We start from the raw sequence: 59,445 nt of genomic DNA, 5'->3' as shown, positions 1-59,445 counted from the left end.
AAATTTTGACATGCAAAGAGGTTGTCTGAGTATGTGCAGAATTAACCCACCACCACTCACTGCCCTGCTCCATCAGGCCAAGACCCTATCCCACCCATTATTTACACAGGGTTCACCCATATAGGGATCTGAGAAGCTTACCTACAGGGCCTGGAAACATCTGGTAGTCTGAGAGAGTTCTGAACATGGAGGAAGTTGCATGAATTGTAATAATATACTGACATTTGATTTATATACCGCCCTGCAGGACAACTTAATGCCACACACAGAGCAGTTTACAAAGCATATTATTATCGTCACAACAATCACCCTGTGAGGTAGGTGGGGCTGAGAGAGCTCTGAGAGAGCTGTGACTACCCAAGGCTTCAAGCGGAGGAGTGGGGAATCAAACCTGGCTCTCCAGATTAGAGTCCTGCTGCTCTTAACCACTATACCAAACTGGCTCTCGCTACACCAAACTGAAGGGTAAAAGGCGGGCTTTAATGAAATCCCCAAGCCCTATCCCCTTATTCTCTCAATTTTTGCTGTTCTCCCTGGTGCTCATAATTTATTTTTATTTTATTTTATTCATTTATACTTAGCCTTTCTCCCCAATGGAGACCCAAAGCAGCTTCCACCGCCTCCATTTTATCCTCACAACAGCCACCTGAACTAGATTAGGTGGAGTGACCAGGCCAGGTCACCCCACAAGCTTCCACAGCAGAGAGTGGATTCGAACTTGAGTCTTCCAGTGCTAGGTCTTATTCCAATGCTATAATAACCGCTACACATCAGGTGTCATGAACTCAGCTCTGTTCAAACTGGGAACTCTGCAAATGTTTCTTAGGATTCATTCCAATATAGAAAAAATAAGGAGGCCTCCAAGTGCAGCCATTACCCTTCTTCAGGCTTTTTTTCTAGGAAAAGGTGGTGGAACTCAGTGGGTTGCCAGCACAGGGGGCAACTCTTGGCGGGAGGTGGTGCCCCTGGTCCCAGGACCAATGATGTCACTTTGGGTCAGCTGGAACAAGGGGGGAGTTTTTAAAAGTTTAAATCACCCTCGGCGAAAATGGTCACATGGCTGGTGGCCCCACCCCCTGATCTCCAGACAGAGGGGGGTTTGGATTGCCCTCCACACTCCTGAGGGCAATCTAAACTCCCCTCTGTCTGGAGATCAGGGGGCGGGGCCACCAGCCATGTGACCATTTTCACGAGATTCCGGAACTCCGTTCCACCTCGTTCCAGCTGAAAAAAAGCCCTGCCCTTCTTCCTATTTTTTTTCTCACTAGGCTTCTGAGAGGTGGAGTTCAGAGAAAGGAAAATCCCCTAGGAGGGATCCCCAGGTAAATGCTGTCCCACATAACAGCTATTGACAGATATAAGGTAAATAGTTATGATGTACAGTAGATTTTCCTTTCACTGATCAAACTCTCCCTTTCCAGCGAAAATGGCTTCCGTTTTCTCCATGCTGTGAGAAAATAACATTCCCAGTGGCCTCACCTTGTTTGTTTGCAGCCCTGTTTTCCTGCCGCCCCCTTTAATTCCAGAAGGAAAGTGTCAGGGTTTAGTTCATTGCTTTTAGTCTCTTGAATCTCTTCCCAAAGCAAAGAAGCTCTGCCTCAGTTCTGCCCCTCCCTTTTCCAGCCCAGCCCAGCCTAGCCCAAAGAAACAGGATCTAGTCTTTCTCCCTGCCAGGGGTCAGCAAGCTTTTATAAACAAAGAGCCAAACTATGTCAGAATTCAGAGCAAGAGGTCAACAAACAGCCAGGATAAGAGAGCGTTCATTTGCAAAACTGAAAATATACAACTTAACATCGCTGGCCATTGACATGTTGAATCTGTAAAGCTTCTATAGCCCCAACACCACTTGTTGCAAATCCTTCCTTAGGAAGTAGTAAATAAAAGGACTCACAAGTGGTAATAAATATACACAGAAACACCCTAAATTATTGTTTTACTGCTCTGGTATAAATCTGTGCATGGGTTGGGCTTGGATCACTGGCCAACTGTTCACCTTTATCATTTCAATGTGCAGTGTTGGACTAGGATCCGGGAGATCAAGTTCGAATCTCCACTCTGCCATGGAAGCTCACTGGGTGACCTTGGGCCAGTCACACACACTCAGCCTAACCTACCTCACAGGGTTGTTGTGGGGATAAAACTGAAGAGAGTAGAATTATGTAAGCCACTGGGGAGGAAGGTGGGATATAAATGAAGTAAATAAAAAGTCCTTTGAAAATCTTGACCTGCCATTCCCTTCATATATTGGTTCTTCACTAGCCCCCCACTTACGCCTTCAAAAACCTTCAATTTTTTAAACGGACATATTTACCTCAGTACCAAGCCACAATGTCAGTCACTGATACAGGCCTGATTAGAAGTTTTAGATGTTTTTATCATGTAAACCAGATACTTCCCACTTGGCTGATGGTAGAATGTAGTGAACCTAGAGGCAGATGGGACCCTTAGAGGGGACAGGAAGGAGTATCTGACCAAACCTTGAGCCAGTCATAGAAAGATGTTGTGAAGGTATCCAGAGAGGGGTTGAATTGATGACCTCCGTGGACCCTCTAAAACAGTAGGGAAGGGAGCCCCTCACAAGCAGACCGTTGTAATTTAAACATTGCATGGAGTTTCTAGTTGGCGATCATACTTCACTATCTTGGGAGTTTTTCAGACTTTTTCTTTTTTAAAACAACGTTCAGCTAAGTGGCTGCTACCACCCCTACACCTTGTGGTAATGAGTTCCCATAATCCCTGATGGGTCGTGGGAAGAATTACTTCCTTTAGCCTGACCTGCAAATATGCAAGGGCCTGTTCTTGTATCTGAAGGCCAAGCTTTCTCTTTTCCTAGCCCTGAATCCTACACCCGATACCCATACCTTCATCTGAACAAGTCCTAGCCTACGAAACTGTTGGAAATGTTTGTTTCTGGGCCAGGAAAAGCTGCAGTCCGCTAAAGCCATTTCAAACCATCTAGGCCTCGTCGCTTTTCACACTCCTTTCTCTGCCTGCTCTCCTCACAACGCTGGTGGCTTCCTGGCCCTGTAGGAAGACCTCTAACCCTCCCATCTTGCCCCTTCGTAGTTTGAAACCGGAGTGTTTACAACTCCTTCCTATCAGTAGGCTGAAGGGGGTCGGGGGAGAGGCCAGGCCAGTTCAGTTTATGGGGAGGGAAGGCTTGGGTCTGGCACAGGTTCCCACAGGCATCTGGCTTTGTACGGCAGGGCTGGGGCCGAGATGGAATGCAGCTCTGGAATATTCAGCCTGTTGCATTTTCTGTTTGGAGCCAGAGGCCCAATTCTGTAGGGATGCCAACCTCCAGGTGGCCTCTGGAGATCTCCTTGAATTCCAGCTGATATCCAAAGCAAAGAAATCTGTTCCTTTGGAGAAAATGGCTGTTTGGGAGGGTGGACTCTATGGCATAATGAGCCCCCCTCCTTCACAAACCCTACCCTCTCCAGGCTCTACCCCCAAAACCTCCAGGAATTTCCCAGCCTGGAGCTGGCAACCTTATGCTCCAGTGAGGTGTGCGGGGCTGAGTTCTCAGCCAGGACTTTTTATCTAAAAGTCCTGGCTGGGCCTCCTTTTCTTAATGACCATAAAAATGCAACTTTGGGTTGATGGCAGGGGAAAAGACAATAACAATTGTTGGGGGAGGGCTGGAAGTTCTTGTCAAGTTGATAGTGGTGGAAAATGGCATGGAATCATTGCTGACTTATGGTGACCCCTGTGGAGTTTTTCAAGGCAAGAGACTAAGGGCAAGCTACAAGTGACGAATGACACAGGTTGGACACTTGTCAGCTTCCCTCAAGTTTTGATGGGAAATGTAGGCGTCCTGGTCTTGCAGCTTGGCTCTCCAACTGCTGTCCAATGGACTTTTCAACTGTCACTTGTCCAACATTCTGCCAAGCTGCCTACATTTCCCATCAAAACTTGAGGGAAGCTGACAAGTGTCCAACCTGTGTCAGGCATCGCTTGTAGTTTGGCCTTAAGAGAGGTGGCTTGACATTGCCTTTGCAATCCTGGTCTTCTTTGGAGGTCTCCCATCCAATTACTGTCCAAAGCTGGCCCTGTTTAGCCGCCCAGAACTGGCAAGATCGGGCTTGCCTAGGTATCTTGGTCAGGCCTTAAGAGGCTAGAAGAGTAATATAAATAGTACAAGGAGCCCACCAGGTCTCCTCTCAAAGTTCCTGGGTAATTGTTTTTGATATCTGTAGGTATGCACAAAACTTTAGCAGAAGGGATGGGTAACTCCTAGGCTGTCTGTATTCCAGAAGGGAAAATTGAGAGCTAAGCTACAAGTGACGCCTGACACAGGTTGGACACTTGTCCACTTCCCTCAAGTTTTGATGGGAAATGTAGGCATCCTGGTTTTGCAGCTGTAATGGGAGAGCCAAGCTGTAAAACCAGGACGCCTACATTTCCCATCAAAACTTGAGGGAAGCTGACAAGGGTCCAACCTGTGTCAGGCGTCACTTGTAGCTTGGCTCTGAGGCTGCTTTGAGGTAGAAAAGTATTCCCAAGTCCCGACTTTGATGGTGGCAGCAAATTGTCCTGTTTTGAAGGTTTGCCTGGAGGAGAGACAAATTTTGTCTCTGCCTTATTTTGGTCTGTTTACTGGGAGGAGGGGGAGGAATGCAGCCTGATGCAGGGTGGGGGAGCTTCTTGTCTTTCGGGCACCAGGGGATACTTAAACTGTAAATTTCTGGCCTTTGTGGGTGGATTTTGTGGCTGGAGAGGGTGGGGTGGTGGAGCAGCACTTCCTCTGAGCAGCTTTCCTCCTCAAAAGCTACGCTCTCTCGGACTTATTCCTTCTTCCATTAGAAGTTGCAAGTCTGCAGCAGCTGCACAGCAGAAACCAACGTGAGGTTTCACTTGTTATTGTGTTGGAATAGTGGGGCCCTGCTATTTTCTTTCCAGCTGGTGCTGCTGGTGCTTTTCTTTAAAAAAAAGATTTTAACATGTTTATGTGCATTCCATCTCTCTTTCTGAGAGCCAAAGTTTCCTCTGTAAGCCTGAACAATGTACAATAAGCCTGAACAGTAATAATAAGATAATACAGGTTAAAGAAAAACAAACATCCACTGAAAATGGTGTATATTGTTTTCCCATCTACATTTATCCTTACAACAACCCTGAGAGGTTGGCTAGGTCTGAGAGACCACAACTAGTCTATGGTCATCAAGAAGCTTTGTGACAGAGTAGGCGTTATACTAGTCCTAAAAGCTTTGGGTATCAACTCATTCAATAACAGACAAGGAGAGTCCCCAGGTTCTTTCGTGCTGGACCAATTATATATTAGTAGAGTCTAGGTCAGAACAGATGCAAACAACTTTATTCAGAAAGACTGGGTTATGATGTAGTAAACCTTTGATCACTCAGGAAACTTCAGCTGGTCTGAGTAGCCCCGGGAGAACTGCTGCCAATCGGAGGGGATGATACTCACCTTTTCAGACCAATGGACTGATTCAATAGAAGCATGTACTTGTACACTGTGAGCTTATTGTAATTGGCCTTACCCACTTTTCTGAAATGTAAGCCTGGTGCCGCAGTAGGGAACAGTTCTCAGAAGAGCCACAGGTAACATGTTCAAGAGGCACATGGGTCTCTCAAGCTAATATCACTTTAACACATTGGTGCTGATGGGGGTGGCGGCTTTCTGTAGTTACTCAGTGGTGCAGGCAATATATTACTGGTTGTTGCGGATTTTCCGGGCTGTATAGCCGTGGTCTTGGCATTGTAGTTCCTGACGTTTCGCCAGCAGCTGTGACTGGCATCTTCAGAGGTGTAGCACCAAAAGACAGAGATCTCTCAGTGTCACAGTGTGGAGAAGATGTTGGCAGGTCATTTATATCTACTCAGGAAGGTGGGTTTGGGCTGAGTCATCCTGTAAGATACATTATTTAGTTCATTATATTATTTATTTCATATTATTTATTTCATATATTATTTATTTCATTTAAACCTCACTTCCCCCCCCAGATGGGACCCTGAACGGCTTTCCTCTTTCTCCTCTCCAAACGTACTTGGTACCTGCACCAGAGTCAGGCACTGCAGTGTTGACTAGCATCCATATGTCAACCTGGCCAGCACTCTACCTGCTCCTGTTTTAACAATAGTGTGCGTGAGTGTTCAATGTGTGAGTGTCTCTGGCTGCCAGTTCCAAAGCAGCTGCAACCTCCCACCTCTACTCTTCTTACCTGTTTCTTGCTTTCTCTTGCTAATTTCTCTTGGCACCAGCTGCCGTTCTTGCCTGCAGAGTGCCTGGCAGGAGGGAGAGCTTTGTTGGCAGCTTGTGCGAGGGGGCCGATTAAAATGGGAGCTTTGGCAGGGAGCCGGAAGCCTGAGAAGGCCAGGCTATTGCCTCATGTTTCCATACAACATCCTACTACTGCAAGCCAATGTCCCGTTCTCGGTGTAATTGCCGCAAGATACATTGAAGTACCCACTATCTTCAGGAGCCTTAAAAAAGAGAGTGAGGGGGGTCATCAAATTCACAGAGAAGGAGAGAGAGATTTGAATATTGGCCATGATAACTAATAATGGAGGCTCCATCCTCAAGGGCGACTGACCTTTGGTTGTGTCCGATTCAGGAGAGAAACAATGGGGAAGGACTGTTGTGAACTTCCCAGAAACATCAGACTAAACCTTGTTGGAAAAGGAATGCTGGGCTTAGTCTGACCCAGTAATGATTGCTAATGGAACCTCCATATTCAGAGGCAGACTATCTGATGATGACAGCTGCAGGGGACACACAACAGGAACCCTGTGGGACCTGTCAGAGGCATCTAGTTAGCCACCTTTGGAAAAAGGATACTGGATTAGACGGATAAGGGGGCTGATCCAGCAGAGAAGCTCCCACCCAGCATTGTCATTACCCCCCCCCAAAAAGTTCCTATGCATTTGCTACATGACAGGCAGAAATCAATTGGTCAAGCTTTTGTTGCCACAGAGATGTACTGATAAAAAGCTCTACCTGTTGATTTTTTACTGTTATCCCCTTCTCTTCCCTCTTTTCACAAAGGTGTCTTAGCTTGCAGAACTCTGCTCTAGCTGCTGAACATCCTAGACCAAGGCAATAGCCCAAGCAATCCTTCTGGTTACCCTAGGGTTGCCAGTTCCTGGTTAGGGAATGCCTGGAGATTTGGGGGGTGGAGTCTGTGGAGTGTTGTATTTGGAGAGAGGAGAGACCTCAGCGGGCTATAATGCCATAGACTCCACTCTCCAAAGGAGCTACTTTTTCCATGGGAAATAGATGTCTTTCATCTAGAGATCAGTTGGAATTCCAGGAGATTTCCAGACCCCACCTGGACATTTACACAATAAAGAAGCCAACGTCCTTTAAACAGCAAACCAACAGGGGAAACCACACTGGAGGATCCAAATCAATAATTACCACACTAAAGTAAATATTTGTTCGTATATTCTGTGTTCAGTGAACCTCAATATAAATATTAAACAATCTATTCCAAAATAATTTACATTCCATACAGTGAATAATACATATTTTAGTAATTTTCACAAAGACAATTCTAACACAGCTATAGTAGCGACAGCTCCAAAATGAATATTTATTAAATCCTTTTAATAGCACAAATCCCCGTCTTTGACGTACACAAGTGTACACCAACAAAAATTATAAGCCTTGTGTGCTCTAGCGAATATCATGCTGTATTTTCTTAGGGCCAAGCTACAAGTGACGAATGACACTTGAACAGCAAGTGTATTTCTCCCTGTTCACTTGCCCTCCACTCAATCCACTTGCCGTTCAAGTATCATTTGTCACTTGTAGCTTGGCCCTTAGGTTCTATACCCAATTTATGAGACTTGTGTACATCAAAGATGGGAATTTGAGCTATTAAAGGGATTTAATAAATATTCATTTTGGAGCTGTCGCTATTATAGCTGTGTTAAAATTGTCTTTGTGAAAATTACTAAAATGTGTATTATTCACTGTATGGAATGTAAATTATTGTTCTGTATTTTGGAATACATTGTTTAAGATTTATATTGAGGTTCACTGAGCACAGAATATACAAACAAATATTTACTTCAGTGTGGTAATGATTGATTTAGATCCTCCAGTGTGGTTTCCACTGTTGGTTTGCTCCCCACCTGGACATTGGCAACTGTAATTTCCCCTTTCTTAAGGTTGCCACATTTTTGTTGCCCCCAATCCTCTGCCAAATAGTTCAGTGTACAAAAACGTAGCAGATGAAACTTTCCTGGTCTTGGAAATAGCAACCAGGAAAACCTGTTTGTTTGTTTTTTCATTTCAAATGGCCGTTCAAGGCATAGAATTGTGGCCAGCTAAAAATATTGTCTCTCTTAGAAAACTAGGACCTAGATCAGGCAGCAGGGGAGAAGCATGAATCGTCCCTCGGAATGCCTCTTTGGTGAATGAAGATTCTGAGTCTCTTTTTTGTTCTCTCCACCCCCCCGCCCCCGCCCCGCTCTCCACTGTTCAAGTGTCATCTTCCACTTTTAATGATAGGGTTGGTGTGCGCACTCATGTGTGTGTCTCTCTTTCCACCCACACCAAGCTCTGTGATCAGATAGGCCTCCAAAAACACCACCTCATCCTGCAGGTTTGGGCTGCTTAAGCAAGGGACTCTAACCCCCCACCCCTGCAAAAGTTCTGCTGGGTTGGGCAGGCAGAGAAGCAGGTGGCAGACTCACCCTGTCGGAGGGGAAACTAGCTCAGGTGCTAATTTTAACCATCTTGTCATATGGCACTCTCTGTTCCCTCGCCTTACTGGAAATGAGGTATAGGCTGGGTAAAGAAGCAGCAATGTGAACAAGCCCTCTCTAGACAGGTTGAAACTTTGGGAAACTTTCCAAAGTTACTTCTGCAAATTTAGCGCATTGATTTGCAGTTTCTTCCACCTATCCCGCCTTTCTCTGTGGAAAAAGCTTTGTGCATGCTCTGCTTCTTTGTATTTCATTCTCTCAACAGCCCTGTGGGATAGGCCAGGTTGAGAGAAAGTGACTGGCCCAAGGCTACTCAGCGAGGTTTGCCGGAAGAGGGAGGATTGGAACCTGGGTCTCCCTAGACCTACTGTTGTTGTTGTTGCCCTTGCAAAGGATCCAGAAACTACAGCTGGTGCCCGATGAGATTGCTGGGCTTGTTAACTGGAGTTAGCTGCCTGGAACTTACTGCTTACCTTGTAAAGTAAGTGTACTGCCAGAGCCAATTCAAGGTTCTGGATGATACCTCTGATCTCGGACTAGGATACCTTATGGATTCTTCCTTCCATGTGAGCCCGCCCCCCCTTCATTATTTGAGACCTGGATCTGTGTGCCCTACCATCCAAAGTGGGGTGAAGTCTGCCAAATTATAAACTGGTTCCTCTAGGAACCCAAAGTGGGGTGAAGTCTGCCAAATTGTAAACTGGTTCCTTTAATATCTGTTTGAGCTGCAGCAGTTATCAGATGATGATATTCAAGGAAATGCTTCAACTGCCCGTTCATGCATATTAAACCTCTATTAAAGGGATGGGGCATTTTTTTTTCCCTGCCCGGTTTAGTTTAGGTGAGTGGTAATTTTGGACGAGGCTTTCTGGGGGCCTAGACGCTGAGAGAATTGCAGTGTTTGGATCTTGTAGTTCATTTATTTATTTACTTTATGGAGGAGTGGAGAGTTCCCTCAAGTCATAGCTGACTTATGGCAACCCCTGGTGGGGTTTTCATGGCAAGAGACTAACAGAGGTGGTTTGCCATTGCCTGCTTCTGCAACCCTGGAGATCTCCCATCCAATTACTAACCAAGGCTGACTCTGCTTAGCTTTTGAGATCTGACGAGGTCAGGCTCACCTGAGCTCTCTAGGTCAGAACTTTATTTATAGCCCACTTTTTAAAATGAGACTCAAGGGGCACTATGCAGTGTAAGACAATGAGGTTCAGTAGCATGAGAGATCCAACAAACAATTCATAGGGGTAGGATCACAATATTTAGAAACAATGCTACCCCCTGCAAAAGATTCAAGCATATGTCACAAACGATGCTCTGTATGTGTGCACGCGTGCGCGCATGTGCGTGTAATCACAAAAGTAGAAAACAATGTAGTTAGAGCAAAGTAATACATGCAATTAACAATAAGTTATCCTGTTCCATTTATAAAAGTGCCCCTCTATTCCATTATTCTATATAAAGATAAATTGTAATTCTGCAGACCCCCAACATGGATCAGGGCCCTTGTGCATCAGAGAAAAAGAGGGTTTAGAGCCGTTCCCCTGTGGTTTCACTGACTTAACTGACCTCCTAAAAGAGGAGGGGACTTCGGTCACCTCTCTTTGTCCATTTTTTTCTTTTCCAGTGGTATTACTGCAAGGAGGAAGGGCCAGTTTGAATCAAAACCACCTGGGGAGGAAAGATTAAGCCACACCCCTCCACCTCAAATTGGAATCACCATGACTGCTCATGCTGTTCCATTCTGGCAGATTTATGGATCGAGTTATCTCTGTGGCTGGATAAAATATGGCACTGGAATCTCTGGATCAGTTCCGCTAACAGCCGTACTTTTCCCGAGTGCAGGGAGCCTTCCACGATGCAGTTTGTGCTGTATTCTTTTAATTTCACAATGTTACTGAGGTGAATATTAGAAATATTTTAATTATTAATTTTGACAGTGCTGTATTGAGAAGCCAGCATTTTGTCATACACGTGTCACACCTGAATACTGTGACTTTCAGATCACTGAACTTTGTTATTGGCTTCTTAAGAAGAAGAAGATGATGAAGTCACTGCATCGGGTTCTGGACGTTTCTTAATCTGGATTTGAGGGTTACACTCTGGATTAAAGAGGCAGACCAGCATGGAGACTACTGCAGAGTTGGGCCCTGCTCAAACCTGCTCCGAGCTCTTCTCCCTGAAAGAGCTCCGTTTGGAACACCGCCCACAGATTCCTGCTGATACCACCAGCAAAAAGAAACTTTCTCTCTCCAAAAGACAGAACCAGTTATTGCGGTGTCTAAATTAAAACGTGGTTGGGCATGCTGGGTTGAGTCATTCATCACCACCGGATTGTTTACATGGAAAGGGATCATCTGATTAGGGAAGTGGGATGGGCATCTATCAGCACTTAGAGGAACAAGAGATTTGGCTACTCTGCTCTTTGGTTGGTGAGTTTACTTAATAAAAGGAAAGAATTACCTACCTACCGTCTTGGGATCTCCTCTGCTATCTTTTGTCATTTGCTTTCCCTTTCCCTGTTTCATGTAAAGCAGTATAATGAGATTTCTGACCAGATAGGGGTGGCAATTAGGTTTAATGAAATAAGCAGTGCAGGAAGTGAACTGTTCGGTCCAAGTGGGCCTCCTTTGCTACTCACTGAAGACAAAAGATCTGAGCTCCTTGCGGTCCAGGCAAGAGCTCCCCCTGTAGGCTAACCTGTGGTAAGGTTAGGTAAGCTTTTTCAGAGGTCAGCTGCTGACCGAAGAACAGAATTTTACAACAGTAGCAAAATATAAAAAAGCAGTCCTAATTCTACTCTTACTTCAAGATGGCCACAGAATGTGTGTGTGTGTATAAAACTTGTTTATATATAACTATAACAAAATATATAAGTTATATATATAACAGGCCAGTTCCTGGCTTAGTTTTGCACGGTTGATCTTTAGTATGGGTCTGAAAGTGGATTACCACACAGCAGCTTCTTTTGCAAGTTAGGGTGTCCTTTTTGAGTCTGTGACTGAATGCATGCAACATCTGAGTGATCCCCAAATATGGGGGTGGGGGGATGACCTTTCCCTAATTCATATGTGAAATATGCTTTGCCTGTGCTCAGAGGTTCTCCGCGTTGGCTACCTCATGTATTCTCAACCAAACCAAGTCTCCAGTGCCAGAAGCCTGAACTATGGGGATGAGAATGAACAAACCTCTGAGCCTGCATCGTAGTATACTGTGCTCTTAATCTCTGAGTCACCTCAGTGATCAACATAACTGAGATCTGAGAACAGAGGACATGAATGCCATGCAGGCCTGAGGCCTGACACATCTCGTATCTTGAAATTAGTCAGTGTAGTGTTAGGTGGGGTCGGGCTTCCCTGAAGTTGCCCCCCTTTGTTTCTCAGAGCTTCTGCCTGTGCTATGGCAACATATTTATGACATGGCCGGTGACTCCTCAGGGGCTCCTATCCGGCCTGGTGGTGTGAGTCACCAGGCCCCGTGTTGCCTGTCCGGGTACATTTCTGCTCGTCTATTTGAATTCTTTGTCTTGTGTTGCCATGGTAACCTAACCCACTAGGAAGGATGTAACGGAAGTGCGCTGTGTGGATGTGCTGAGTTGTCATGGGGTTGCTGTGTTTTAAAGGGGCTGGTCTTACTCATGGCTTTCCCTTTGGGCTTTCCCAAAATGATAAGAGGATTTTTTTTTTTGCTATGGTAACTGTGTGTGTGTGTGTGTGTGTGTGTGTGTGTGAGGGGGGGGCAGCAACTGTGGGCAGTCGTCGCCTGCCTTGAACATGTAAGTGGAGCGGAAAATGTACAAGGCAAAGGTTTCTGCATTGGTTCACAAGCAAATCCCAAATACAAAAGTCGTGTAATACCTTTTATTAAGACCAGCCTGAATATCACAAAGCAGCGTGCAAGTTGTTTGTAACTGTGTTTATTAGGGTGGCAAATGCTTAGACTGGTAATTGAGTCATCTGACTTCAAATTCTATTAAAGAGGCAGCCGGGATTAATCAGACGGCCGATGGGGAGAAAATATACTTACAAATCTACAATTTGTTGGTGCTTTCTTAGAAAAGGCATCCCCTTTTTCTCTCTCAGGTGTAGGGTTGCCAGGTCCAGGCTGGGAAATTCCTGGAGATTTGCGGGGTGGAGCTTGGAGAGGGCAGAGTTTGGGGAGAGGAGGGGCCTCAGAATGGTGTAATGCCATAGAGTTCACCTTCCAAAGCAGCCATTTTCTCCAGGGGAACTGATCTCTGTCACCTGGAGATCAGTCGTAATTCTGGGAGATCTCCAGCCACCACCTGGAGGCTGGCAAACCTACTCAGGAGGGAATCCTTTTCTGAATTCTCTTCTGAAAGGGACTGTGGAAGGGGCTGAGTTAGCGGCTTCGCATGCACAAGTACTCAAGTATTGTGAAAGACTTCTACCTGAGGCTCAGGAGAGCTGCTGCTAGTCTGAGTAGACCAAGCCCCCCCCCCCCAATTTTTTTCAGCTTGTAGGGACATCACTGGGATTTTGAATGGGGTTGGAGAATGCCACCCCCAAACAGCAGGATTTGAGTCCAGGGGCACCTTAGAGGCCAACAAGATTTTTTGAGGTGTAAACTTTTGAGAATCAGAGGTCCCTTCTTCACACATGAGTAGGAAATGGAGCCTTTTGGTTGAGATATAAAGGCTCAGAGATCTCCATTTCTACTTGTGTCTGAAGAAGTGAGCTCTGACTCAAAATCTTACACCCTAAAAATATTGGCCTCATAAGGTGCCACTGGACTCAAATCCTGCTGTTCTACTGCAAGACCAACATGGCTACCCACCTAAAGCTACCCCAAAATGGCTTCCTGAGAGGTGGACTGTAATGTTTTGCATGTAAATAAGTTTGAGTGTTTTATTTGTGTGGTTAATGGGGGTTTTAATATTTGGTACTGTGGATTTAAATGCAGGAAAGGAAGAGAGGGCTGGAGTGATGGAGTGTGATGTGATTGCATGGTAGCTGAACATAGGAGGTGGAGTATACTGCAGTTTTTAGTTGGTGTGCTGAGGGAAAGTGTGCATTCTGTCAAGTTCAGTGAATCTGTGTGGAGTCCTGAGAAGTTCTAAGTCAAACTGTGTGTGAGCCTGTGTATGATAGGGATGCCAGACCCCCGGCGGGGGATCCCCACCCCCCATCCCCACTTACCTGGCCAGCAAGGGGTGCGCACCTTCTGTACGTGCTCCCTGTGGTGCTGTGCACTCCTGTGCGCAGCAGCCATCTGGATTGCACCCGTTTTGGCCCAGATCGGGGCTGCTGTGGAGAGTGGGAGTGCTCCTGCACTCCGCTGCAGCCCAAAACGGGCCTGTTTTGGGCCAAATTGGACTCGTTTTGGGCCTGTTTTGGCCCAGATCGGGCCCATTTTGTCCCATATCGGGGCTTCTGCAGAACACAGGAGTGCTCCTATGCTCCACAGCAGCCCCAAATGGGCCCAATCCATGCCAAAACAAGCCCGATTTGGGCCAAACGGGCCTGTTTTGGGCCGCTGCACAGCGCAGGAATGCTCCTGCGCGCCGCAGCATCCTCCAATCCGAGCCCTTACGGAGCGTGGGCATGCTCCTAGGGGGCTGCGTAATAACGTCACTTCCCAGAAGTGACATCATTGCACTTGCAGGGGCACGCACCCCAAGAGGTAAGTGCAAGGAGCCAATCCCCTGCCGGGAGGTTAAGAGGGACTGGCAACCCTAATGTGTGAGCAAGTTCTGAGTTAGCCTTTGTGTATCTCAGAGAGAGGTTGCTCTGGCTAATGTAGGCAATCTGTGTAGAGCCTGGGCTGTTTGTGTATATCTCAGTTAAATACTTTTTCCATTTAAGTCAGTCGAAGTCTGGGGCAGTCTGTATATATCTCAGAGAGGTTATTCTATCTAGGTCAGGCAAGTTGTGTGGAAAGGCCTGATGAGAGGAGATGTTTAATCTGTTAGTGAAGATCTGTGTGAAAAAGAGTCATTGTGACTGAGCCTCTGACTATGTATCTTTAAGCGTATATGACTATTTTTGAAACCACCCAGATTATGAACCTATTCTGAAACCGATATGCTTATCAGTATTCTACAACCATTACACTTAAGTACTTTTAAATAAATTCTACTTTTGGTTAAGCAAAAAAAGATCCTTTATTTTTACCTCACAGCCATCTCCACGTGCCGACCATTCTTTCATACTACCACCTATAACTAAGTCTTCCTATAATACAGGACAAACTGAAGAGATCTAAGGTGAAGGCCTTTGGTGGCAGTGAAAACCTCTTGGGAATACTGAGGAAGTCAGGGAGGCAGCAATATAATAGGTCACACACAGGGGCAAAACACAACAGGTGATGTTAGGGGTAGGCTTCAAACCCCAAAGGGAAGGTGTTCTCAAGGTAAATAGAGAAGACCTGAAGCTCTGTGTGCATGGAAAAAGGAGTGTTGGTTGTGACCAGAGTTCTCCTGAGGTAAAAGTTTAAGATAATGTAAGGAGGAACGGTAATGAATGTCCAAGGCACCTTAAAATAAACAGAATTGTTACATAGAGTCATATCCAAAATGGCATCTTCAGGAAGTGGAGCCAAACACAATATCCCCATACTTGCTTTGCAAAATAATTGCAGAACAGGAACAAAAAGAAATGAAGGAAAGACAGGGCAGGGGGTAAGGGGAGAACGAGAAGGGGGAATAAAAAGAAGGATAACAAGAAGAGGGAATGGAACCACAAGCCTGGGTGCTTACTTGTGGTCCTGAGCCTCCAATGGCTGTGGATGCTGTTACAGTCAAGGAAACCTCTTTGATTTCAATGAGGGCAGCCAAAACAGCTATTTTCTCCGAGGGAACCGATCTCTGTAGTCTAGACATCATTTGCAATTCTGGGAGATAGCTAGGCTGCACCTGGAGGTTGGCAACCATATGGGGAACCGTTGAGTAAAGTACTGACTTTGATGGACAAATAGTCTGATCGAGTATAAGGTAGTTTCATGTGAAATGGTGCTTAGAGAGATTTGTGTGTGCATTATCTAAGAAGAGGACTTCTTCTTAGGCATTCTTCCTTCTTCCTGGAATGCCTCTTCTGAGATGGTGACTGCCATGATATGCATCTTCATTATTTAAGAAGAAACATTTCCTCTTCTAAGGTGTTAACTGACTGTAACATATGTGGGCCAGATCTAAAAAGAGCTATTCTCCCTTCTCTCCGATGCAGGAGACAGCGCCTCTTCTGAGACAGTTCATGTTGTAAGTAGACATGGGCACGAACAGCATTACGAACAGAAAAAACCCACGAACAGCCCAATCTGCTGTTCAGAGCAAGCTGTTCGTGAGGCCCCATCCTAAAGGAACAGGTGGTCATTAAAAGCCTTGTTCTTTGGCAAGCCAGACAGTCTGGCGCCTGCTGCAATCAATCCCCTTGGCAACTGGAGGGAGGGACTGAACTCTGTCTGAACTCCTTCTGGCTTTCCTTCTGGCCTTAACCCTTCAAAGTACTTTCAGCAGAGAGTCCCGTTTTTGCCACTGTGAAGAGAAAATGACAGCCAACGGGGAGACCCGTGGATCATGCCTTCCATGGGGTGCAATCTCTCTGAAACTTGAGGGGTTTTCAGAGGACCGTGAGAACTATGTCCCCTGCAAATTTGGTGGGTATTGGACATTGGGAAGATCAGTTTGTGGGATGTTTAAAGGGCCCTGCTCCTTGCAAGTGGCAGGAAAGGGCCCTTTAAACTATCAGCTGGCAGGTGGCAGGGATTCCCCCCTGCCGCCTGTCAGCTGATAGTTTAAAGCAGGGGTCCTCAAACTTTTTAAACAGGGGGCCAGTTCACTGTCCCTCAGACCGTTGGAGGGCCGGACTAAAAAAAAACTATGAACAAATTCCTATGCACACTGCAACCCCTATCTGCAAAAAAAAAAAGACCTCCTAACTTCCGGAAAAAAAGGCCCCCCTTAACCGCAAAAAAAAGATCACACCCGAGACTGAGAGGAGGAGTCGAGAGACAGAGAGAAGGATGGGAGTCGGAGAGTGTGGCGCACATTCCACACATGTGCACTGCGGGCCCGGGACGAGTCGGCTGCTAAGCAGGACAGGCAGCGGTGGCAAAAACACCCAGCGGGCCGGATAGATGTCCTTGGCGGACCGCATGTGGCCCGCGGGCCGTAGTTTGAGGACCCCTGGTTTAAAGGGATCTTTAAAGGGACAGGTAAGTGGGTTTGAGGGGAGGGGGGCTAAGTGGGGGAGGGTTGGGTGGGTTCTGTCCCCCACGAAAAATGAACATGTCCAGGAACATTCCATGTTCGTTCATGTTCGTTGTTTGTTGTTTGTGGATGGCACCGAACGACGAACAGGGTGTTCGGGTTTTTTTTCCGTTCGTGCCCATGTCTAGTTATAAGACATGCTTGCATGATCTGAAAACAAAGAAAAATGCTCACAACTAACGTTTTCTTTACATGCACATTTAATCGGTTTAATCAAGCATCACAGCTAATACTAACTACCTTTCCTTCAGACAAGCAACATTCCAAATCATAATACTCAGCATCTAAATGGCAGTAAAGTGTTGAAAGCAGTGCACATATATTAGTTACCCTACGAATCCTGTAAGGTAGGTCAGTATAATTGTCCCCATATTGAAGATAGGCAGGCTGAAGCTCAGAGATTCGTGACTAAGCTAAGCCTGTCTAGTGAGCTGATGTTTTTAACTCGCTGTACTTAATCTCCTGGTAGATGGTTAGAGACTTTATTACACAGTAAGTGTGTGCATGTGGAGTCAGGCGTGCAGTAAAATTGCCCCTAGCCCCAGGGTATTGTCTGGAAAGTTAGGGTGGCACCCATGAATACTTAAGCTGGCCATTCTTAATGTAGCCATTGCCAGTTGGCCAATATTACTGATTCTAATTGCTGATCATATTGGACTAGGAACTACAAGGAAGGAAATGATGATACAGCCTTTGCAAGGTTTTAAAAAATAAACTGGGTAAGAGCAAAATGAAACTGTGATGGAGTCCGGTCACGAGGGATGGCGACAGGGGCATCTGTTTTGCAAGATGTCTGGAGAATGGTACCAAAAAAAACCCCCCACGGCATGTGCTAAGAGTTATTACGTGATGCAATGTGTCCTTTCCAGTATGGACTAATTAGGTCCATAATTTCTAATTTCAAGGGCTGTCAACGAAAAGTCAGCCTTGCTCCGAGCCATAGAAGGGGCAGCAGGCCAGGAAGAAGGGCTCAACTGAAGTGCTCCTGTGCCTGCAATCTAATCTGCCATACAGCACGTTCAGTCACTGAGCTTTAGTAGGGGAGGAATAAATTGTGAAGACATAAAATGCTGGCTGGCTGTTGTCGATTGGATGGAAGGACTTGGCTAGAATTTTTTTCACAACACGTTCTCAGTAAGAGCAGGAGCAGTCTATCTGTATAGTTCCAGAGGAGTTAGCCGTGTTAGTCTGTAGTAGCTACAATAAAATTGGTTAGTCTTAAAGGTGCTACTGGACTCTTTTTGATTTTATCTGTATAGTGAGACCCTTAGCAATAAACTCCTAACCTTAACTCACCTTGGGGACCCTGTAAAAGGAAGAGGGGGCTATAACAGCTTCTGCAGAGCAAATAGTGGGAAATGATCCAGGGAGGGAATTTTTCCAGTGTCAAAATGTCCTCCAGATGTTCTCTCAAGCACCCGCCTGCAGGAAGCCTCAAACCTGGTGCAACCCCCACCCCCCCAGGGGTTTCTGGTTCTCTGGGATTGAGTGGATCCCTCTGTGCCCTGAAGGAGGCACCCAGTGAGCCTGAAACTGGAATCTGGCACCGTTTTCAGCATGCAGCTGGGGAAAGGTCACCATGCAGAGCCAGGCTGGAATTTAAACTATCCTAGAGGGTAGGTTTACTACTGATTGTATCTTGGGGTTGTTGGTTTGGCCTGGACCAGTAACCAATCCTCCATGCAAATTTCCTCTGCAGATTTATACCATTCTTCAGATGTTTCCTGAATACAGTACTGGAAATTTGTATTTGACATCCAACGATTGCTGATTTCAGTATTTGTGGGTTGATTTGACACGCAACGGCATTCAGCATCCAAAAACACGGGATCCGTGTTTAGTACGTGACAGTTCTGGATGGCTTCTCGGGTTTTATGCTTCGTACCCGCCAACATCTGAAACAGTTAAGAGATGCCTGAATGCCTAACACAGTTGGATTGTGTAATAAAAATTCATCCAGAAATGTAGCAGGGTGAAACGTTTGCTGGCATGGACATCGAGCGACGGCGTGGGGGGCGGGGAAGCTTAACTAGCTGCATTTCTGCACATAAGGCTGCTGTAAACAGAACAGACCCACCCCCCCCCCCCGCCTGCCCAGGAGCAGAGACAGGAAAAATGTGGCAACCCTTGCCCAATCCCTTCTCATATTGGCGCAATCTTTAAGTGAAGCCATGTGGATGAAGAGAAGAATTAATCTGTTTCCTTTCCAGAGCCAGTGCGGTGCCACCAAGTCATACTCTGATTTCCGAGGCATTTGGAAACATATTCACGACGCTGGTTCATTCTAATGTAATAAATATATCGCTGCTTTCACTGCATTGTTTCATACTTATGCAATAACGTTTTCTGCCTCATGTAATATGTGGTGTATAATACTTGATGCTTTGATTCCAATTCCTGTAATTCTAGTGCTATTACATTGGTTATTAGAAGTGTCTCATCCTATGGATTGCATCGATTTACACTGTGTAATCTGCCTTGAGTAAGTGAGAAAGGCAGGATATAAATAAAGTAAATAAATAGTGTAGCAAACCAACAAGAAAAGCTAATTTGACAGCTCAGGTACATGCAAACTATCTACAAAGGAATCAGCAGATCAACTTTTTTGTGGCAAGAGGGTAACCAAAATGGTTTGCTAATATCTACAGATTGTTACTATAAAAGGCATGGGAGCCTAGGCTAGTAAAAAAGGTGACAGCCCTTATTATTTCATCGGCTGGGTCCTTAGGGCAGGTTTATCCATTCAGCAGATCCACACATTAAAGCCTGTTTTCCTGGGCTGCAGAGATAGCTTTGCAGTTTGGAATTTTCTGGCATATAAAAGAGTCTTCCTGCACACAGGCAACTAGCAGGTACAAAGAGACAATCCCTTTCCTTGAGTTGCTATATTTCTATGTGCAGGGATTTTTTTAAAAATGGGGAGGTGTTTTCAAGCATGCAGCTCCCCCTTCTCCTCATCTCATTGATACAAGCAAGTCACTACCTGATGCTGTAGTGCTACTTAGGCTTGTGCGAACCAGCCCTGCGTGGGCAGTTAAAAAATGTACAAGCGGAGGGTGTGATCTTTGTGCCTCTGTCTGCTCTTTCATCTGCAGCAAGACTGTGTCCTGGAACTGGTCAGGTCCAAAGACCCGTCTCGAAGGGCAGAGCTGTGCGAATGCCTCCTTCCTTCCTTGAGGATCCTGCGGATCCAGACTGCATTTAGGCCTGTGCCATCTTGTATATAAAGAAGTTCTCTCCCTATCACTGCATACCCTCCAAGTGTACCTATTAAATTGGTACAGTACTGCAGTTTTTTTATTTACAAGACCAACTGTGCAATCCTAAACAGTTACACCCTTCTAAATCAATGAATTTAGAAGGGTGTGTGACTGGTTAAGATGACACAGTCAGTCTCTCAGAAGATGTCTGGTTACCTCTTAATTTGCATTCTAATAATCAAATTGGATTTAACCTTGCTCACAGCTGACACAGGAAGAGCTCTACTAGGTCTCCCTAATCCCGCTTTATGAACCTTTGGATGCTTTTAGGAAGCTCTCAAATGAAGAATGAAGGTGATGACTTCCCATTGTTATTCGTACCACATTCACAGATATACTGCATCTGCCCATGGAGGTACCATTTAGCTTGCTAGTTTTTGATTGACCCATTCTACAGAAATTTATCTAACCTCCCCTTTTTTTAAAAAAAACAACACCTAATTTAGGACCCATTGCTGCATCTTGTGGCAGTGAGTTCCATATGACAATTCAGCTTTATGCCACAACGTGCTTCCTCTGATAAATCTTAATGCATTCTCCAAATAAGAACACGTTTTTTAAAAGTTTAACTCTCTTTTTTTTAAGTACACAGAGTAGTAAATATTGTGAGACAGTGGAAGTCAAAATGCCTTCCAAGTTTTAACAAAGGAAGGGAAAATAAATGAATTAATTTCTTCAAGAGTTTCAATAATAGTAATAATCTGGTTAGAAAAGCTACAACAGCCCTATATGGTAGACGAGTATTCTTATCTCAGTATTGCAAAAGATGGACAGAGGGCTGAGGAAGAGAAAGAAGGCCACCTAAATGAGTCTGCGGCAGAGGTGAGATTTGTTTTAGTTGCCAACTCTGCAGCAACTTTCACTACTCTAATTAAAAGTGGCATTAAAGATTGAAAGTGGCATTAAAGAATTATGCATTTCAAGCCACAGCAAAAGCAGGTTGTGATTGTAATCAGGAAATGCATTTATATTTTGACCTCTTTTGTTTCTTTCTCCTCTAGAGATTTAAGTTCAGGTTATGATCACTAGGTGTTGGGAACATGTGTTTCCTGAGTTGGAAGGAGCTGTATATTTCAGTTCAATGTTTCATAATTATACTCCTTTGGCAATGCATGCTGCCAGATATGGAATCGACTGGCTGGTTTGGGTTGGTTACCCTGTTGGCATGGAGTTCCAGTACTAATAATGTGATGTGCAAGGTAGAAAAATGGATTTTTCTGTTCTTGGACAAGAGATGAGGGAAACTCTTGGTTCAGGTTACCAACCTCCAGGTGGAGTCTGGAGTTTTCATGGAATTACAACTAATCTCCAGACTACAGGGATCAGTTCTCCTGGAAGAAATGGCACCATAGAAGGGTGAGCTGTATGGCTTATCTCCTTCCCCTCCCCAAATTCGGCCTTCTCCAGGCATCACCTACAAATCTCCAGGAATTTCCCAAGTTAGAACTGGCAACTGTACTTGATGGAATTGGACAATTACCTGCTTGGAGAAACTATCCCTTCTTCCTAAGCCACCAGGGCTGTTCTTAGCATGTTTTCCTGTAAATCACACTTGGCCTCAATGGGAAGGGGATGAAGATGAATGATAAAATGGCCTAATCTCGCAAAGTTAACCCTTTCCTGGACATTTCTGTCTGCTTTGCCCAGAGCTGAAGGCAATCACCAGTGGTCAGAGAAATGCACTCTGCCCGTGCCCATAGCCCACCAGTTAAGATCCTCTGCACAAGCCCTGTTCTGTGTGCCCCTGACTGTAGAGGTAAGGTGGATGGCAACCAAAGACAAGGGCCTTTTCTCTGATGGCACCTAACTTGTGCAATGCTCTCCACTCCGTCACTTGGTGTTTACCCTACTTTCTTTTAGGGGCTAGTCCAAAATATTTCTTTGTTACCAAGGCTGTTACCAAAAGCATCGATCTTTTAAAATTATTATTAGACTGACTGCTATCTTTTATGTTTAATGACTTAAAAAAAATATTTTGGCTTGTTTTTATGCTCTAGCCTGTTTTTAATGGAATTTTTTTTTTACTCTGGCATGTTTTTATCCATTTGTTTTTAATACCTTTATGGTTTTATTATATTGCTTTGGTTGTGAGCCACCTCAAGCAGGTTTTTGGAATGATGCCATACACATTTTCTAAATAAATAATGAAGCATAAAATCCTTTAATCTTGATTCATGCTCCAAGTGGTCAAAACCTCTAAGGGTAACCTTACAACCATTTCCTTAGGACTGGAGACTTCTGATTTATGTATATGTTGGAGCAAACTATGCAGACAAACAGGATTTAATCAATTAATGTGATTTATTGCCACAAGGTGTAGTGCAGTTGTGGGGTGAGGCCATTGCTCAATGACAAACTACCAGTTTTGCATGCAGAAGGTCCTGGGTTCCATTCTTGGCATCTCCAGTTTATAAGTTTCAGGTAGGAGATAATGTGAAAGACCTTCAACGGAGACCCCAGAGATCTGCCACTAGTTAGAGAATCCTGACTTTGATAGACAGAAGTCTTGCTCAGTAGAAGACAGATTCATGTATTCATTCATCTGATGGCTGAGATGTTTGAAAAAAGGGGCTTAGAGACATTAATGGAGGAGGTGATTGTTAATTCAGACGCAGTCTATCTCTCAGTCCCAGATGCTGGGAATGTGCAGCAGCCACAGGGAAGGTTGTTGCTGTCTTTTGAGGAGGAGCCCAGAAAAACAGGATGCTGGACTATCTCCTGGTCCTTTTGTCTGATCCAGCAGAACTTTTATGATGCTATGATTGCCCTAACCCAGCATCCTGGTTCCAACACTGGTCAGCCAGATGTTGATGGGAAGCAGGCCATCTCTGGCTAAACGGCCAAAGGACAGTTGCAGCGGCGGCCCCTATAAAAGGCATGCACGCCCCGTTCAAAACATCACTGCTTTCATTCAGAGGGCTACGCAATTCAGGATCTGGTGGGGGACTGAAGCTGCAGAAGGGAGGGCGGGAAAGCGCCCAGGCTCTCTGGAATGTTGAAAGATCACATTGCTGTAGCAACAGCTCGATTCACTCCAGATGTGGCTTCGCTCAGGGAAATCACGGCAGGCCGGAAATACTTCCATGGCTTTTAAGCTGTCCGGTGAGGGCTTTCCTCCCCTCCCCAGTGCATATGGGGGGCACAGTCACTGCTTATGATGAGGTTGCTGCAGTCAGAGGTAGGGCAGACACCCAGGGGCATACTTGGCCAGTATACCCAGAATTGCTAGACGCTGGGGTGCTCTGGTGAGCTTCCCAGATGCATCAAGCTGGATGCTGTTGGAAGCAGGATACAGCTCTGCTGGGAAGGAGATGCTGGATTCAGCAAGCCCTCCTTGATCTAGGCTTGCCAGCCTCCAGGTGGTCGCTGGAGATCTTCCAGAATTACAAGTGGTCTCCAGGCTACAGACAGCAGACCCCTGGAGACAATGGCAGCTTTGGAAGGTGAACTCTACGGCATTATGACCCAGTGAGGTCCCTCCCCTCCCCAAACCCTCCCCTCCCTAGGCTTCACCCCCAAATCTCCAGGAATTTCCCAAACATGAGTTGGCAACCCTACCTTGATCTGACCAAGCAAGGCAATTCCCATGTCTTTAGGGAACAGTGAGGAATGACCACTATAAAGCACAGTGCAAAGATCTGTCCATCACTATGGTTGCATATTGACTCCATCTTTCTGTCACTGCTATCGCATTTCATTTTTCTGTCCACCTTTCAAGATCTCAAGTGTTGTCAGAGAAGTGTCTCCCACATTTCACATTCCAGTAATCAAGGCTGGAGGCATGTATCCCTCTGAAAGTCAATTAACTGTATTGCAAATTGCAATATGGCTTTCATTTAGCTATACACAAAGGAGCCCATCCTCCTTTCCCTCACTGAGTCACTGGCCTGGGTGTGTCTCCTGATTGGAAGGGGAGAAAGCCAGAGATGTGACTCAGAGATGCAACAGGCAATTGCATTGGGAGCCATTGAATGCTGCAAATATTCTCCTTGCAAAGTTGGGGCAGTTTTATTCTACCTCTCGGAGAGCCTGATGGAAAGGAGAGGTGCTCAGAGGAGTGACTCAGGCAGAAGCACAATGTTTGCTTGCTTGCTTGCTGAGGATCAAGCCAGATTATAAAATATTTTTTTAAAAATTGACCAAACAAGCATAAAGCATCCAATAAACAATGTGGTAGGAACAGGACTGAACACAGCGCAAACAAAAAAAACCCAAGAAACCCATCTGAGACATACCTTAGTGCAGAAAATGGTTACAAAGTAGAATGCAGTAAAAATAAGGTGATACATACAATCAGGGCTTTTTTCTGGGAAAAGAAGTGGTGGAACTGAGGGCCAAGCTACAAGTGACAAATGACACTTGAACGGCAAGTATATTTCTCCCTGTTCACTTGCGCTCCGCTCAATCCACTTGCCGTTCAAGTGTCATTCTTCACTTGTAGCTTGGCCCTCAGTGGTGGAACTCAGGACCGCACAATGACATCACTTTGGGTCAGCTAGAAAGAGGGGGGAGTTTTTTAAAGTTTAAATGGCCCTTGGAGAAAATGGTCACATGGCCGGAGGCCCCGCCCCCTGATCTCCAGACAGAGGGGAGCTTAGATGTTGGCATGGAGGGCAATCTAAACTCCTCTCTGTCTGGAGATCAGGGGTCGGGGCCACTGGTCATGTGACCATTTTCAAGAGGTGCCGGAACTCCATTCCATCACGTTCCAGCTGGAAAAAAGCCCCGCATACAATAAGCATTGCAAGAGACTACAGTCTCATTTCTTTAGAAAAGTGATCTTCTGCTCTGTCCCATTATACTACAGTTCTAACCCCTTTATAAAATGCCTTCCTGAACATTTCTATTTTACACATTCTGCAAAATGAGTGGGAGCCTTCCTGACCTCCTCAGGCAGGTCATTCCACAAGGTGGGAGCCACCACAGACTATGAGCTTTAATGGGAAGTTGCTGATTTTACCCATTCGCAGGATAGCACCTTCAGAAGGCTTTGCTCAGATGAATGAAGCTGTCACAATGGAGCATAGAAGGAGACTCAGAACTTGCAGGTTCCTTTGAGAGGACATCTTTTTGCTGTTGAGTGTGACCGTGAATGATCCAAACAAACCTCATGTGGAGTATAAGAGAATTATACACACACAGATACCAGTTGAGGCTGATTGGAAGGATGTGAAGCCAGAGCAATTAATCATACAGAGATGCAACAGGCACCCATGCAATTGGCCCCACCCACCTGATTGCATCATTCAGACACAGCCCCCTTCCCAGCTGTGTGGGTTATATGAAATGTACTGTATCAGCTTACAAACTGATCTGTGAAAATGATCAGGACTCACTCTTGCACAACCTACCCAGAGACTTATCTACATTTCTCCTTTCTGGCAGAACGATCACAAGCAAGCAAGCAAACATTCTTCTCGTTTTCAAAAGGCTTTCCTCCTTGGTCACCAAATGGAAAACCAGTGATAATTAGTAATGACCCTAGGAGTATCGGGCAGAGCCCTCAACTCTGCTCCCCTAGGTTTACTAACCAGCCTAGCTTGTTTATCAGATGCGGAGGGGACTATTTCTGGGGGCTGGCCGCGTGTGAATGTCCTCTTTGTCGGAATGTGTCTGGAGTGGTGTGCAGCTGTCATGTGAGAGAGCATCGGTTTCCCTGCTAGCTCAGCCCTTTCAAAATCCACCCGCTTTGCCAAGGCCTTGTGTGTGGGGCAGGAGCAAAAGACTGACGGGGCAGAGTGTGAGCTGGCTCGCCCGCCGTGCCCAGGAATGTGTGTGTGTGTTTTTTCCAAAAAGGACTTTTCTTCCCTTCGGTGCTGCATTTTTATTTCCCACCAACTCATGCTGGGTGAAGGAGAAAGGGGTGTGTGTGGTTGCTTTTTCCCTGACCTGCCGATCCCCTTCACAACTGGCTGTTTGTGACTCGCTTGGCCGCCAAAGAGAAATCAGCCTCTGAGGGCCTGCCTGCACCTGGGCTGCCTTCCCGCCTTCATGCCCTGGTTTCCTTTTCGTTCAGCTGGCTGTAAAAAAAAAACACACCCGAAGATACGCAGTTTCCCTGGACAGGGGCTCTTAAAGAGACTCCCAAGAGGCCAGCAGGAGGCCTGGAGTAGGGCCAAAGTGCTCCAAATGGCCAGATTTACTGTGGGAGCGAGAGAACAGGCTCTCCAGTTAAAATGCAGCCTCCAGAGGTCTTCAGGGAGGGATCCAGACACAGCCAGGCCTCCTAGTGGAGCCATTAGGGGTACTGTCCTTGTATATCAGAGTTGGCTTGAGATCTGTCTGTCTGTCTGTCTGTCTGTTATAGTGGTTAAGAGCGGCAGGACTCTAATCTGGAGAGCCGGGTTTGATTTCCCCACTCCTCCGCTTGAAGCCAGCTGGGTGACCTTGGGTCAGTCACAACTCTCTCCGAGCTCTCTCAGCCTCACCCACCTCACAAGGTGTTTTGTTGTGGGGATAATAGTAACATACTTTGTAAACTGCTCTGAGTGGGCATTAAGTTGTCCTGAAGGGCGGTATATAAATCAAATGTTATTAACAATTAAAATAGTATTAAAATAATTCAATAAAAACACGCGCACGACACCAAGGACAGAGAGGAGGGTCAATAGCAGTTCTTTGGGTTATACCAAACCAAACACAAAGTTCTTCACTCACTGGTGGAGGACAGCAGTAGAGGAGGACAGACGAATTTCCCTGGGGAAGGAGTTCCAAAGTTTTGGTGCCATGACTGAGAAGGTCCTTTCTCAGGTTGCTGGGGCACCCAAGGCAGGGCCTCTGAAGATTACTGTAATGAACAAGTAGGTTCATATGGGACAAGGCACTCCTTAAGGTATGGTGGCTCTAAGCCATATAAGGCTTTAACTGCCAGCACCTTAAAGTAGGCCTGGAAGCAAATTGGGTGCCAGTGTAGATGGAAAAAGACTGGAGGGATAGGTTTCCTACAACCCACTCCAGTCAGCATTCTGACCACAGCATTCTGTACCAACAACAGCTTCCAGACAGTCTTCAAGGGCATCCCCTCACAGAGTGCTTTGCAGTAATCTAATCTAGTCCTGAAGATGCTCTGCAGCATGTTTAAAAGGGTGTGTATCTCTTGCAAAAGGTGCCGATTTTTGTTAGCTGTTTTGATACCAATGGATAAATCATGTTTCTGAACATGCACAGAGTTCCTTTCCCTCCCTAGAAGGCTTTTAAAAAGATGGTAAGAAGTATCCCTTGAGCATGTGCAGAGTGAAGAGTAGGCTTCTGCTGTTGCCCAAGCGTGGCATGGAATCTTGTGTCTTGCTTTGTACTGTCAGCCCACCCGCCTAGATAGTATGGTGGCGCTTGAGATGTCTAAGATAAGTTTTAAACATTAAAAAGATTTGTTTTTACCCTATTCAAATATTCAAGGATGCTTATGAAGTTTTCTCCCTCCAAATTCCTCCCCTGAAGTTGGAGTTACAAATAGATCTTCTTCATGGGAGTGACGCTGACACATTCTGCAATACTTTGATCTCCCCCTCCCGCCCCCGCCCAACAGACACACACACACGTGCTCTGTTGGTTTTCCTTTCAGTTCCTCTTCTTCCATTTGGTCTTTCCGATCTTCCCAGGTCCATGCTTTTGTACAAACCATTGAAACACAACCCCAAAAATAAATCCTGAAGACAGAATCCCCAGGCTCGCCTTTTTCTTAGAAATCAGGACCTGCCCTCGTCACCACTCTTGATGACAACCAGGGACAACAGCAGCCTGGAGATGCTTTCGGATGCTCAGACAAAGGGATGTCTCAGGGCCTCCCCATCTCAGCCCTCTTCCTCATCACCATTAATTTCACACTACCATTCCTTCCTGCCTGCCATTGTGGCCCAACCAGAGGCAATCTCCCTCTTCTGGCACTCTATTTCTGCCCTGCTGCTAGGTGACTGGGCATCAACTCTGGGTTGGGAAATTTCTCGCGATTTGGGGGTGGAGCCTAGGGAGGGCGTGTTTAGGGAAGGGAGGGACTTCTGTGGGGTGTAATGGCATACAGTCCACCCTTCTAAAGTAGCCATTTTCTCCAGGGGGATGGATGTGTGTAGCCTGGAGACCAGTTGTAATTCTGGGAGAGCTTCAGCCCCCACCTAGAAATTCAAAAAATATATAAAGAGGTACCCACTCCAAATCAAGATACAAGGGTGCAACAAACACAAGAGTAGGGTAATACAAAAATACCAAATAACCAGGGTTTTTTTTCAAGGGGAACGTGGTGGAACGGAATTCCAGCACCTCTTGAAAATACTCGGCAATAGTGCTAGAAAATAATATTATTTCAAAGAATCCCATGTGTTTCTTCCTCATTTCCCTTTTGAGAGTTCCGCCCCCTCTTTTCCCAGAAAAAAACCCCCTGCAAATAACAATGACATAAAGATCAATCAAAATATATTCATATGTATATAAAGCAATAATACTCCACAAAGTCAAAACGTATTAACCACAATATATCAAGTCATATGAACAATAATTATCAAACAGAAAGGCGACCAACAGATGAATAAAGCAATATAGTCAGTACAGCCAAGTGACTGTATTTTTGTATTACCCTACTCTTGTGTTTGTTGCACCCTCGTATCTTATCACCTAGAAATTGGCAATCTTGGTGGAACACCGCCAAGAACTTGGGCAAGGGTCTGTAGTGGGCCTTTGCCAGGCCAGGGGCTTTGGCAAGAACCCATACCCAACCTTGCTACCCCCTAGTGCCAGCCCTGTTCTTCACTTTCTGAGAATACAGTCTATCTTTTGAAATGTTAAAAAAGATTCTGGTGTATGTTGGCTGACTCGTTCACGTTGTCAGCCTCTGGGGGTGGCTAGAGATCTCCCTGAATTACAACTGATCTCCAGGCAACAGAGATCAGTTCCACCGTAGAAGGTGCCCTCTATGGCTGAGGTCCCTCCCCTCTTCAAACCCTGCCTTCCCCAGGCTCCACCCCCCAAATCTACAGGAATTTCCCAACATGCAGCTGGTAACCTTAATTCAAATGCCAAACTTTTTACTTGTCTGAGGCCCTGACCAAACCCATTCATCTCTGGAAAGTACTTTCTGTACATGTTCAGAGGTACTCTCTTCTTGCTGAGTGCTCTGCATGTTCCAGGAAAAGGCACTGCCTCGGAATGGTCTTGGATGCAAAGGGGCCTGGGAATTGTGCCTATGTGTGCGGAGTGCTTAGGCAAGGCTGGCTGGAGCGTGCCTAGGGTTGCCAGCTTCCAGGTAGTGAAGAAAACACACAATACCAGGACACCACTATAACGAATGTACATATATTCCTGTCCACATGTAAAAGTGCAAAGTGCAAAGTGCGATGTGTTCAAATATATACAATACAGAAATACACAGTATAATCATATACAGCACATATGTTGTTCAAACAAGTCTTTACAGTCCGTATAGTTCCTTGCTTTCATTTAAAGTGCAACATGCAAAAAATTTTTATATGGAAGCCCATGGAGAGAATCGTGGAAGATGTAATCACATTCCCAGTCCCAAAATTCAAGATTTGTCCAACAACGCCGACGGGGATGTGCAGGCAATTGTCATTAACCCGTTTCGTGAGAGAACTCACTTCATCTTGGGCATACAAAAATTCAGACTGGATACAAGAAAATTGCAAGAACCAAACTCATTCTCTGAGGGCTTGAGAAGAAGGTGGTGTTAACGGACTCCGTTGTTGGACAAATCTTGAATTTTGGGACTGGGAATGTGATTACATCTTCCACGATTCTCTCCATGGGCTTCCATATAAAAATTTTTTGCATGTTGCACTTTAAATGAAAGCAAGGAACTATACGGACTGTAAAGACTTGTTTGAACAACATATGTGCTGTATATGATTATACTGTGTATTTCTGTATTGTATATATTTGAACACATCGCACTTTGCACTTTGCACTTTTACATGTGGACAGGAATATATGTACATTCGTTATAGTGGTGTCCTGGTATTGTGTGTTTTCTTCGCAACAATTGTTCCAGGGCCGCCCGTGGTTTTTCCAGCTTCCAGGTAGTGGCTGGAGATCTCCCGGAATTACAACTGGTCTCCAGGCCACAGAGATTCACCTGGAGAAAATGGCTACTTTGGGGGGTGGACTCTATGGAATTATGCCATGCCAAGGGCTTCCTTCCCCAAACACCACTTTCTCCAGGTTTCTCCAGGTTTCATCCCCCAGATCTCCGGGAATTTCCCAACTTGGAGCTGGCAACCCTAAGCGTGCCACTTATCATGAGCTGTGGCTCAGGGCACGTAAGGCAGGCCTGCCATTCCTCAAGGTGTCTTGCTCATCAGAGGCAACTGGTCAGGGTTCTGGGTTTAAACAGAGAGCAGGAGACCGCTGCAGAACTTTGCTGGTGCGAGCCTGGCCTTTGTCTGCATTTCCAGCATCTGGGCTGGCTGCTCATCCGAATGGTCTATGCCAGCCTGAACCATAAAACAGCCAGCATCCAACATTTGATCACTCTCATGCACTGAGCTGTCAACTCTCTGCATGGCAGAGAATGAAAAGTCCAGCAACAGTTTGAGAGGACAGGCGATACATTCCCAACGCTTCCTGCCCCCCCCCTCCTGCAAGCTCTGGCGCTCGTGCAGAGGAAGCGGGTGTGCTGCCAGCACTCAAACTTTTGCACAAGGAAGCAGGGTGGTGACTTCCCTTTTTAATTTATTTTTATTGAAAATATAGGCAATTCCAGTAACGTACAGCATAAACAAATTATCTGCATGCCCTATAATATAGCTATATATAGGGCAACCTGCTTAGATGAAAAAGGATTCATGCTGGCAAATAATTCAATCTAATTGAGGTAGGGGAGGGAGAGAACTTAAAATATATCTAGCCGAAAAGAGTGATTTTTTACAGAAAAGAGGGAGACCAAGTGCATAAGAAGAGTTCTGCATAGATATGGTGAAGCTTGGCCTGGTTCATGGCTAATTTCATTTGCAGTGACGGTCTCTGCCAGCGTTGGACTCCTCACAGCAGTTTTGCTAGTTCTACCTTGGGAAATTCCTAGAGATTTGTAGGTGATGCCTGGGGAGGGCAGAATGTGGGGCAAGGAGGGAGCTAAGCGAGGTAGTGGCGTAGAGTTCAGCCTCCTAAGCTGCCATTTTTTCCCTGGAGAACTGATCTCGGCAGTCTGCAGTCTGGAGATGAGTTGTAATTCCACAAGAACTCCAGGCCCTACCTGGAGATTGGTAACCCCCATTTCTCCTCTTCTCTACATATGGTGTATTCCGCCTGTGTGTGTGTGTTTTTACTTGCTGCTCCTGTATTATGGAATGGATTACCACCAGAAGCAGTGCGGAAAATGTCAACGCTGCTGGCTTTTCTAAATGCTGAGATACGTCCGTTCCAGCAAGGCAAAATTGGGTTTTGTGTCAGTATTTATTTATTTATTTCGACAATAATATTTATTTATTTACTTCATTTATACCCTGCCTTGAGGGCTTTTTTTCTGGGAAAAGAGGTGGTGGAACTCAGTGGGTTGCCCTCGGAGAAAATGGTCACATGGCTGGTGGCCCCGCCCCCTGATCTCCAGACAGAGGGGAGTTGAGATTGCCCTCCGCACCGCTTGGTGCTCCTCTCTGTCTGGAGATCAGGGGGCGGGGCCACCAGCCATGTGACCATTTTCAAGAGGTTCCGGAACTCTGTTCCACTGCGTTCCTGCAGAAAAAAAGCCCTGCCTGCCTTTCTCCTCAGTGGAGAATAGCGACCCAAAGCAGCTTACATTCATCCAATTTATCCTCACAACAACCTTGTGGGGTAGGTTAGGCAGAGAGTGTGTGACTGGACCCAAGATTTTCTGGCAAGCTTCCACAGCAAGAACGGAGATTTGAGTCTCCCAAATTCTACACCACAGATGCATTGAGATATTGTGAAATGGCACCACAACCCCACAAGGCCATGAATTAAGAGAGTTTGTGCTGATTTGTTCAAGACTAGAGACAGGTCCAGCAGGATGTCAGTGTGGAGAATTTTGTTACTTTCTGGGGGAAACTTCTAGGGTGGTGAATTTCTGAGGATATCTGTCCACAACCTGTGATTTGGTGGAGGCAGTGATGTTTTCAGACATGTGCTGCCTTCCTTTTTGCTGCCAAGCAAAGCTTCCAGGCAGGGTAAAAATCACCACCTCCTTCCCAGCCTAGGACTGGAGAGACTTGAGTTGAAATTCCACTCGATGACGGGTTGGGTGATTTCAGCCCAGCCGCACTCTCTCCGGTTGACCTACCTCACAGAATTCTTGGGAGGATAAAATGGAAGGGAGAACCCTGAGCTCCATGGAGGAAAGATGGGATAAAAATGTAATATGTTTTAGGGATGTCCAAGAATTATAGCAAGATCAGCACTCTGGAGATTCTTTCCTGATCTGCCATGTAAACTTGTGGTTATGAAGGAGGGGACCGAGTCCTATATGTTGCATTATACTGGATTTTTTAAAAAGCCACTTATCTACTTCCCATGAAAAAGAAGAATGTTAACTCTTTGGGTACTCTAAATTCTGTGAGTTGTACATCATGGAAAGGCAGCAACATTTTATTAGATTTCAGGAAATTAATTACTGACCTACTTCCAGAATTTTTTCCTCCTTTTTTCCCATCTCTCCTTATGGGAGGGGGGGTGGGGGGAGAAGCAAATTCAACCATTTCTATTCTTCTATTAATATGTCTTTATGAAAGTGCCAGTGAGACAAGGCAGTTTTTTCTTCAGGGCATAGGTGTGCATTGTATCTCTAACAGTAGCAGGGGCCATTGCGTAAAAAAGAGCTGGAGGCACTCATTAGCATAACTTATTAGCATTCCTCATTAGCATATGCCACACCCCTTGACATCACCAGAAGTGTGTCATTAACATAACTGATTTGCATATGCCACACCCCTGACATCACCTATCCTGGCTGTTTTGGACCCAATCCTGGCGATTCAGGGCTGAAATTGGGACCAAAGTGGCAAAAAAGGGCTGAAAATGGCCAGAAAGGGGCCTAAAATGGTCAGGATCGGGCCGCTGCTGAGCAGGAGAGTGATCCACCACCCGTAAGAGCCCCAATCCAGGCTGAAATGGGCCCCAAATGGCTGAGAGTCAGGGGGGCGGGACCACCTGACATGTGACCTCTTTGGGGAACTGCCGGAACTGCATTCCTGTGCGTTCCCCCTCAAAATGAGCCCTGGAAAAGAGCAAGAGTCCAGTAGCACCTATAAGACTAACAAAATTTGTAGCAGGGTATGAACTTTAATGAGTCACAGCTCACTTCTTCAGATACCTTAAGATACTTTCTTCTGAAGAAGAGAGCTATGACTCATGAAAGTTCATACCCTCCCACAAATTTTGTTAGTCTTATAGGCGCTACTGGACTCTTGTTCTTTTCTACTACTACAGACAGACTAACACGGCTACCCGTCTTGATCTATCTCCAAGGACTGCATCTCTAAGAGGAGGTTATCTGTTGGCCAGAATTTCACCAACATATGCAAACTTTTGTCCTTCCAACAGCTGCAGTACAAAGGAAGGTAAAGGCAGAGGGGAAACAGCATGAAAAACGTCTCTCCCTATTTTTTACAAAATTCTTTTTAAAGAACCCCAAAGTTGTGCAAAGGGGGCACTCTACACGTGCTCAGAGAGACTGTAGCTGAGTTCTGCAGATGCCAAAGGCAAGCTGACAGTGGCCAGGTCGAAATAGAGAAGACCCCCATGTATCACGTAGACCTGAACCAATTTTGCAATGTCAGTCTGCATTTGTGCCATTCCCCTGGATTAAAGTGGATTAAGAAACCTAGCCTGGAACCTTGAGCCGGAGACCCTTATCTAGGTTAGGAATACACTGCAGACTGTTTTTCTAAACCAGAGGTAGATAAACAAACTGGCCTGCTGCTTGTAAGCTTTTTCAGCGATCCTCTACTCTGCCCCTACTTGCAAGCTGTTCTTAGGAAGTGCTGTACCTCCTGACTATAAAGTGTTTTAATTATAAATGGGGTGTAGGTGGGAAGTAAGCAAGATTGCCGTCCTCTAGGTGTTGGCCGGAGATCTCCCAGAATTACAACTGATCTCCAGCCCATAGAGAACAGTTCCCCTGGAGAAAATGATTGCTTTGGAGAGTGGACTGTATGGCATTATACCTGTTGAGGTTCTTCCCCTCCCCAAACCCCACCCTCTCCAGGCTCCAGATCTCCAGAGATTTCCCAGCTTGGAGTTGGCACCCCTAGCCGATCAGACAAGAATCTAAATATACAGAAACAAAGCAGCAGGGGTTTAGCAGATTTTGAGTGTCTGGTTTTACCCTGAAAAATGTGATATAAAGGCAGAGGGATTTTCTCTTACCCTCGGGGGCTGGGGTAAATGGGTGGGTATTCTTGGCCAGAACACGCAAGTAGGATCCCCAAACCCATTTTTCGGGGACTGACACCAACAGTGACCCTAACCCGGATAGCACAGGTGAGTCTGATCTCATCAGATCTCAGAAGCTAAGCAGGGTCAGCCTTGGTTAGTATTTAGATGGGAGACCTCCAACGAAGACCAAGGTTGCAGAGGCAGGCAATGGCAAACCACTTCTGTAAGTCTCGTCATGAAAATACCGCCAGGGGTTGCCATAAATCAGCTATAATTTGAGGGCATTCCCCACCAACACCAACAGCAGGGTGTCAGATGTAGTAAACTCCTGCTTCCCATTCATCAAGTGGTGTATGATGTATGGCGTTCATCCAATAGTTTTCAAAAAAAAAATTAGGCAAGTAAATCCTTCTGCAAAAATAATATGAATCATTAACAACGAGCCCTCGTTTCCAGAAATCCCTGGGCTGGACTCAGGATGAAAGACAGGCAGTGGCACAGCCCACCCCCCATCCTCACACCGATCTTCTATAGTCTGCAAGACTCTTCCTGTTGGCCTCTTTTCGGGCCAAGGTAGACCAGATTTTTTTCCCCTTGCAGTTTGAACTTGCAGAGTCCAAAGCAAAAGCCAAATAAGTTCTGCAGAACCATTCATTAGGCTGGATGTTAAAGGCCAAAAGGGGCGGCTCTTTATTGACTCTTTGCTTAGTCCATTAACTAAAATCGATCTCCAGCATTGTTAACATAACGACTGCCACATTTCTCCTGTGTTCTCGGGGCCAATTCACTTATAAATTCCTCATGTCCCCAACATGGCTGGTTGGAATGTGTATTTTGGAAGTTGTGGGCTTAGAACTGAATTCCTAGGTGGAGCAGGCTCAATTTAGACTGGGACCACGGTATGCAGGTATATAGGATTAAGCCTCTACACAAACAACATTTCCACACTCTGAAATGGCCCTGGGAGCTGCTATTTGTCCCATGGGAAAACTAGTATGTAAAGATGGCTACATTTAAGCTTCCTCAGTGTGGCAAATCGCAGCCCCTCTGGGGACTTTTCAGCTAGGGAAAAATTGCCTGAGTGAAGATCTAAGCTACTTCTCCCTGTGCGTGGTGGTCCTGATCTGAATTGGGTCCCACCATGTGTCCGGAAATACATTCTGAGCGCAGAATACGCATCTGATCAACAGGACTTGTGGCAGCTACAGTGCTATTTCTGGCAGTGTTTTAATAATTTGCGGGGAGTGCTCTCTGTCATTGCATACTGCTTTTTGCAAGTTTCTTGATAAAAATGCGTATGAAACTTGGCAGACTCTGGGTAGGCTGGTTCTATTTCCGTTTTGCCTCCCGCGTGCCCGTGTCTCTGATGCCATCCCAACCAGCGGTTGCCTCTGTTTCTTCTGCCAGGAAGTTTAGCTTCCTTCCACCACCAGCTGTTGACTCACCAGTCCTGCCCATTTTGCAGAGTTTTGCTAAGAGGGCCTAGTATGTGTCGGGTGAGCATTTCTTCAAATGCCTCCTGGGACATTCTTCTAAGAAACAGGCGGAGGCTCTTAGATGCTGCACGTGGTGTGCATGTTGTCACGAATCTACTGCCCAGTGGATGAAATTAGGGATCCTCTGGGTGAGTACTTGTAACCAGGGCTTTTTTTCTGGGAAAAGAGGTTGTGGAACTCAGTGGGTTGCCAGCATAGGGGGCAACTCTTGGTGGGAGGTAGTGCCCCTGGTACTACATGCATGTGCGCAAAGTGCGCACACGCTCCCAGGACTGCACAATGACGTCACTTTGGGTCATCTGGAACACGGGGGGACTTTTTTAAAGTTTAAATTGCCCTCGGCGAAAATGGTCACATGGTGGGTGGCTCTGCCCCCTGATCTCCAGACAGAGGGGAGTTCAGATTGCCCTCCGTGTCAAAGCAGCGTGGAGGGCAATCTAAACTCCCCTCTGTCTGGAGATCGGGGGCGGGGCCACCGGCCATGTGACCATTTTCAAGAGGTGCTGGAACTCCGTTTTACCGTATTCCAGCTGAAAAAAAAGCCCTGCTTGTAACCCTCCCGCTTTCACATTGCCTGTGCAAGCTTTTGAGTTCTCTAGAGCTCTTCATCAGGCTGTTTTTTTTTTTTAAAGGAAAGGATGGGAAGAGATGATGTTGCATACCCTGACTTTAAGTACCCTTGTCTACATCCTGTGTGGAATGCCAGGAAGATTGACACAGATACGGTCGTGCTAAGGAGTTGGCATCAGGCACCCACATCTGGGAAGGAGACTTGAGAGTAGCATTACTCCAATTGCAAATATAAAAAGAGTAGCTGATCAGATGGCCCTTCAAAGGCTGAGCAGAGGAAAGCATGGTAGTTTATTAGATTAACAAAACCAGACCTTTAGATGAGGCACTAGGTAAAGAGCTGCTTTAAAGTTAGTGTCTCGCGTTAAACATTTTGTAGAGCTAAACTTAACAGGAAGAGGGACCAGGAAAGAAACTGTCCCTGATAAATAACGGGGGTGATCTTAGCCAGTGGGCAACACACTGGGGAACCCCAACCATCCTTGGCCCCAGCTTTCCAAAGGAGGGAAGAAAGAAGAAGAGCGGGTTCCTGCCACGCTTACACCTGCCCCATTGGTGCTTGGACAGCCAGCTTCTGGTGGCAACTGTGGCCTCTGCCCTTGCATGGGGTTAGGGTCACACCTTGCCTGGCCCCCAGTGCTGGGAAAGGGATACAAAAATTCTCTGCATCCACTTTTTCGATGCCATGCAGGGTTTTATAATCTCCTCAATCGTCCCTCTTTCCCTAAACTAAGCCATCTCAAACACTTTAGGGTTTTTTTTGTTCCAATTCTAATATATCTTTTTTGAGATGGGTTGACCATAGTTGTAGCCCACATGTGCATAGACTGATAGAAAGCTTTATATGCTAGCTTTTTTCTTCCAACCCCTTTCCTAACAATTCTGAATTCTGATTAACTCTTCTTCTCTGCCGCTGTACACTAAAGTTGACCCTAGGAGCCTGCAACTGCCTCAACGAAAGCAACTAGCCCACAAATGCTTTTACTAGCCCATCTATAATAATCAGCATTGTGATTCCAGTGTTCCAAGTGCTTCACATATATTAGCTTAATATAATCTCTGTGACCAGCTGTATAAGGTAGGCCACTATTATTTCACATTCATTCATTCATTCATTCATTCATTCATTCATACCACACGTTTCTCACCAATGGGGACCCAAGGTGGCGTACATAATTCTCCTATCCTCCATTTTATCTTCACAACAACACTATGGGGATAGGTTGGACTGAGAGTGTATGAATGGCCCAAGGTCACAGAATCACAGAGTTGGAAGGGGCCATACAGACCTTCTAGTCCAACCCCCTGCCCAATGCAGGATGAGCCTAAAGCATCCCTGACAAATATTCATCCAGCCTCTTCTTGAAAACTGCCAGTGAAGTGGAGCTCACTACCTCCCTAGGCAGCTGATTCCCCTTTTGAACTACTCTGACCATGAAAAAGTTTTTCCTAATATCCAGCCAGTACCTTTCTGCATGTAATTTAAGCCCGTTGCTTCGGGTCCTACCCTCTGCTGCCAACTGGAACAGCTCCTTGCTCTCCTCCAAATGACAACCTTTCAAATATTTAAAGAGAGCAATCATGTCCCCCCTCAATCTCCTTTTCTCCAAACTAAACATTCCCAAGGCCCTCAGCCTTTCCTCGTAGGGCTCAGTCTCCAGACCTCTGATCATTCTTGTCACTCTCCTCTGCACCCTCTCGATTTTGTCCACATCCTTTTTGAAGTGAGGCCTCCAGAACTGCACACAATACTCCAGGTGCGGCCTGACCAAGACAGTATAGAGAGGGACTATGACCTCCTGCAATTTCGATGCAATGGCCTTTTTGATACAGCCCAAGACTGAGTTTGCCTTTTTTGCCACCGCATCACACTGACTGCTCATATTTAGTTTACAGTCCACTCTTACTCCAAGATCTCTTTTGCATACATTACTACCCAGAAGTGTATCCCCCATCCTGTATTTGTGCTTCACATTTTTGGGGCCCAGATGTAATACTGTGCACTTATCTATGTTGAATTGCATCTTGTTCACAACCGCCCACTTCTCCAGAGTATTCAGGTCTTGTTGAATTTTCTCTCTATCTTCTTGGGTGTTTGCCACTCCTCCCAATTTGGTATCATCAGCAAATTCAATGAGTAGCCTGTTTACCCCTTCATTCAGATCATTGATAAAAATATTGAAAAGTACCGGGCCCAAAACCAAGCCCTGTGGCACCCCACTGGACACCTCCTTCCAATCTGATGAAACACCATTGACCACCACTCTTTGAGTGCAGTCATCTAACCAGTTCCTTATCCACCGAACTATCCTGTAGTCCAGTCCACGGTTTTCCAGTTTACCCATTAGAATGTCATGGGGAACCTTATCAAAAGCTTTACTGAAATCCAGGTAAATCACGTCGGCAGAGTTCCCACGATCCAGTATGCTCGTCACTCGATCAAAGAAGGAAACCAGGTTGGTCTGACAAGATCTGTTAGGGACAAAACCATGCTGACTTCCCCGGATCACTGAGCAGTCCTTCAGATGCTTACAGATCGATCCCTTCAAAATCTGCTCAGACTGACTGGTCTGTAGTTTCCTGGGTCATCCTTCTTCCCTTTCTTAAAGATTGGGATAACATTTGCTCTTCTCCAATCTTGTGGTACATCCCCAGTCCTCCAGGAGGCCTTGAAGATGATGGACAGAGCCTCTGCAAGTTCTCTAGAAAGTTCTTTGAGCACTCTTGGGTGCACCCCATCTGGCCCAGGGGATTTGCATTCATCCAGTGCAGCTAGGTGCCTCTTCACAACCTCTCTCAATGTCAACTAGCCCCACAGCTGTCCTGTCGTGTCTACCACCATCTCTAGATGGGCTCAAGTTCTTCAGGGAGAAAACAGGCAAAAAAGTCTTTAAGCCTGTCTGCTTTTTCTCTGTCCTCCATCAGAGTTTCTCCTTCCACTCCCAACAGTGGTTCAATTGCCTTGCATTTGCTTCTCATATATCTGTAGAAGTTTTTATTGTAGCGAGCCCCCCTGGCCAGACCCAGCTCATACTGAGCTTTGGCTTCTCTGATGGCTGATCTACAGTACCTAGTAACCCTCATATATTCCTCTTTAGAGGTCTGCCCTTCTCTTTATTTCCTGAACATTTCCTTTTTTTCCCTTAGCTTATTCTGGAGCTCTCTGTGCATCCACATTGGTTTCTTAGAGCCCTTACCATGTTTCTGTCTTGCTGGGATAGTGAGGGCTTCAGCTTGCAAAAACTCATGTCTGAGCTCACCCTTCACTCGCTCCTTTCCCTTCCAGCACACTCCCCCATGGAATGACTCTCAGGAAGCCTCTCAGGAAGCCTCTGAGTTCATTGAAGTCGGCCCTACGAAAATCTAACCTATGAGGCCCTTTTCACACTACTTACTTGCTTCTGAAACATCGCGAAATATAGCGCAAAAAAGGCAGAAGATAGTGTCTTCTCGCCAGAGTTTTGCGCGATGTCACGCAAGTTTTGTGTGACGTTGCGCAAAACTCTGGCGAGAAGACGCTATTTTTCGCGGTTTTTGAGCTACATTTTGCGATGTTTCAGAAGCAAGTAAGTAGTGTGGAAAGGGCCTGAGTCTGACTATGAACTTCCTTGGCCCCCCACAGCAACTGAAATTCAAGGAGGACATGGTCACTTCCCCCTAAGGTCCCCACCACCTTCACCCCATCTACCAATTCTTCCCTCTTGGTTAATATTAAGTCTAGTATGGCTGAGCCCCTTGTAGCTTCCTCCACCATTTGTAAAAGCAGATCAGCAAGCATCCATAGTAGAGTAGGAATTCGGTCTCCCAGAGTCTAGTTCAACACTCTAACCACTACACCACGCTGGCGCTCATGCTGCAGATGGGGGCTGAGAGGAGAGGCTTGCCTAAGGCCACCAAGAAAGTTTGTGCCCAAGTTAAGATTTTATCCAGCACCCTCTTGGGTCACAGCTCATTCTTTGCCTTACATTCTTTTACACTCTACCGTTTCTGTAAGGGGTTGAAGCTGAACCATGGGGTTGGATCCAGAGATTAATGGAAGGCATCCTTGAGAGTTTGAAAGGGCACTTTTGGATCAGAAGACAAAATTAGACATTAGTGTCCACAGGATGGATCAGTGGATGCCAATGCCACTTTAGAGAAGAATTCAGTCATTTAAAAATGCTGCAAGGGCACAGTGGGACCAGCTGGTCTTATTTCCCCACCCCCATGCCTTTTAAAGTGGCACAACAGCCTAACCAGGAAAGGCTGTAGCTGGCCAACAAGTCAAACCAAGAGTTAAATGCACTCTTGGCCACAGCTGCCACCTGCTTATCCAGCAGTAGTTATGTGTCCAAGAGTACCCCAAACTACAGAGCTGTTCCGTCAAGGGGAGTGCAATCCCATCCAGAACGGGTGACACCTTAAATCCTTAAATTGGTGTTGCATCATGCATCGTTCTGGAAGATTTCTCAAGAGGCTTTGGGGTGGGAAGGCAGGACCATAGCCAGGGTGGGGCTGGTGGATACGCTGCCTTACCTGGAGCACTGACTTGCCCCACCTAAGTTTTTTTTAAGGCTTTTTAATTCAACAACTTCCATTTCAAGAATGAGAGCTTATTTTTAGAGTAGGAATATGTGTGACTAAAAGATAAATAAATCAGTGCTAGCAGGTGCCCCTCCCCAAAGCAGAAGTACTTCAAACACTTTCCACCTGATCCACTCAGCTCTGCTCACCTGCAATCTCTCCTTGCGGAAACAGGGCAAGCTATAGGATTGGGAGCCCTGGGCAAGATGCCCCCCCCAGGTCCCCCTACAGCACATGGTTTCATTTCTCTTACACACATGCATGCCCCCTACTCTCCCTTCCTGCAAAGAGCTGCAGAGCATGAATGCATCATGCTTTGCTGCCTCCAGTACCCCCCCTTAAGAAATGAGAACTGCCCCCAAAGGCTCCCATGATGTTGCAGAAGCTTCTGGGGCAGCCTTCCATTTCCTAAGTGGTTCCAGGTGGGTAGCTGTATGGGTCTGCACTGCAGGAGAAGAGCAAGGTTCAGGTCCAGTAGCACCTTAAAGGCCAACTAGATTTCCAAGGTATGGGATTGAGAGTCAGAACTCCCTTGGGGGAAGATGGGCATGGTGGGTCAGTGCCAGTTGTGGTCCTTTTTTCAGGCTTTTTTCAGGCTTCATCAAGTGCCTGGCCATGCCAACCCTTTATGCCATTTTATCTGGGCCACATGGATGCCGCATGTAGACGCAGGCTTGTGCTGTGTGTGTTGTGTTGCTAGGCTTGGCTCAAGCAGCCACAAGGTGGGAAGGGGCTCTGTAACAACCAGCGAGCCAACCAACCAACCAAGCAAAACAGTCATCCTTGAGTGATCATCTCCACCCAAGAAAAGGATCATGCGCTGAGACCACAGGAACGGCGTTTTCCTCTCTCTGCTTATCTTGGCTCGGATCATGCGTTTCCGCTCCCTCGCTTGTTGCATGAGGTGCCTGTAGCCGTCCCGCCTCCTTCAACCACCGTCTCCTTTCTGCTGCAGCTTACTCTCTGCGCAGCTTACACTCTGCGCACAGTGTGAAATGTCAGAAATTAGACAGCCGCTGTCCCTTCAAGGCACATTCCCTCGCCCCACTGTTTCCCTGACAGCTGGGACAGGCCTTCCACACTCCCTTAAACGGGTGGCACAGAGCACTGTAAAAAGAAGCTGGTGTAAATAAGTACAGCCAGCATTTTGAGGCTTTTTGTAATGCTAAGTGGGGATGCCGTATTTCCAGGTGGTGCCCAGAGAAATGAATGTCGAACTGATGATTTCCTCAGAACCAACAGAAGCTTCTAGAATCCTCTCACCAAGCCAAAGTATCTCGTGTTTTAGGATCCCCAAGGGTCAGAAACGTAACCTGAATAACAACAGTTATTTTTATGTTCCGAAGCTTTTTCCTGCTTATAATGAGCACATTCCTTAACCAAATAGTAACTTCCTAATGCTGATCCTCGCCCTCTGTAAGCGGCCTGTGATGGTCAGAGCCATGGGAACCAAAGCGGGGTTCCTTTCAGTATCAAATAAGCATTCGGATGAAAGGGATCTTGAAAAACCCACCCTAAAGGAAATGGCTGGGCTGAACAGGATAGAAAAACAAAACAGAAGTTCAGTGGCACCTTAAAGATGAACGATAGATAATCCAATATGAGTTTTCATGATGTTCAGGGGCTTATTTCTTCCATTGTAGCTGGAGACGTGAGCTCTGTCTCATGAAAGCTAATTTTACTATATAAAAGACAAGCCATATTGGCGATGACTCACTTTTTATCCTCACCCAGGCATACTCGCAGGCCCCTCCAAGGGGATAAAAAGTGAGTCATCGGCAACATGACTTGCCTTGGAGGTCCCAAGGAGGCCGCTGCGGCTGCAGGAAGGCCCAGCATGGCAGTACGGCCCTCTGGAGACCTGAGAAGGACCAGCATGGTGGTGGGAAAGCCCAGCGTGGCCCTCCAGAGGTTGTTTTCTAAAGCCCGTTGTTTACACAACGGCTTGCTAATATTGAAATAAATTTCATTAGGCTTTGAGGTTCCATTGGACTTCTGTTTCCTTTTGCTAGCGGGGAAGACGGAATAAAAATCACAAGTATAAATTTAAAAAATACAATGGACATGTGGCTACCCCACTGGAATGATCACGGGGCTGGTGAGTGGAGGCTGAAGCTCTTTGAGGGTGTGTCTCCCGCTCTCCATGCATGATTTTCTTAAAGAATCAGAACTTTTCCTGTTCTGAAAAACAAACCCACATTCTTTATACTGAACCTCTCACATCACAGCTATGACTTTGGTTGAAGGGAAGGACAGCAGCTGTTTTTTAAAAGGTGGGGTGAATTAGTTGTCTAGGTGGAGCAGTATACCCACTGGCCCACCTCTGATGACAGTCCTGAGCGAACGTCCTATAAATCGGGGCATACCTTCTGATTGAGAGGAATCAAGCTCAGAGTGGTAATTTCATGCCATGGCAACAGGCAGCCTTCTCCGAGGGTGGACAATTCTGTTGTATCTTGTTGTTGAATGTGATTGGCTCAGTCAATCATTCCCAATGCAAGCCACAGAAGAACCAATTGGTCCCACCAGAAGGTGATTAGAAGCCAGAGCACTGGCTTCGTGCGGAGATGCAAAAAGTAGTCTCGTCTCTGGATGGCATTGGTTATTTATGTTATTCCCAGTGCAAAGGCCACAAGAGAATTGCCCTCCTCCACTGGAGACTAGAAGGATACAAGCCCAAAGCAATGAATTCATTCAGGGTTGCTATAGACAACCTCCTTGGAAGGCAGGGTGGGTAATTCATTGATTCATTAATTCAGTGCAAAGCCAGTGCACAATTTCCCATCTTCCAAAGGAGGGCAATTGGAAGGAAGCTGTCCAGAACAGCAACTCATGCAGGGACGCAGTAGCACCTTCCTCTGGATGTGCTTTTGGGTCACAGAAGCCTTTAATTATTTAATTCATTTATTTCTCAGGGCACAGTAAGATACCGCATCACATAGCGTATGAGTTTCTGCAGATCCCTAGATCCCAGTTGTTACTTGGTTCCCATACATAGTTGTTTGATGCTGCTGTACTACTCTCCAAAGCCAGAAAAGATTAGTAGACTGGAACACAGCCAATCTACCTGGATTGACTGCTGCACAGATTTTTACTTGCCCAGCCAGAATTTCATACTCTTGGCTGACTGCTAGAAAAGAAGGATATAAAATAGAGCCCAAAATTATTGTGTTTATTGTTAGTGGGGTGGCATCAGGAAAGCTTTCCTAAGGTAGAAGTCAGAGCGGAATCACAAAAGGTCACGTTTGTAGAATCTTTAAAGGCAGCTTTGCGAATGAGCCCTCCAAAATGACTAGCTGTCAATGTTCTTTTGACTGCCTGGCTTCCCACGCATACCTCTGGCCTATATGCTATAAACATTGTTATTAATTTTTATAAAGCACCAGTCATTTGCACAGTGCTTTACAGAATACAAGACAGGTCCCTGCTCCAAGAAGCTTACACTCTAGCACACAAGAAAGACAAGAAAGGAAGGGTGGCGGCGGCGGGTGTGTGTGTGTGAATGAAGGAAGCACACGTATCCATTCCAGTCACAAGTACTTAGTATATTTGCCAACATCAGCTCAGCAAATGCCAGGCAATTGGATGGGGGGTTGCCTAGCAACCAGTGGAAACTTGGCAGGTGGAAGTGGGGGCGTGACATGGTGTACACCATGATGTCATTTCTAGGAAAGCCCAGAAGTGACATCATGCCACTCTAGGAATCACTGGAAACTCCATGGTTTTCTGGTGATTCCTTGCGTTACCTGACATCACCTATAGGCACAGCTTGGCAACGCTAGATTTGGACTGGGGGCAGGTAATTCCATGCCATGGGTAGGTAAAGAGGGATGCCTAGTAGTTGGGTATATAGGAAACAAATCAAGAACCAAAGGGTTCACAGAAAAAGTGGGATTTGTGCAGGGACTTTGAGAGAGTGGTGGCATCATGGATGCTGTAGCATAGTGGTTAAGTGGTTGGGCTGCAAATCAGTACTCTACAGGTTTGAACCCTGCCACTGCCATGGATTCAATAGGTTGCCTTGAGTAAGGCACTCCTCTCAGCCCCAGCTTCCCAGCTGCATTGTGGGGAATAATAACAACACTGACTTTGTTCACCACTCTGACTGGGGCACTCTTCTGTCTAGAAGAACGGTAGATAAGCGTGGTTATCATCATCATCACCACCACCATGCAGATGTTGTTCTGGGAGGCCCAGACTGGGTTCATTGGGACATGGGAACGAAGGAATGGGAAATGTCATGCAGGTCTTTGAAAGTCAAGAGAGGCCTTTGGCCTGTTCTCCTGGTGGACAGGGAAGTTGGGATGGGATCTGAGGATGTTAATGATTTTGTGGCAGGAGTCCTGGGCAGAGATGAGGGGGCTATAGTGTGACGATGGAAGAACAGAGGGGCGAAGATTGTCATACTCAGAGCAAGAGATGATCAAAGTGTGGGAAAAAAATTTCCACCAAGCAGATGAAGGGGCTGCCTGTGCTTTTGTGACGTTTTAAAGGGAGGAGTGATACAACTTGGTGATGGGCTGGACACAGGGAGCAAGAGAGAGAGAAGAGGCAAAGACAAAGCCAAGTTATGTGCCTGTTCTACAGGCAGGATTTTGAGCTCAGTGGATAACAAATCTTATATTGGTTTTATACCACTTTAACTGTCGCCCAAGGATCAAGAGGACTGGTGTGGATGCTGAGGAAAGCCCTTTGCATATGCTCTGAGGCTCTCCAAATAGAATGCCAGGGATTGTTTGTTTTTCAGATTCATGCATTGCAAAGCGTACACTCGGTACTGAGCCTGTTGATGCAAAATGAGTTTGGGATATGGAGTCTGGAATCTTAAGGGGTGTGTACATGTATGTCTGTGTTGCCTTTAAAAAAACAGGGTGTGAACTACCTGGATGGATAGGGGCAGATCTTTGTACCTGGTGTTTTTTTTTCTGTTCTGAGAGAATTTAACAGTTGCAACTCCAAGGGGATGGGCCAGGCCTCTCCTTATTCTTTCTGTCTCTTGATCTGAAAGAACCTGTTCTGCAGTCTTTCTCCCAGCCTGGTCCATGCACGTTTTGTCTTGCCCTCTGCCTCATATCCCAGCGATATACCTGGGTTTGTGGGGTGTGGATGAAGATGGAGAGAGAAAGAGATTGGGGAGGCAGTGATTATAAGGGAGCAAAGGAAATGGAACCACCACCCATATCTTAGGCATCTCCAACCACCAAAAGTAGTTATAGGTGGGAAGAAAGACGACAGCCACTCATATCTGGCCCAAAACACCAAAATCCCCCTGAGCTATTATCATAGAATGATAAAACCTCCGATGTTACCTACAGTTCATTCCATTCCCCCAGAAACCTGGGACAGAAATCCCACTTCATACCTGTGGCTGGTACCTCAGCACAGAGCAAGCCCAGGCAAGGACAGGAAGGAATGCTTGGCTTGTGGGAGTACTGAAAGATCCTGGGAATGTGGAAGGGAAGGTTTTAAAACAAATGAATTCTCACTGGAGGTTAGTTGATGGTACCATATTATTCTGGTTTTAAGGTCCCTTTGCTGGTTTCCTGTTTGGGCCCAGTCTGGTGATTAAAGTCCTTCATGACCTGGGGCCACAGATATTTGAAGGACTGCATCTCCCTGTATGTTCCTACGCGGCAACCTCGCTCTTTCCAGTTGTGTCTGATATCCGTCTCTCTCCTGTCAAGGGACTGTTCTGGAACAGTCTGGGACCGGGCCGTTTTTGGTCACTCTGAGGGTTGCCACATTCCAGGCAGGGCCTGAAGTTCTTCTGAATTACAATTGATCTCTGGACTGCAGAGATCAGGGCCGATTCCAGACGGCCCTCCCCATCCCGAAATGTCGCGCGTCATCGTGCGTAAAACACGATATTTCGCGTTTTCCGCGCTACGACGTGTGACGTTTCGGGATGGGGAGGGCCGTCTGGAATCGGCCCAGTTCTCCAGGATGAAATAGCAGCTTCAGAGGTGTAGACTGTAGAAATTACGTGCCTGCTGAGCTCTTTCCCCTCCCTAAACTCCACCCTCCACAGGCACCACCCCCAAATCTCCAGGAATTTCCAAAGCCAGAGTTGGCAACTCTAGTCTCTATGCCATGTTTGTGGAAGAGTCTCCTGGAAAAATCCAGAGCGTCTGCCCTTCCAAGATTTTCAATGAGGCTGCAAAACCAAGATATTCTGGAGAACTTTGGGGGCAGTGTAAGAATCTTAGTGAAATTTCTTATTGTTAAATAGTTTGTCCCTGTGCTGTTGATTGATGTTTAACAGTGAAATCCTAAGCGAAGTTACTCCAGTCTAAGCCCATTGATTTCAGTGGGCTTAGACTAGAATAAAGCTGCTTAGGATTTCACTGTAAGTGATTTTAATGTCATTTGATATGTATTTGATGTATATTATTTGATGTTGTTGCGAAAAAACCCCTATTTCCCAACAGTATCAAAATCGAGGCAAATAACCTGTGCAGAAACACCCCATTGATGCGTGCGTATGAACATTTAAGCACCCTGCTGTTCCAAGCTTGCCATTTCACATCACACGCTCATCTTCCTTTCAAACTGTTGAAAATTTCCAGGAAAACAACAACTGTTGTTCTGGCCTACTTGAAGACCATCTTGGCTTTGAGGAGTAAGGAATACAGCATACAGGTGACATGTCTTCAGCAATGTAGGATAATGGTCAGAGGCGGAGCTTGCAAAAAGATCCTTGCAGTGGAAACTAGGAGTTGCCCTATTTACCTCTAGGAAACATTAGCAGCCCTGGTAACATTCTGCTAGGGAGATGTGCATGTCTGAAGGATATTCTTCAATTCTAGGTAAAAGTCACACCCACAGAAGGAAAAGAACGACCTGGGTGTGCGTTTACAATATACTATTAAACAGGTGGTGTGAGTTAGGCTGTTCTGTTTGCACAGTCATGTTCCATTCAGGTCATCAATTGGGGGCCAATGGGCAATTTCAAATGCTTAGAATGTGAGTCACGGTCACTTGCAAAGGAAATAATCTTTTTTCTGATTCTAGAACAATGTTTTCAAAGCTTCCGGTTGCTGAGGCATGCCTCTAACTATTTTTAAAATTATAGTTGGGGGATATTTGACTTTTAAAAGGGCATAACTTGTGAGCGTGTAAATTCCATCTTCACAGACCTATTCTTTTTCCCCCCTGCATAAATTACTGCTCTTGGGTGTGCTGCCTATTGGAAGTGCTGTCCAGATCAGTGGCACATGCAGAGATGCAACAGGCTGCCTCTTCTGAAGGCAGAAAGCAACGGGGTGGTGGGATTTTCTAGAGACGACATGGGCCAGGATGTTCCAGGTCCCTTCATCATAATCCTCCTGAAATCGGCAGCCAATGTTGAGCCTCACAGCTTTATTTCTGCTTAATTTGGCCTGCCACCAACTTAGCTTTAATTGCAAATGAGTGTGTGTGTGTGTGTGGGGGGGTCTTCTGCAGATTGGGTTGCCAGGTCCTCTTACGCTCCTGGTGGGAGGGGGGACCCTGTACTCACCATTTTGGCTGTCCTTGCACAGGGGAGCGACAACATCGCACAGGCTCAGGGAGTGCTCCCGGGCTTTGCGTCAGGCCAATTTGGGCTCCCAAATGGGCGGAATCAGCCCAGCATGAAGCCTGGGAGCTCTATGCAATGACATCACTCCTAGGAGTGACATCGTCACACTGCACTGGGAGCGCACCCTGGAAGGCCCGTTCCTGCACCTTTTCCCCTGCTGGCCAGGTAAGTGGTTGCAGGGCGGCGGGAAGCTGGGAGCGGAGCATCCCTTGTCCCCACTATCTGCAGATAATCTGGGCCAAGGGTGTTCTGATTCCATTCTTTTTTGGCACTACCACTCCCATGATTTTCCTGAAGTGGTTCATTAATTTTGAATCTCCTAGCTTTATTTTCTGATGAGTTGGGCCCGCAACAGACAATCTTAGGTTCTATTGCAAACGAGTAGGGGGGTCTAGAGAGGGCCAAGATGTCTCCTGAGTCCTTTCATTTGTGTACATGCAACTCCCATCACCCCCCTGGACTTGGTTGCCAATTTTCAAATGGCTAGTTTTGTTTTCTGATGAGTTATGCCTCCCGCAGAAAACCTTCACTTCCATTGCAAATTGCGTGTGTGTATGTGTTTCTGGTGAGAACCTGGGCCAGAATCTTCTGATACCCCCTTTTTTTTTTGAGCGCTACAATTTCCACGATCATTCTGAAGCTAGGGTCCAATTTTGAGGCTCCTAGTTCTATTTTTGGATGAGTTATGCTGGACAGCAGCAACCATAGCTTCAAAAGCAAAAAGCAGAAGGGTTGGGAGTAGAGATGGGCACGAACCAAAAAAAATCCGAACCATGTGGTTCGTGGTTCATCAAATTTCACGAACCATGAACTTTCACGAACCTGCCCATGGTTCACGAGCTGGTTTGTTTGGTTTGTGAAAACGGCACATCCAGGTCAGAAAATCATCACTTCCGGGTCAGCAGAAGTTCACTTCCAGGTCAACAGAAGGTCTGCAAGAAGTCCATCCCCTGTTGCCTAGGAAACTGATTGATTGGCACCAGGCTGTCTGCAGTGACGAACCAAAAAATGAACCAAATGAAGCAGCCTAAAAGTTCGTGGCGGTTCATCAGAAATGGGATCTGACTAACCGTGGTTTGCAAACCATGAACTGGCCTGGTTCGTGCTTAATTTTGGTTCATGCCCATCTCTAGTTGGGAGCTTCTGGAGATTGTGTGGGCTAGGATGTTCCGATTCCCTCAATGATTAGCGCTGCAACTCTCACAAGCATCCTGAAGCCAATGGCCCATTTTTAGGTTTCTAGCTTTATTTTCTGAGGAGTTATGCCTGCCTGCCTGCCACAGACAGACAGATGGATCCTTTTATTATTAAAGATTGCATGCAAATGGAGAGCTGGAAAGTAATAATTTTTGAGGGGATTTGGATTCGGGAAGGGGGGAGAATTAAAGTTATGACTCTGGCGTTATCTATGGGCTCGCTTCTGCAACCAACCGTATACTTGTGAATAATAACATTCTAAGAGAAATGCCCTAAGTCTTTAATGCTGCAAAGAAAGCTGATTCATATAAAGACTGCTCTGCTTTTCCCATCACTGAGGAAAGAGGAAGTACAGGATGCAACAGAGAAACACGCAGAATGGAGACAGGCATGGTGCCTAATTAAACAGGCTTCCTAGCTATTAAACTCTCCCTATTAAATAGGTACAGTTGAAGTGTAACCCTTAAGTACATTTTATATTTTGATACAGTGGCCATTCTAAATAGCATCACAGCTTGCTCACAAGCTGAGACAAGATTACCCTCCTGGACAAATTTCAGCCTATCTGTGGGATCCTGATTTTGTTGGCGTGAGGGTTTCTGATACCCTTCCATAGCGCTCCATGGATTTCAGTCTTCTTGAAAAAATTACATCCTGCTGTCTTCTGCTATCCTTGGGAAATCCCTGGTGCTCTCTGGGCCATCTCAAATCAGTCAAAATTCCTATGAAGTAGTTGTAGCTCAGAGCCAAACTACAAGTGATGCCTTACAAGTGATGGGAAATGTAGGCGTCCTGGTTTTACTGCTTGGCTCTCCATTCAAACTGCAAGACCAGGATGCCTACATTTCCCATCAAAACTTGAGGGAAGCTGACAAGTGTCCAACCTGTGTCAGGCATCACTTGTAGCTTGGCTCTCAGTCTGAAAATTTGAATATAAGTACCTTTAGCTGCCAAGTAATATCTACGATGGGGTGCGATATTTTGCCGCTGCAAACATCCTAAAATGTTACCACAGGAGGCTGAAGTGCTGAGCAATCAAGCCTTATTCTGTGCTGTAATGACTAAACTCAAAATGGCTGCCACCCTTCACAGCTTCTCTGAGTTCTTTCAGCCCCACCCACCTCACAGGGGATAATAATAACACACTTTGTAAACCGCTCTGAGTGGGTGTTAAGTTGTCCTGAAAGGTGGTATATAAATCAAATATTGGTGTTGTTGTTGTTGCTATTAAAAGAGCCATTTTACCCAGGGGCACTTACCTCTGTCACCTGGAGAACTGGGTTGTAATTCTGGGAGATCTCCAGCCATCACCTGGAGGTTGAAGCGAAACAATGATTGGGCACCACTGGATATAAGACCAGAAACTACAAACAATACCGGTGTACAGGAACTACAAGGTTCAACAATCTTTAGAAACTTTTAAAATATTTTTTTGAAAAATATTTTGAGGGTTTTTTTTAAAGTTTCTCTAAAGATTGTTGAACCTTGTAGTTCCTGTACACTGGTATCACCTGGAGTTTGCCAACCCTAAAGAGCGTTGCTGAACATTTTCTGTCCAATAAACTCCAGATTATTGGCTTTTTGTTTTGAGCAATATAGCAGTTTAATCCATAGCTATTTTAGATCAATAAATCAGTCCTGACAGCAGAACATACAAGTCAGAGGAAAGAAATACTAGTTTGTTGACACTTCTGTTTTTATATGGCGCCTGTAGCCTGCTCCTTTCTTCATAACACTGAGATTTTATCCATTCCTTGTTTCAAGGTCCTTTAGCCCTGATTACCCTTCAATTGCCCTGACCTGGATAGCCCAGCAGAACCTGATCTTAACATTAATATAGCAATGTCGATGAAGAAGTATACAATACTTACAAATATTTATAGATGTACAACTATACCGTATTCCAAGAAAAAATTCAAAGATATGCCAGCCTAGGATAGTATTCCATTCTGGGAATGTTTGGTTTGTGGATTCATTATTAGTTAGATATTCCCAAACTGGAAGCCATTGCTCCAAGAAATGGGAGTTATGTTTTTGTTGTTCCATTTGGGCTATTTGATCCACCAGTTTTGTGACTGTGGGCAAATTTTTTTGTTTCCATTTGGAAGCAATAACTGATTTGACTATTGATAGTAAGGTTAAGATTTATTCTAGTTCTTGGTATGGAAGGATCTGACCAAAGAGTCAGCAATATAACCTCTGGTGTTTTAGGTACCACTTATCTTGTGATGGCTTCTATTCAGTGTGCGCTTCTTAACTCCAGAGGGTAACACCGTAAAGCAGTGGATCTCATGCTTCTAACTAGAGATGGGCACGATCCAAAAAAAATTGCCGATCCAGCTGATCGTGGATCGGTGCCAGTGACGATCCTGACTAAACGATCCACACCGATCATCTCCCATTCCCGATCCGTGGATCGTGGAGGCCAAAGCGGGGTGTGCTGCTATTCCCAGCTATGTGGGAAGATGAGTGTTGGCGGCAGCCACCAGGCACGGGGAGACAGCGAAGAGCCGCCTCCACTCAGGGGGCAGGGGGTCTGGCCGCTCGCCGGCGGCACCCTCCATGTGCCCGCCCACCAGGCCAAAAGGGAGCGCACTGGTGAGAAAAGAACGGTGGGTGATGCCGGCGGCATCTGTGAGCAGAACCACAAGTGACAAAATGCACAGACTGGACACTTGTCAGCTTCCCTCAAGTTTTGATGGGAAATGTAGGCAGCTTGGCGGGATGTTGGACAAGTGACAGTTGAAAAGTCCATTGGACAGCAGTTAGAGAGCCAAGCTGCAAGACTAGGATGCCTACATTTCCCATCAAAACTTGAGGGAAGCTGACAAGTGTCCAATCTGTGCCTTTTGTCACTTGTGGTTCTGCTCTATGTTTGTGTTTGGCCTTCTGTGTTTGGCCGTCAGAGCTGCCCATCAGGGTTTGCAGGGATGAGATTGGAGTGCCCGTGACTACAGAACACCCCCTTCCCCCTCCCTCCCCTGGGTGTCTTCTCCCAACTGGTGACTGCTTTGCTGCTCCGTGGTTGGAAGGAAGCCCTGCTGATCAAGGAAAGCTGGGCTTCCATTCGGGTTTCCAGGGCGACAGAAGGAGAGGAAACACAGCTCAGGCATTCCCCTGGCTCCGCTGCCCTGGAAATAGATTACTGGCGCCTGAGTGTCTGGCTTCCCGATCCGAACACGATCCAGCCCCGATCCAGCCCCCCTCCCAATTGCTGGATCGTTGGCCGTGGCCGATCACGATCTACTGAGTCACGATCGCATGATCACCATTATCATGGGTTTTTTTGGATCGTAATTCGGATCGTGCCCATCTCTACTTCTAACCTGGGCTGATTCCAGACGGCCCTCCTCACCCCGAAACGTCGCGCGTCGTCACACGGAAAATGCGAAATATCGCGTTTTCTCGCGCGAGTTTTGCGTGACGTCGTGCAAAACTCGCGCGAGAAAACGCGATATTTCGCATTTTCCGTGTGACGACGCGCGATGTTTCGGGGTGGGGAGGGCCGTCTGGAATCGGCCCTTACTTTGCTTTTTGGAACCCACTGGCAAAATTAACTCTGTGCTACTTTCTTCTTCCCTGACATAAGAGATAAGAATCTCTTATCAGTTAACGTAGAACAAGTGAATCTTTTTTCATGTTTAGTAGGCGAGGCTCATGGGGAGGGGAATCCCCATCCTTTCCAACCCCCTCTCGAGCCTAGCAGTTCCCCTGCTTGTTATATCTGATTCTAAACATGGCCCTAGATGCAGTTCATTACAGCCACAGATTTTTTTTTAAAAGGTTGTCTTTTTCCTACAAACCTGGGTGTCCCTCTACCCAGTTTTTATTTATGTCATCAGTAGAAAGATCACCCTTCTTTGTCCCTGGCCCTAATCTTTGGATTTAAAGATCAAAGGAAATGTTCAGATTTAGACAGGGGTCATTTTGTAGAAAAAGAGCTGGAGGAACTCATTAGCATAACCCATTAGCACAACTCATTAGCATATGCCATGCCCCTTGACAGCACCAGAAACGTGTCATTAGCATAACTGATTGGCATATGCCACACCTCCTGACATCACCTATCCTGGCTGTTTTGGACCCAATCCGGGCCATTCAGGGCCAAAATTGGGCCCAAAATGTCAAAAATGGGGCTGAAAATGGCCGAAAAGGGGCCTAAAATGGTCAGGACCGGGCTGCTGCTGAGCGGGAGAGTGATCCAGCACCTGTCAGAGGCCCTATCCAGGCCATTTTGGCCCCAATCCAGTCCAAAACAGGCCCAAAATGGCCGAGAGTCAGGTGGGCGGGGCTACCTGACATGTGACCTCTTTGGGGAACTGCCAGAACTGTGTTCCTGCGCATTCCCTCTTGAAATGAGCCCTGGATTTAGATATAGGATTAAGCATGTATTACTGTTACATTGTCACAGGCTGTTTTATGGCTAATTTTCACTACAGCCTCCACTCTCTTCCACCTCCTCTCTCTGGGCCTTTCTCCAGGCCAGCAACAGAGTTGCAACCCCCTTTTGGGTTCTTCTGACACATGGTTTGAAAAACACTTCACTAGCAGATTTCTTCTGTCATTTGCAGTAGACTATGGCCGTCGTCACACGGCCATAAATTTAGCGCCAAACTAGCGCCATCTCCTGCTGAATTCTCACCTTATTCCGGCTCTCTTGCGATTTCGCCATTCTCCCCAATTCACGCTTTGTGGCTCTTTATGTCGTCTTTATCCACTTCCATGTGAATGCCCTGGATCGACTATGAACGCTTTGCAACACCAAAACGCTCACTCTCCCTGATCATCTGTCTCACCTAACACTGATTCTCCTGCCCTACACTCCCACAAGCCCCAGTGCGACCCGCAATTAAGCCTCAAAGTAATTTTTTTAAAAAAACGTCAGCCTTATAGTGCTATAACGCTATAGTGCTATAATGCTATTCTGCCATGGGTGGGAAACCTCTGCTACCTATCATGGTTGGCTTTTGGGTTCGCCCAGCACAACATTATAATAGAAGAGTGATATAACGCAAATATGCAAAAAAAAAAATTTTTTAAGGGGGTGGGATTTTTAGGACCCCGTTTCCAGAGGCACTTTGACTGACCATCAAATTGCGCTTTTCCCTTTTAATGTGACTGACTGGAAGCGCAAGTAGTCGTCAAAAGATAGGAGAATTCGTTCTAATAACGATAACAGAAGAAACGATTTTTAGTGCAAAACTGACGAAATAAGGGCCCGTGTGACGATGGCCTATATGGACAGGATTGATTGTAGTTTAGGTGGGTAGCTGTGTTGGTCTGCAGTAGAACAGCAGGATTTGAGTCCAGTGGTACCTTAGAGACCAACAAGATTCCCAGGGTGTAAGCTTTCAAGAGTCAGAGCTCCCTTCTTCAGATATGAGTAGGAATGGAGATCTTTGATCCTTTATATCCCAGCCAAAAGGTGGGCGGGCTCAGGGATCTCCATTTCTACTTGTATTTGAAGAAGGGAGCTCTGACTCTTGAAAGCTTACAATCTGGAAATCTTGTTGGTCTCTAAGTTGCCACTGGACTCAAGGTTGTGTATTCTGTAATGCAGTGCACCAGAAAGAGACATTGGTAATGGGTTCAGAGTTCAGCAACCTGAGAAATTCAAGTATAATTTTTAAATAGATTTTTAATTAAAAAAAGCTCATTTCTAGTCCTTCAGACTACAAATACAGGCTTGAACTTTTTTTTCATATTTTTACCTTACGCTTTCTCCAAGGAGCTCAAAACAGAACGCATAGTTCTCCCCTTTTTGTCCTAACAACCACCATATGAGGTAGGAAAGTTTAAGGCAGTGGTCTCCAATCTTTTTGAGCTTGTGGGCACCTTTGGAATTCTGATACAGTGCAGTGGGCTCAGTTACAAAATGGCTGCCACAAGAGGCAGAACCTAAACTGCCAACCTCCAGATGAATTACAGCTGCTCTAGAGACTACAGAGATCAGTTCCCCTTGAAAAAATGACTGCTTTGGAGGGTGGACTCTATGGCATTATACCCATCTGAGATCCCTCCCCTCCCCAAACTGCACTCTCTCCAGGATCCACCCCAAATCTCCAGGAATTTCCCAACCCAGAGTTGGTGTCCCCAACAGAGCCAGCCACAAAATGGCTGCTGCATCAGTCCCACAGTGAAGATCCTTGTGCTGTGGTGTCAGCTGCTGCCAAAGCAACATTTTAAAGAATCTTCACAGCCAGCCAATCAAATCTCCAGTGGCCAATCAGAAGCCTTGCTGGACGAAAGCCCTACCTGGTCCTGCCCACTTTCTAAAAACACGTGGCAGGCACCAGGAAAAGTCTCAGTGAGCACCACGTGGGGGACCCCTGGTTTAAGGGGTTTCCTGTGGCCAGCAGATGCCCTTCCTCAAAATAAGCAAAAGCAGGGTTAAATGTGCAACTGTGCTTAATTTACATTCTTCCGAATTCCATAACTCACCTTTTCTTTGTGCAAAATGTGGAAGTGCAGAGCTCATGCCGATCTGGAAATAGGAGTTGCTGTGGTCTGTGGGTTTCTGGCGATGAGCCGAAAAAGAGGAAGGAGCAGGCTCCTTATGCCTTTGCTATTTTGTTAGTTGAGAAAGAAGGCCAATTTGGGGGGGGAGGTAAATGCTGCAGGCTGGTTTAAGCCTTTCCTTCTGGTATAAACAGGTCCTCACAGAATTCAGCGGGCAACGCAAGCATTTATCTGAAGCTAGAGATGGGGAGCTTGGGCCAGAATGTGGGTTAGTGGTAGCTCTCGTAAGAAACCCTTAAGAAGTTCCTCCCTCTGTGACTCAGTCTGTTTCTTATCAAACTCCTCCTCCCCCTGCCAAGAAATCAGACTGGGAATGTGGCGCACCCTGCTTCGTCTTGAATTTGCCAAGGAGGTGGTGAGAGCCGCATCCAAGGGGAGATTTTGAAAAGCTGCAAGATGAGGCCTTGGGCTTCGAGGCAGAAGGGGATTCCTCCCTACAGGAAAAGCTACTTGTGCACGGTTGCTGAGGATACTAGATCGCAACAGAGGCAAATATTGTAAGGGCTGGACTGGGGTTGCCAGGGAAGACAAGCAAATGACAGCTCAAGGTCCAGCCGAGGCAAGGGAAACCCCATCTCCAGTTCCTTATGGCAGTGACTTGCCTTGCCTTGGAGAAGGAGGATGTTTGGCTATGACGCAACGGCCTTGGGATGCCCAGGCAGTGTGAGGAATCCTCAGTAGGAAAGTTTCGGTTTGACTGGTTAGGATACCAGATTACATTTCTCGGGGTATAGTTACATCACATCTCGTTACTGAAGTATTTCTAGGGAGCAGGGTTTTCACACCCAAAGGTACCATTTTGCAATTATTTAGCAGGGGGTTTGGAACCCATAAGTCCATTCCACCTTCCTCTGATCAAGCGGCCCTTGCCTGGGGGAGGGAGGGGCGGGGATTGGCCATTTACTTGACTGGTGAAAGGGATACCATCCCATCTCTGGGAGGAATGGGGAAGAAACCCGTGTCAGTCCAAATACGGGATCGACTGTTGTGTGCGTTCGGTGTTCGAGTGAACAGAAAAGTAACAGGGAAACAAGTGCAATCACGTGCTGTATGCATGTAATTCGTCTCGTGTAGTTCAGCTCTCAGTAGGCTGCCTGACCCAGAGTCCCTTCCCCATGGTGGGACTACAGAAACAGCTTGTTTCACCCTGCCAGCCCGAGCATAGTGGCACCAGTGAGAAGGGGCATGGATTTGCTCTGTGATGGCCTGGTTGGTTAGGAAGAACAAAGGAGCACCTCCTTTTGTTCTTGCTGGCTGTTTGGCTCTCCACAGATGGGGGGGCATACCAGTGAGGCCCTTTTCCAGGCCTGTTTTGGCCTCCCAGTCTCCTGCTGGAATGATACAAATGGAAGCCTCTTGGGCCAAGGAGTGCTGGGAGACAGTCAATGTTAGTAGAACAGATCTGGGAGATCCAATCCATATTATTTGAAAAATAGTAACATGGAATAATAAAAAAACCCAAAATAACCTAGAGGAAATGGAGAAACTACAACGAGACAGAAAGTTACAAAATTATTGAAATACTGACAATTTCAAAGGCAAGCTGTTATAAAGAATCTTGTGACCTGTTCTGAAGTTCATCCCAAAAGATGGTTGTTGTGGATTTTCCGGGCTGTATTGCCGTGGTCTTGGCATTGTAGTTCCTGACGTTTCGCCAACAGCTGTGGCTGGCATCTTCAGAGGTGTAGCACCAAAAGACAGAGATCTCCCTAGAGATCTCTGTCTTTTGGTGCTACACCTCTGAAGATGCCAGCCACAGCTGCTGGCGAAACGTCAGGAACTACAATGCCAAGACCACGGCAATATAGCCCGGAAAACCCACAACAACCATCGTTCTCCAGCCGTGAAAGCCTTCGACAATACATTCATCCCAAAAGATTTATGGTGCTGAGAAGGTCTGGCGACAATGAGGCGAAGGGATTTCCGAAAGCGGGCAAGGTTCAGAAGTCTGTTGGGTATATTCACAATTTAATTGCGAAAAAAGTGGTGTGTTTTGAAGAGGACTTGATGTAACTATTCTTGCCTCACAATAACTGTAGCAATGTTATCAACTCGAGTTAAAGAATCACCCCTTTTCATTGTAGACATAACCTCCGTTTATGGTATGTGTGATGATCATGAGGGTTTAGGAAATCTGGTGTATTTGGGCTTTCAAACCACATATTGGCTTGGCTACAAAGGTGATTGGAATATTTATGCCTTTTTAAAAAATGTTCTTTAAAATGGCTGACAAAGATTAATAAAAAACAAACCCAACCTCACAAAGGGCAAAAAGGTCCCTATTTACCATGGAACAACCTTATTTTCTCATCCTTGTTAAATTCCTGCTTCTATTTTTGCCTTTGAGGAAAAATAAGGCCCTCAGCAGTGCACAACCTGCCATTTCACACTATTCAGCTGCTGAGGGCATTTAGAGCTACTGATAGCATATTGGAGGACTAGTCTGTTTTTATAATACATTTTGAAGCAAAACTAGAAATGGGCACAAACCGAAATATGAATCAAAGCTCATAATGAACCGGGCCAGTTCGGGGTTTGCGAACTGGTGGTTTGTCGGGGCACATTTTTGACGAACCGCAACAACTTTTAGGGCAGTTTGTTCGATTCGTTTTTCAGTTTGTTAGTGGGATTTGTCCCCTTGTCCGCTGATCGCCCTGCATGAGCTCCCAAACGGCGTGGTGACGTCACTTCCAGAAATGACATCATCACACCAGCTCTGGGACGCGCGTGCGGCACTTTCTGCAGACCTTCTGCTGCCTCATACGTAACGAACCACGAACCAAATGAATTGGTGTGTGAACCGGGCAATTTCATGCCAGTTTGTGGTTCGTGAAACGTGATGAACCAGGAACCGCAACAAACTGCCATTTTCCCGGTTCATGCCCACCTCTAAGCAAAACAGAAAACAACTGCTAGTTATCCAAGCAGCATAGGAAAGGTTCTTGCCAAGTAAATAACATAGCATATAGCTAATGGGGTAAAGTCTTGAACAATGAGTGTACGTTTTTTGTGGGGGGGCAGTCCAGATACGTTTTTCTTAATGCAATTATTAGG

The 59,445-nt window shown here is 46.1% G+C and overlaps 1 long non-coding RNA gene across 1 annotated transcript; it reads right to left on the bottom strand.

Annotated features, from left to right (window-relative positions):
• Positions 1 to 5,561: 5,561 nt before the first annotated feature.
• On the bottom strand, positions 5,562 to 56,572 carry LOC129328908 (uncharacterized). The gene is made up of 3 exons (XR_008596908.1): positions 56,314 to 56,572; positions 51,132 to 51,183; positions 5,562 to 5,869 (listed from the first exon to the last, which is right to left on the bottom strand). It is a non-coding gene; the product is annotated as an uncharacterized LOC129328908 (long non-coding RNA).
• Positions 56,573 to 59,445: the final 2,873 nt, after the last annotated feature.

This window comes from Eublepharis macularius, chromosome 1 (assembly GCF_028583425.1).
Source record: "Eublepharis macularius isolate TG4126 chromosome 1, MPM_Emac_v1.0, whole genome shotgun sequence".
NCBI lineage: Eukaryota > Metazoa > Chordata > Lepidosauria > Squamata > Eublepharidae > Eublepharis > Eublepharis macularius.
This window is presented reverse-complemented; position numbering and strand designations above follow the sequence as displayed.